The sequence below is a fragment of the Camellia sinensis genome, chromosome 11 (assembly GCF_055761805.1).
Source record: "Camellia sinensis isolate YWXY chromosome 11, ASM5576180v1, whole genome shotgun sequence".
In the NCBI taxonomy this organism is placed as follows: Eukaryota; Viridiplantae; Streptophyta; class Magnoliopsida; order Ericales; family Theaceae; genus Camellia; species Camellia sinensis.
This window is the reverse complement of record NC_138971.1, coordinates 34,008,183-34,080,271: the sequence shown is the minus strand read 5'-3', so window position 1 is coordinate 34,080,271 and position 72,089 is coordinate 34,008,183. Positions and strand designations below refer to the sequence as shown.

General features: G+C 39.0%; 1 protein-coding gene across 1 annotated transcript; it reads right to left on the bottom strand.

The window, feature by feature from the left end:
• Positions 1-42,503: 42,503 nt before the first annotated feature.
• On the bottom strand, positions 42,504-61,681 carry LOC145802242 (uncharacterized). Its single transcript, XM_082894925.1, has 4 exons — positions 61,160-61,681; positions 60,975-61,073; positions 60,446-60,764; positions 42,504-42,547 (listed from the first exon to the last, which is right to left on the bottom strand). Exons 1-4 carry the CDS (start codon positions 61,562-61,564, stop codon positions 42,504-42,506), a joined length of 867 nt encoding a protein of 288 aa, XP_082751051.1. The 5' UTR covers positions 61,565-61,681.
• Between the last annotated feature and the right edge of the window lie 10,408 nt (positions 61,682-72,089).

Sequence of the window (72,089 nt, the reverse complement as noted above, 5' to 3'; positions counted from 1 at the left end):
AAGAATATTTTTCACCCTTCTCCCTCTCGGATCACTCTCTCTGTTTCTCCAAGACAGAATATTTTTCACCCATCTCCCTCTCGAATCCCTTTCTCAGTTTCTCACCCATAGCCCGATTTTGGTGCTCTGCTATCTCTCTCTCTTTCCATCTCTCTGTCTTTCTTTCTTTTGCTCTCTCTCTCTCTCTCTCTTTCTCTTTCTCTTTCTCTTTCCATAGCCCGATTTCGGTGCTCAGCTATCTCTCTCAAGTTTTGTGTTTTGAAGACGGAGTTCAATCAGAAAAGACTATGTGGGTGTTTTGCAGGAAAAATAACTGGTGATTAAGCAGAGAATCTTGAAATGGGTTGGTGGTGGTGTCGATCCAAAAAACAAAAAAGGATGTAAAGAAAGATCTTTCAGAGAGAAGAAGCAGAAGAAGTAAGTGGCCTCTTGAGTTTGGATCCAAAAGAAAACATTGAAAGCAGAATTGCAATGTCAAAAGTAAAGGTAAAGGCCAAAAGTAAAAGTAAAGATGAAAGGGGGAGAAAATTTTGAATTATGATTTGAGAATAGAGTCGTATTTTGAGTTTGTAAGTTTTGAAATTATGATTTAAGCGTGGAAAATTTATTTGGTTATGAATTTTGACAACAGTTTTAAATTGAGTTTGAATTGAGTGATGTGACATATGATAGTTGATACAAAAACTTACAACTCATAACTAAACACACAACCCAAAATTCTATTTAAAGCTCATAAAAAAATTTACAAATATTTTCTTTTGTAAAAAAAAAAAAAAAAAAAAAAAAAAAAAAAAAAAAAAAAAAAAAAGCCTGAACATTGTTCCGGTCAACTGGCCAAATGACCAGTGAGACGTTAGCCAAAATTTTCTGCCCTAGAAAGAGTTTTCAAAAGTGAATGTGAAATTAATTTTTAAAAACGCTAAACAAACACCACACTCAAAAATGAGTGCGAAACTATATTTTGAAAGTTTCACCAAATAGAGCCTTCATTTTGCCTTTCAAATTTTTACGAATTTTTTAATTTAACTCATTTTGATTAATATTAACTTTATATTTAAATTTTTAAATTTTAGTTAATTTAATTTTTATCATCATATTTTTGCTATCATTAGATAGAATATATTGACGTGACATTAAAATTTATTTAGAATTTCATTTTACTCCTAAAATTATATTTTAAAAATCAATTTTTTCCTCAAATATAAAAAAATCAAAAAAATAAATATTTAATAAATATTTTTTATCTCAATAATGATAAAATTAAATTTTGAATAATATATTCTTTGCAAAAAAAATATAAAAATATAAAAATCTTCATTTAGAATTATCTTGAGATTATGAAGTATGGATAATTCGACAAACATGTCGTGCTCATACCGAGTACTTACCGATGTATGATATTTCTATATACGTACCGGGTACACAAAATACATACTCAAATTTTTTCTCCTTAATTTTTGACGTATCCAGACATATTTAATATATATCCAATTTGTGTCGTACCTCAATCAAAACAATATTTTCTTCTACTACAAAGATAAAATTCCTTTTACTAGATTTCTTTTTCATTTTTAGTTTTGTGTTTATGGTTTGTAAATATAATGATATTTAATTTTGGTTTATTTTATACCTGTACTTTTGGCAATAAATGTCAATTGTATGTTGGATTTAACAAATTAAATTATTTAATTAATTTTTGTGTTATTTCAAATTAAAAACAAATATATTTTTTTACAAACGTATTGAGTTTTACCCGTATCCTATTTTTTTGGGATTTTACTGTGTCAACATACTCGTATCGTACCAATACCAATACTCATACCCATACAAGCGCTTCATATGTCTCAAATTATCTCAAGTCGATCCCAGAGAAACTTATTAAGAAAAAAATTTCTTTGCTACCCTATGTATGTGTGTGAGTGCAATTGTAACTAGTTTATTATCCAAATTAATTTTAATAGTAATTTCAAAATTGAGTGGGAAAAGAATTTCAAAATTCGGTCAATACCCAGCACAGGTACGACATGTTTGTCAAACTACCTATGCTTCGTAGTCTCAAGATAATTCTAAATAATTATTTTTATTATTTTTTATTTTTTGCAAAGTATATATTTAAAATTTAAAGTATAGTTGTACTTTGAGTTTGTGAGTTTTGGAATTATGATTTGAATGTGAAAATTTTATTTAGTTATGAGTTTTGAAAAGAATTTTGAATTGAGTTTGAAATTTTTGATGTGACATATAATAGTTGATTAAAAAACTTATAACTCATAACCAAACACACATCCCAAAATTATATTCAAAGCTCATAAAAAAAATTTCAAAAATTTCAAAAATATTTTTTATTTAAAATATAAAAATAACATGTGCAAAAAAAAAGAAAAAAAAAACACTGCTCCGGTTAACCAGTCGGACGTCCGGGGGGACATCCGGGAGGGTGACCGGGTAGACATGTTTTGAAAAGTGAGTGTCGAATCAATGTTTGAAAAATGTAACTAAACATGACATTCAAACAAAGGTGTGGAATTAAATTTCCAAAACTCCATCAAACACAGCCTAATTTTTTCATTATTGAGATAAAAACATTATTTATTAAATATTTAAATTTAATCTTTTTTTATATTTGGAGGGCAAATTGATTCTTAAGGTATAGTTTTGGGGTAAAATACAATTTCAAATGAATTTTGGTGTCATGTCAGCACATTCCATCCAATTGTAGATGAAATGTGATAGTATGGGCTAAATTGACCAAAATTTTGAAAGTTTGAGTATAAAATTAATATTAATCGAAATCTAGGGCTCAAATTAAAAAACGCGTGAAAATTTGTAGGACAAAATGATATTTCCTCTAAAACAAAAGCAAAGAGCTTTGCTTGTATAAAAGTGAATCACCACCTTCTAGTCTTTGTGCTTTCAATAAATAAAGGAAAATGATATAGACACATATTAGCTACTTATTTTTTTAAACATAATAATGTGTAAGTGATATGATTGGTTGATAATTAAAAAATATATAAAAGAGAGTACTACTTTTAATATTTTAATTGATTATCACATTACTAAATTTAAAATTTAAGTCTAATTTTCTATTTTAAATAACAATACTCATAAATAAATGTAATTATAAAGATCAATAATGTAATCTAATTTAAGTTCTCAATTCACGACTATTTCTTGGGTGTCAGTATAAATTTTTATTATTTTCATAAATTTTTAAACTATATCATGTAGAGAAAGAGAATTAGGAAATTACAAATATATATATATATAGACTTATTTTTGTTAAGTAAAATAGTTGAAAAAAATATATTTTACAAATTAAATTCAATGTAGCTATATAGAAAATATCTAAAATACATATTTTTATTAAGTTTAATGATTATAATATATATTCTGATAATTTTACTATGATTTAGATTAAAAACAAATAAAAATTAAAAAAAAAACTTAAAATTTATTTTGTTATAAAGTTCAAACATTAATTTATTTATTTTTTTAATCTTCCTAAAAGAGAATTTTAAATTTTTTTTAGATGGGCAAAAGAGAATTTAAACTATTCATATAAATTTGTTTAAGGCACCAACCTGTATCATGCGCCTAACTTCGACTGGGCCATATGAATGACTTTTTTGTTGCAATCCACTGGCAGGGTTCATACATTTTTTTTTTTTTTGGGGGTAAGCACCATCGATGCCTTCTGATTTTTTTACTCGATATAGGTTTTTTTTTGTAGGCACCAACCTGTACCATGCGCCTAACTTTTTTGTTGCAATCCACTGGGAGCGTTGATATCTAATTTCACATATTTTTTTTTTTTTTTTTTAAATCTTTCAATTAAACACAGTGTTAGTATTATAAAAAATAGAGAATTTAAACCAAAAATGTTATGAATCAAAAAAATTATTTTAAATTTTACTTCAAAAGTGTGTGGTATAAATTTAAAGTTAATGGGATGCAAGTCATTGTCATAACAAATGTAAATTATTGATTCCTTTTTTTCTAAAAATAATTTTCTAAAGTATTTTTTTCTAAATTTCAAACATTATTGAAATTAAAATATAAATGTGGTCATGACGCTACCTATGGAGTATTATTGTTTTTGGTATGACTTATCAGTTTTTGTTTTTTTACTTATTATGAAAAGACATACAAAAAAATAGAGAAATGATGTGACCTAAATAAACCAATAAGACAATAAGCAGCTCATTTATTAAGCAGTATCTCAACTTTTTCTTTTTTGAATTTTCACTTCTTATTCACATATACTAGCAATAAACCCGTGCTATTCACAAAGTGAAAATTTTGCATTTTTTTAATATAAAATATTATAAAATAAAAATAATTCATCGTATTTATTTGAATGCTATAAAAAATTTCTATTAAAACAAAAATAGTTTAATAATTTTAAAATTTAATTGTTAAAAGAATGTCAAATTTCGTTAAGGATCTATATTGATTAGATGAATTGTAACATTAACTAACTTTTAATATCTCTAAAAAAAAAATAGTTTAAAAGTGTTGCAGTGATCTATTGCATGAAATAATATATTGAGCGATAAGACGGTATTAAAAAAATGTTTTTGTGTATCAGTTAGGGTTTTGTGTAGAGAGAGAATAGATTGGGGAAAAAAGAAAATGAGGGAAAAAAAATTTAATCTCTCCTTTTGAATTTTTATAAGAGATAATAGATTCGGGCAAATTAAGAAAGTTTCTTGGGAAAATTAATCTAAAGTCCCTCTTCCATTTTTAGTAATGGTAGAGGTCCACAATATTATTTTTTGATGTCTAAGGTCCCTCCCATCTATCACAGAGAAATTCAGCCCCCTTCCTTTTGTCTACTCTCACTCATCACCACGATCAAACACGCACACACAGAGAGTTCACTACACACAGACATGTACACACATACAAAGAGAGAAACCCAGAGCTTTCTAGAGAGAGAAAATGAAGATGATCGAAAAAACAGTCCTTTCTCTCCTACTCATCCTCATCATCTTCATCACCTACTCCATTTATATCGGAACCGTTGATGTCAGATCACTTTTTTTCCCTTGGCTGAGGAGCGGCGATCCAGAGGCGTTGCTGTCGCCGAGAGATTTAACAGAAGGTAAAAAATAGCCGGAAATGGCTCGACTGACAACGGTGGCGAGCCCGATGTTCATGAGGTCGTCGGGGGTTGGGATGTTCTCGTCGAGCCGGTTGAGAAGCGGCAATCCAGAGGCGTTGCTGTCACCGAAGAGATTTAACAAAAGGTAAAAAATGGCCGTCAGCTCCGCTGCCACACCCACTCGACGCTACACCACCACTCTGTTTCTAGGTGATGGCATTAGCCCTGAAGTCATCTCCGTTGCCAAGAACGTTCTCCAGCTCACTAGCTCTCTTGAAGGTAAACCCTTGTCTCAAAAACCCCAACTTGATTTCTTGTTCGGTTGCTGAGAAAATAGAGGAGAAAGATAGGAAAATAACTGATTTATTAATCTCAATTTCTTGGTGGACTAAATGTTGTTCTAGAGGTCATCAACAGTGAAGAGTTTATGCTTAAAAATTTTCTTACTTATTTCACAAACCAAACGAAGTTGTTATTTTATTTCAGTGTTCTTGAACAAAATATACACATATCTCAGTGGCCAAACAGGTTCTTATATACGCATCAAACTGGTTCTTATATACACATCAAACTAGTGTTTGACCAAACAGGTTCTTATATACACATCAAACCCAAATTTCTCTGGGTTCATTTTGACCAATTTTCTTTGGGTTTTTAAATTTCTCTAGATTCATTTTGATCAATTGAAAGCCGGTAAAGTTAGAGAAATTTTCAAATTTCTCTGGAGTGTTGAATCCAGGAGAGGCAGGGAAGGCAGAGAAAATTAAAATTTCTCAAGAGATGTAATTTTGTGGAAAGGCAGAGAAATTTCTCTGAGAGAGTGGGAAGTATATGGAAGGCAGAGAAATTTGGAGAAGGTGAGGGTAGAGGAAATTTCTCTGTGACGTGAATTTTCTCTAGACTAATTTTTTCTGGACCAATTTTCTCTTGATCAACTTGAGGGACCTTTTACGAAAATATTGAGTGTCCTTTATGTAGTAAAATCATAATGCCAGGGACCTTAAAAAAAAAACCCCAAGTTTCTTTAACTTTCCTTTTGAAAAGCATAAATCATAGGATATTATTAATTTTTATAATTATTTATTTAACGTGTTAACCAATAATATTTTTAAAAATTAATTTTTGATTAAAAAATTCACAAATTTAAGTGGAAGTATAGACTTCTCACGGAAAGTCCTTTTTGATTTATATATAGTATAGATTTGTTTGGTTTTAAATTTTCAAAAACAATTTTTTTAGTTTTCAATTTATATTTTTTATTTTTAATTAAAATTTTTGATATTTTAATTAATTATTTTTATTTTTAGAGTAATTTAATTTAAATATACTTAAAAAATTAAAATATTTGTGAAGAAATATTTAAAAACTCAATAACCACAAAAAAAAAAAAATGAAAACATACTAAATTTTAAGTGCAAAAGTTGTTCAACCCATTTACATCTTTGTAGGCTCACTTCATGTCTATCTCGATAATTCAACATAGGAGTCATTGAAAAAATTATTCACACAAAAAATCTAATTGATTGGATATTAATATCTATATATTTTGATTAAAAACAATGGCAAAAAATAAACGATTTCTTTTTAAAATCATATTTGCTATCTATTTTTTGACATGATTTTTTTGATCCTATCATATGAATACCGATGTCTAATTGACTTAATTTTTTAAGTAGATATTCTATTCAATGGACCTTCCCTAGCCACCACCCACCACCACCAGCTCCAGCCACCCTTGTTCGCCTCTTCCAGTTTCTTATCACCTCCGGCAGCCCATCTCCCACCTCTTTGCCACTTCTTAACCCCTTTCAACAACTTTTATGTCCTCCTATCACTCATGTCAACCCTTTCACAGAGAGAGACATCGATCATAGTCTTTGCATGCCAATCACTACCTTCCAACTCAGTAGTCCTCTCCTACTGATGCAGATTAAATTTAAAAATCATATAATTTATTTGAATTATTTTACTTTTGATTAGGCTTATTATTTAGAAAAAAAAAAATTGGTGAAAGATTCCTCTCTAACTTTGGTTAGAATATTTTTTTTTTATCAGTTGGGTGGATTATTAACTTTGGGTCGAAAGATTCCTTTCGGTTTAATTTCTTCAAAATTTTACAATAAGGTAGCTTTTTATAGGTGTTCTATGTTTGTATGTCACTCAAATGTTGTATTAATTTGCATAATTTTGTTCACATTTGGGTTTTTTTTTTTTTTTTTTTTTCTACCTTTGTTTTGTTATTGCCGTTTGGTTTTATGTTTATGGATCTTGTGATGCCAGAGAAATTCTATATATCAAGAGTATAGAAGTATGAATTTCACTGCCTTTCGACTCGGTGAAGGAGGCAACTGAAATTCTCAAGTCTCCCCTCTCTCTCTCTCTCACTCTCTCACTCTCTCTCAATGTGGCTTTTTAATGGTTTAGGTGATCGAAGTATGAATTTCATATTCATTTTCACTTGTAAATTTGATTATCTTTTTTAATTTATGCGAGGGTTTAAGCTACATTTGTATCCAAGAACTTTTTTTTTTTCTAATTTTTTAGCTCCTAAAAAAAATTCCGTTTTGTTTTAATTTTTTCTAACGTCTTTTACATTTTTTTTTAGTTAATTCTCAAGTACATTGTTAAAGCAAGTGTGAATTTTTACCAGTTTGGTTTTTTGTTTTTTCAATTTTTCGAAGATAATTTCTCTGTGATCATATCAAAGAAATGTCTCATTCACTTTGAATTTTCTCTATAAAGAGCTGAAATTTCTCTGTGAAATTTCTTGAAATTTCTCTGTGAAATTTCTTTGAATTTCTTTTCACAAAATTTCTCTATATCGAAATTTCTCTGTGAAAATGTTGAGGGACCCCAATTACTATGAAAATGTTTCAAATTTTTTATCTTATAAAATTTTAATATCAGAGATTTTAAAGTAAAGCCTTGTTTGGTATGTTCTTGTTTTAGCCTAAAAGCCAAAAAGTTACTAAAAAAATCAAAAATTCTATAACCTATACCAAAAAGTGAAAGATTTTCTTTTCTCTTTACTTTTTGCACATTTTTTTGTAAAAAATCAAAAAGTCATTCTAAACATACTAGTTTTTTTTTACCTCATATTTTAGATAAAAAGTAAAAAAGTTACTAAAATAGCATGTTACCAAACAAGGCATTAATTTCGTGTTTATTTAGTTTTTCTATTTCGTTTATTTTCTAATTTTACAAGAATAGAATTGTTTGCTTTGCAATATTTATTTTTATTTCTTAATATTTTATTTTCTTTTTAATGGTAATTGATTTAGGAATTATTTTTTATTATAAATAAGGTTGTAAGGGAATTAACTTCTGATATATTACATACACATTGTTGAATAGAATTCTATTTTTGTTTCTATATTTCTTGTTACTTCGGATTCAACAGATTGTAAAAGAGTTGTAGTTTCTTTTGCTGCGCGATATGCTGTAGAGGTGTTCATGGGTTGGGTTGGTTTGGTTTGACACTAAATTTGGAATCAACTCAATCATGATCAATTCTAATTTTTTGGACCTAGAATCAAACCAATTATGCACTAAACCCAACCCAACCCAACCCAACCCAATGTAGCTCGAATTGGTTCGGGTTGGAATCACGATTCCACTATTTTAAAAATAAGCAAATCAGTCAATGATAAATAATTAAGGGTAAATTACACTTACCCCTGAGGTTTGGTTTAATACATAACACCCCCTACGTTTGGGAAATTACACTAAACCCCTATCATTGTAATTATTTAGATGGAATGAAGACATTGAACTCATGTACTCTCTCTTTTCTTGCTTTGCTTTACTTCCTCTGTTTTTTTGTTTTTCCTTTCCTTTGCTTCTACCATTTTTTTTTTCCAACTTCAACGTAATTTCCTCTATTTTTCTACCAGGAGTTGTTGCCTTTTATACAAGTAGTGGGGATTTGTGAAATGAGACTATTAATGGGAATGTAATTTTCATAACATCAAGGGGTGAGATGTAATCGGATTAAACCTCAAGGGGTGTTAGTGTAATTTACCCAATAATTAAAATAAAAAGTTTTTAACATTTAAACATAACACAAACAAAGAACAATATATTGTTTAATACAGATCAATACAAATTAAATCCAACTCAAGCTTAAATATAATCAATAAATTAAACTCATTAATATAGCCAACAAAAATTAAATCAACTGCGAAATTTGACTCAAGATTCTAATAATTTTTTCATTTACCGAATAATTCTTATGTATGAAAAATTATTAACTTTATTCAAGTCCATTGTAATAGAGCAATAAATTGAAAATATATCAACATAAGTAAAGTTTAAATATATACATATAAATAGGTTCGATTCTCGAGTTGATTTGATTTAGGTAAGACCAAAATCAAGAACCAATCCAATTCTATCATTTGATGATTTAAAAACCTAAAACCAAACTAATACATTAAAAAACCAAATCAAACCAACTTAAAAAGGTCAATTCAGTTCGAATCTTCAGTTCACTGGCTAATTTTCTATTGGAAAATTCGTAAAGGCAGTGGTGAATTGAAATAGACTCCATTTGAATGAAAGGGTGCAACATTTCATGGTGTCTTTTTGTTTTAAAGGAAGGGTCAACCCTCCACTTGAATGAAAGGGTGCAACCCTTTCATGGTATCTCTTTATTTTAAAGGAAGGATCATGTCGTTTCTTCATGCCTTTTCTATTCAAACTAAATAGGTGCCAACAAAACCTATTTAAAGGCAGCCCCCATTCCAATTTTATTAATTCCAAATTCCAAATTCCTCAAATTCAAGCATTCTTGTTATATTCTTCATATTAGTTCATAGAGATTTTAGGGAGTTGCAGAGCATTGGTTTGATTCGCCTGGAAGATTATTTGTAGTGTTGCTATAATCTGCATTTTCTAATCATTGTATCCTGGAAGATAGACGCCGATAACCCGTAAGCACCTATGCGGCGGCGAATCTGTCTTAAGGACAGAGTGTCACATACTCGAGTTGATCAAAAGTTTTTGTTCTAACTTTTCGGTGCAAGAATATTACTGTAAGTATTTTATTTTTGTTATTTCAGTTTCATTTCTCTACACAGAAGATTGTTCCAACAATCTTAATACAGATTCGAATTATTTTGTTTATACAGAATTTTTTGTTTATTTCCTTTTCTCTATTCTTTACCAAATTTATTTTCGGTGTGGGTTTTTTCAAAATTCAAATTCTGATTTTTTCGAAAATAAAATTTTGGGTTTGTTCAATAATTAAAATTTTGATTTTTAGTTTTCTAAATTATTGACATTGGATTTGGTTTTATAGAATTTATATTCTACAAAGTAGTATTCTGGTTAAAAAATACAAATAGTAGTAATATACTATTTATCATTAATTTTTTTAGAATATTAATTTGTGATCATAATTGTCAATTTGTTTAAGTAAAAGTTATTTTCAAATTAATTTGAAATAAAAGTTACAATTTTGTTTCTTTTATTTTTGACAGAATTAAACTCTATGTTTTATGGTTTAATTTGTTGTGTAGTATAAAAGATCTAATTATAATTTTGTTTTATAATTTAGAATTCAGGGCTGCTAAAACTGCTCAGACCTCTAATCCGACCGGTGTTGCGACTGCCCCTATCTCTCCTACTATTGTGATAGTCCCGGTAAATCACGAGAAAAAGTTAAAAAGTTCCTCATAACTGACTTTAAAAGATGGCAGCAGAAAATGTTGTTCTATCTTATTACATTAAATCTGGCGCGTTTCCTTCGTGAGGATGCTCCTGTGCTAAAAGAGGATGAAACCAACCAACAAGTGCTTGTTGCGGTCGATGCTTGGAAACATGCTAATTTCCGTTGCCAAAACTATATCTTGAACGGGCTAGATAAGACAATACACAACGCATATAGCCCCATCAAAACAGCAAAGGAATTATGGGATTCGTTGGAGAAAAAGTACAAAACAGGAGATGCTAGCTCGAAGAAATTCATGGTGGCAAATTTCTAGACTTTATGATGGTTGATTCAAAGACTGTGATCAATCAAGTTTAGGATCTCCAACTCATTTTGCGTGACATTCATGCAGAAGGCATGTTTCTCAGTGAATCCTTCCAAGTTGCTTCCTTAATTGAAAAATTACCACAAGGCTGGAAGGAATTCAAAAACTACCTCAAACACAAGCGCAAAGAAATGACATTGGAGGAATTGATTGTGTGTTTGAGGATTGAGGAGAACAACCGCATTTCTGAGAAGCAGACTGGTAAGCATCCTATGGTGTCTAAGGCAAATGTGATGGAACATGCACTAAAATCAAAGAAACATAAATTTTCCGGAGAAAGTTCATCATAAGGCTCTAAGGGAGAGGACACAAAAAAATTCAAGTTTAATGGAAAATGCTACATTTGTGACAAAGAAGGACATAGGGCCAAAGATTGTCGTAGCAAACGCAAAGGTAAAGGAAAGTCAAGTAAGAAACCTGCTCAAGCCAATGTCACTGAAGTGGATAGAATCTCCAATGGTGTAGATGACATAAACCTTTCAGCCGTTGTCTCTGAAGTCAACCTTGTCAAAAATCTCAAAGAATAGTAGGTGGACACAGAAATCACTCGTCACATCTGTGCCGACAAAATGATGTTCTCCTCCTATTTAGTGGTGGACATTGGAGAACAACTGTTCATGGCAACTCCTCGACTTCTAAAGTCGAAGGACAAGGAAAGGTAATTTTGAAGATAACATCTGGAAATGAACTCACCCTCAACAATGTGTTGCATATACTGGACATTGGCAAGAATCTTGATTCCGGATCTCTGTTGAGCAAAAATGGGTTTAGGCTAGTTTTTGAAAGTGACAAATTTGTACTTACCAAAAACAGGATGTATGTAGGAAAAGGTTACATGACTGATGGCCTTTTCAAAATGAATGTAATGACAATTGTTACTCCTATGATTTATAAAAAAAACATCTTCTTTTTACTTGTTTGAGTCTTCTAATTTATGGCATGGTAGATTAGGACATATTAATTATGGATCTTTGCGTAAATTAATTAATATGGAATGTTTGCCTAAATTTGAAATTGATCTAAATTATAAATGTGAAATTTGTGTTGAGGCAAAATTAACCAAAACTCATGTTCATTTGAAAGAAGTATGGAACCACTTGAATTAATTCATAGTGACATTTGTAATTTTAAATCAATTCAAATTAGAGGTGGAAAAAAATATTTTATCACTTTCATAGATGACTATACTAGATATAGTTATGTTTATTTAATTCAAACCAAGAATGAAACCTTTGAAACTGTCATTCAATATAAGAATGAAGTTGAAAATCCACTTGGCAAGAAAATTAAAATTCCAAGAAGTGATAGAAGTGGTGAATATGAATCACCTTTTGGTAAATTTTGTAAAGAACATGGAATAATTGATCAAACCACCGCTCCTTACTCACGTCAGCAAAATGGAATTGCCGAAAGGAAAAATAAGACTTTAAAAGAAATGATGAATGTCATGTTAATAAGATATGGATTACTTAAGAACTTCCAGAACTTGTGGGAGGAAGCAATACTTTCTGCTAATTATATATTTAATAAAATACCCAGAAAGAAAGTGAATCAAACACCTTATGAAATGTGGCATGGGAGAGTACCATCCTACAAATACTTAAAAGTGTGGGGGTGTTTGGCTAAAATGGCTATTCCTAGTCCTAAAAAGACTAAAATAGGTCCTAAAACTGTTGATTGCATATTCATTGGTTATGCTAAGAATAGTAGTGCATATCAGTTTTTGATTCATAAGTTAGAACATTCATAAATACATGTAAATACTATTATTGAATCTACGAATGCATCATTCTTTGAACATGTGTTTTCTAATAAAACTGGACAAGAGACTAGTACTAACAAAAGATCTTCTGATGCTATTACTAGCCATGATTAAGAACAAGAGCATGAACAAGAGCAAGAGTTAGATCAAAATGAGGAAGAGGAACCCAGACATAGAAAGCGTGATAGAACCTCAAAATCTTTTGGTCTAGATTTTCTAACTTTTTTGTTAGAAAATGAGCATTTAACTTTTAAAGAAGCTATGTCCAGTCCTTAGGCTCTTTTATGGAAAAGAGGCTGTAAGTAGCGAAGTTGAATCCATCTTGCAAAATCACACATAGAAATTGGTGGATTAGCCACCAGGTTGTAAACCTTTTGGGTACAAGTGGATTTTCAAGAGGAAAACAAGTGGATTTTCAAGAGGAAAATAAAAGCAGATGGATCAATTGACAAATACGAGGCTAGAATTGTGGTCAAAGGATATACACAAAAAGAAGGTCTTGATTACTTTGACACATACTCACAGTTACTATAATAACATCCATTAGAATGCTAATTGCCATTGCATATTTGTACAATCTAGAAATTGATCAAATGGATGTGAAAACAGTTTTCTTAAATGGTGAGTTAAATGAAGAAATTTACATGAAACAACCAAAAGGATTTTCTGTTCTAGGGAAAGAAAGAAAGTGTGTAAATTGGTTAAATCATTACATGGTTTAAAACAAGCGCCAAAGCAAAGAGCATGAGAAATTTGACAAAGCAATGATGTCAAATGGACTTAAAATTAATGAACGTGACAAATGTGTTTATATTAAAGACACAAACAAAGGATATGTTATAGTATGTCTTTATGTGGATGATATGCTCATCATAGGTAGTAATAATGACATGATTAAAACTACTAAGAAAATATTAAATAAACATTTTGACATGAAGGACATGGGGATTATTGACGTAATTCTTAGTATGAAAATTACCGAAACATCAAAAAGATATGCTTTGTCACAATTACATTACATTGAGAAAATACTTGACAAATTTAGCAAAGATGATGATCATCTTGCTAGAACACTCGTGGATATTAATATATTTCTTTCTAAGAATGTACATGGAAGTATTTCTCAATTAGAGTATGCCTAGATTATTGGAAGCTTAATGTACTTGATGAACTACACTCACCCAGATATAGCCTATGCAGTAAGTAAATTAAATAGATATATGAGTAATCCAGGAGTAGAACACTGGAAGGCTATTATAAGGGTTCTAAGATACCTCAGATTTACTCATATCATTGGGCTATCCTATACGAGATATCCAACGGTACTTGAAGGATACTGTGATGCAAACTGGATATCGGATACTAGAGACTCTAAATCCACCAACGGGTATGTCTTTACTCTTGGTTATGCGGCTGTATCTTGGAAATCTTCCAAACAGACTTGCATTACTAGGTCTACTATGGAATTAGAGTTTATAGCTTTAAATAAAGCTGGAGAAGAAGCAGAATGGCTTCGGCATTTCCTTGAAAATATTCCAATATGGCCAAAACCGGTGCCTACTATATGCATATATTGTGATAGTCAATCACCAATTGGTAGAGCACAGAGTCATATGTATAACGTCAAGTCATGACACTTTCGTCGTCGACATAACACCGTGAGACAAATACTCTTTAATGGAATTATTTCCATTAAATATGTGAAGTCTAAAGACAACATAGTAGATCCACTAACCAAAGGGTTAGTAAGAGAGTTAGTTGAGAATTCATCGAAGGGAATAGGACTTAAGCCTATTAAATAAGAGTTACCACAATGGCAACCTAACCTAGTTGACTGAAGATCCCAAGATCTAGGTTCAAAGGGACAACCGAGCTGTGTATGACTTATAAGGATCACTGAGGAGTCAACTTCTACCCATTTCTATGATAAAATAGTGATGTCTGCAGCATTTTAGGTTAAATAATACTTTTAATGATTCTTATATCTAGGAATACCTAGTGGAGTATGGCAGGATACTCTTCATAAGAATCACCTATATTAGTGTGAATTAGGTCAGTTTTATGAGATTTGTGAAGGGCTACAATTCTTTAGAGCACTCATGAAAAAACAAGTTGTTCAGGGCCAAAATGAACACAATAGTAATAGCCAAACTGTGTCTAGAAATATGTTGTGTGAGTTATATTGTCTTGGTTTACACAAATGGTTGAACAGTTCAAGACATCATGTTCACTGAGTAGTTAGTTAATCCGATAGTGTCTCACAAGGGAAGGTTCAAAGCCAAAAGCTACCTACCCTTTGCAGAATATCTCCGATTTCTGTACTCTCTATAAATACATCATGTTGTTGTATTTCTAGGTTCGTCAATTTCATTCATGTGGGAGATTGCTGAAAAATTTGTAAAGGCAGTGGTGAATTGAAATAGACTCCATTTGAATGAAAGGGTACAACCTTTCATGGTGTCTCTATGCTTTAAAGAAAGGGTCAACCCTCTATTTGACTGAAATGGTGCAACCCTTTCATGGTGCCTCTTTATTTTAAATGAAGGGTCATGTCCCTTCTTCATGCCTTTTCTATTCAAATTGAATAGGTGCCAATAAAGCCTATTTAAAGGCAGACCCCATTCTAATTTTATCAATTCCAAATTCCTCAAATTCAAGCATTCTTTTTATATTCTTCATGTTAGTTCATAAAGATTTCAGGGAGTTGCAGAACATAGGTTTGATTGGCTTGGCAGATTATTTTTAGTGCTACTATAATCTGCATTTTCTTATCATTAATTGTATCCTGGGAGATAGAAGCCAATAACCCATAAGCACTTGTGTGGCGGCGAATCTGTCTTAAGGACAAAGTGTCACACACTCAACTTGATCAAAAGATTCTGTTCTAACTTTTTGGTACAAGAATATTACTGTAAGTATTTTATTTTTGTTATTTCAGTTTCATTTCTCTACACAGAAGATTGTTCCAACATTCATTGCAACCAAGAAGAAGAAGGCTAAAAGTTTCAGGAATGGTAGGCTTGGCCTATGATTGGGTAAGCGACCCACCAAGTGCTAGCCAGAAGCCAAACATAATCCCAGAAACAAGAACACCAAAGAAAGAGCTTCACATTGAGAATTGAGATGTAATACCTAGATCAAGGAATGCATATAGAATAAAAAGTAGTATTCCAACGATATTTTTGGGGTTTCTAGAGCGAGAAAAAAAAAAGTTGAGAGACAACAATTTCTTTTTAAGGAAAATGAAAAATAGTTATATTAAAATAAAATAAATAACATACAGATTAAAATAAAAATAACAAGATCTTAAAAGACGAAACAAACAATCAAATAATCAAACAACAAACTACAAAAAAAAAAAACAAAACAAAACAAAAAACAAAAAACAAAAACAAAAACAAAAACAAAAACAAAAACAAAATTGTCAAAAAGTCAGTTACGATCTTGGAAAAATCATTGATTTTCTCATAGATGTGATTTGGAAAGTTAGATCTGCATCAACCCAAGTAAGATCTGCATCAACACTCACCATCGCCGTCGACTTCGTTCTCATCGCCGTTGTCTAACTCTGCCACCGTCATTGCCGTACTTCGGACACTGCCAAAAGGAAGAGTTAAAGAGAAAGATCACCCAGAATGGTATATGAGAAGGCTTGAGAGAAGAGGGAACTTGTCACAACCCAAACCCACTCCTATAGGTTTAGCATCGTAACCGGCCAGTAATCTTGGGATTACTAAAGGCCTCTGAACAAATTAAACAAATACGGGAGTAGCGGAAACAAATACAACATATAATGTCCATAGACCTGCGTAGACATACATGGGACAGAAAGTTTAGAACTTTGTATACATATAAGTGATGTCATATTTACATTAGTTTTACGTCACCAAAACCCACATAAATAGAACTTACAAAAACTTGTTCAAACAAAACATAAGAAATACAAAAATCTCAAAAACTTGATTACATCTCAAAGGGAACCTCCTCATGAGGCACAATGGCTAGCAGATAGACAGAACTCCAGGCAATCAACTCTGAGCCTAGTCACGCGCCTGGTCATCTACATATATGAATAATATGGTGAGCTAGAGCCCAGTGAATAGCAACAGAGTAAAAGGTTACGAATGATGCCCATAACAGATTTAGAAATCAAAGTTTATATTAGAAATAGATTCAGATTCATATACTTATACAGAATTCGTAAGCAGTTATATGTGGTACATCCATTAGCTAACAGATTAGATTGGTCATATGACCCACATGCATGGTTGGTCAATATCTTTGTGCACAAATAGGCATGGTATTGTTACCCCCAAGCAAGGGCCACGTGAATATAGGCCGCGGTATTGTTACCCGCAGGCGAGGGGCACATGAACATAAGTCAAGATATTGTTATCCCTAGGCAAGGGCCACATGAACTAAGGATGTCACAAATACATTTCAAAAAAATGGACATTCATTCATGATTCATAAAATAGCATTTGATAAAATAGATCATATCTTATCATTCTAAAAATACTTATAATCAACATATCTTTATAAAGTTGTTACTCATAGATGACTCCAATAGTAGAACAAATAAAGCAGACGGATCAGATAGTCTACGGCGCGTGACCTACACAAACACATAACGGACACACATTGAAACACACAATCAGAAATCACTTAACTTGTTTCCTTTTTATCTTGGTGTGTTCCTAATCCTTGTCATCATTATTATGTCTTAATTAAGGATTAGGAATACTTAAGATGCAATAAGGATGCCAAAATGTAACTTGAATCACTTAGTCAAATTTTCAAAATCAGGGTAGTCTGCTCGAGCGCAACTTCGGTCACTCGAGCGATCTGTAAAGTCTGCAAAAGTACTAGTTGCATGATTTTCACGCTCAACGGTAGCTCGAGCCAAAGACTGAGTAAACAGGGTCTCCGCTCGAGCGCAACTTCGGTCACTCGAGCAGTCTGCAAAACTTTTAGGAGCTCTCATTTTATACTCGAGCGCAACTTCCTATGCTCGAGTGAAAGCTCAAAAATAAGGGTGGTCGCTCGAGTGCAGATTCTGCCGCTTGAGCCAACCCCCAAACTTTGCAAAAATACTAGGAGCTTGAATTCTTCCCTTGAGAGCGGACTCCATCGCTAGAGCGGAGAGTGCAAATTCTGGAATTTCCAAATTTGCTTCCCAGGTTCAAAACTCAATTTCAAAGCAACAAAACACATCATTTTGGGCCAAAACTTGAGAAAACACTTGTAAACTCATAGAACTTCATGAATTGAAAGCCATTTTGCAAAATCAAGCCCAAAAGCAGGTGAATTCTTCCAAAGTAAAACTTGAAATTTTAAAAACATAACATGCATGTAATGATATGAGCTTCAACCTTCAAAAACATGATCAATTGAGATGTTTGGTACAAAAACATGTTGAATTCTTAAAACATAGCCAAGGTAAGGTTATGCATGTGAGAATTCTTGGGTAAACAACTTCAAAATACCACGATATGTACATGCATGCATGCTTTGATCCCAATTCTACTTCTTTAACTTAATTCTTGCATCTCTTAGCTCAATTCTCTTAAATTCATGCATTAACCAACTCAAGTAAAAAAATAAAGGTTTGGATTCTTACGTAAGGTTTTGAACTTGCAAGAGTAAGAGCTTAATTTTCCCAAAGTTGAATAATTCCTTAACTGTCCTCTTAAGTTCTCTCAATTCTCTAGCAATTTTCCTTAGTTGAGCTTAATTCTCCTCTTCTCCCTCTCTTTCACGTTTTTTATGTCAAGAAAATGAGAATAATAAGTCCAGAAGGCATGTATAAGCCTTATACAGGCTACATTAGGGGGGTTTAATTAAGCTTTGCTTAAGTTAATCAATTAACACTATTTTTTTCCAATTATTTTGTTCCGAATCGAATTCTAATTAAACTTACCATAAAATTCTAAAATTCTAAATAACACATATACCGAGTCAATTTCGTGATCGGATGTCCATTAGGCCTTCAATTCGCATAATGAAACAAAAATACAGACAAATATTTCTACAACAAACAGATATAAGCACATATAACACCATACACATGCAATTAATGTAGAACTCTCTCTTAATTACTTAGTAGGCATTCTTAATCATGGTTTAACAGTTAATCACAGGTCAAGGTTGTTACAAAACTATTGTGGGTATTGAAAATAAAAATAAATAAATAAATCTATGCCAAAATCGAGGCAGAAATACTTAAAACCCCTATTCCAGACAAAATCTATACTCTAGGAGTGTAAATCTGCATTTTAGAAATGAGGTCGCCGAAATGTCACTGGAGCTTCACCGGAAATCTCTGGAGAGAGGCTCTCATTGCACTTTCTTTCTTTACGAGCTTTTAAGAGAGAACAATTTCTAGTTATAGGATTGGTTCAAAATAATTGTAAGGGGCTAGAGAGGAGAGAGGGGAGACGGGCAAGAGGGGGTAAGGAGAGGCGGGGGATGGGCTGCTAAAGGTGGCTGTGGCGGTAGCTAGAGGTGGAGATGGGATCTGGGGTTAAGCTTCAAATGTTAGAGATGAGAGTAAATCAGGACTTATATATCTACATATAATTTTATTATTTTTTAATTTTATTTATTTATTTATTTTTGGGTCAAAATTTTGAAAACTTATGACATGGTGTTTGATATACTTTTTATTTACAATTTGTGAGGAAAAAATAACTTAAATAATAAGAAAAGACAAACCAATAATTGACATATTATAGTAGAAATGTTTTTAACTTTTATTGTTTGATTGTCAACTTTTAATCTGCAAGAACGTATATTAAACAAGCCCATAATTTCAGCAAACTCAAAATTTTTTGAGTAAACTCTCAAATTTGTTAGGCAGAAATTTGTAAGTAATTTTGAAATAATTCTAAATTATCAGGAAGTTGATCTAGTGCTCCTAAAGAGGGGAAGTTATTGGGTACTTTTAAAGTACGACCATATGGTGTCTCAGTGTATTATGATTAGTGGAGAATGTGGGGTTTATGATTTTGTATTAGGTGATTGAGGAACATGAGAGGACATAGTGAATGATGATTAGTAAAAGAGTATAGACATGTGCCGCTCCATAAATACCTATTAATTTTCCCCTAAACAGAGAAGAACACGAGTAATGAGATAAGTGGAGTTAGCTTGACCCACTGTGATTACTTAGAAGTGAGACAAGGTCACTACAACCATCTTTGTTTGTGCATTCTCCATGGTATGAATATCATATGTCATTTCTAATAGGGTCTGTATAGCATATCTGAGGAATTATAAACACCTGCAATGGGTCATTATTGCTTTAAGAAAATTAGATAAATTATTTGGTGATCTTAAAGTGTTACCGCGTATCATTTATTGTCGAACACTTGTCATATTGATTCTTAAAAAGCAACATATATATGATATGACCCGCGTTAAACCAATAACAATCAAGTTGGTACACTATATCAAGAGCACTATTGTAGGAACCCACATTTTATGCCTTAGTCATGCTCATGAGCATCCGTATGATTTTGGCTTGTTAAGCTTGCATTGTATGTTTGTGGCTTGTTTTGCTTAAGTGAGTAAGGTCCACGCCTCGTTTTGAAGCCTTGTGATTTGTCTAAGTGTTGTGTGCTTGTCTTGTTCCTTCCTTGATGCGAAACTTAGGTCACGCCTTGCCCAGGTTATGTTAGCCGATGTTATGCCAAGCCTAGGTTGCGTTGCGCCTAGATCATTTCAAGCCGAGGTCATCATCAGTCTAGAAGTATCTTGAGACCCCTTTTGTCGACCTCCGTCCTTGCTTTGACACATTGGCCGAGATGTTACCTTTGTACCCAAGTGATCTCGTCCTGGAGTGTTATGACCTAGACTGAGGTGTGGCACATCTAGGCCGAGGTGTGGCACAACTTAGTCAAGTGTTGTCCTTCCTAGCCGAGGTCATTGTCACCTTAGTTGCCGAAGCCCTTTTGTTAGCCGATGTCACCCCTTGCTGGAGTGCCATTCCGTGTAGCTTGTTAGATACGCCTTGCTATTAGCCGATGTCATTGCCTCGCCAGAGAGCCCATACCGCTTTACTTGTTGGACACCCTTTCGCCATGCTTTGTCTGGTCTGTCAGCCACCTTTTCAGGGAAAACCCAACTAGTCGCCTCCACGTGTTGCAGCAGAGAGTTAACCTCAGAACCGGGTAAGGGAAACTATCATTTGGTATCATAACCTTGCCTTTTAGAGAGAGAAGCTCTAGGAGGAAGGAGAAGTTTTAGAGTGAGAAAGTAAGTCTTCAAGCTTGATTCCAAGAAATCGAACCGTTAGATCCGTATTCCAAGGTTAGATTCTTGATCTGCTCATGATGTTCGTTATGTTCATGTCATTGCATTGCATGATCGGATATGATTTAAAAGCCATGCATTGTTTTGAAGTTCGTTTTTTTTTAGAAAGAGAAAATGACATTCATGTGTTCTTCAAGAAAAGTCATGTGTTGATCCGAAAGCTTTTGCCTAGACTCATGCTTTGTGTTTGTTCTTGCATGATTTTCAAGTATGGGTACCCAGGTCCATGTTTTCGAACTCGTAGCATGAAAATCCCAGATTTTGTGATGTCAGGTGGTAATTGAACATTCATACTTCTCATGTTTTCATACTCATGCTTTTCATGATTCATCAACAGAGGGAAACCCAGATTTTCCCCGATCTCTTTCCCTTAAATGTGGCCCTCGGGAACACACCTCGGCGAGAAGGTGTGGAACCTCGGCCTAGACCTGGTTGGTGCCCAGCATGTTTTCCGAGATCATTTGTATACATACGAAACCTGTTTGAAGTGCATTCAATAGGCTTTGCCATGTGTTTGTAGGACTTGGGCTTGTCTCGACCCCGACGTTTGAAGAACTATGTGAGTGGTATTTTTAATAAAGCTATGTTACACTTGTTTTGATAAATCTCGTTTTGCCTCGTTTTGAAAAGTATTTGATTTAGCATGAACGACTATCCCTATTTGTATATCAAGCTCTATCTTGTTTTGATGACATTTCTTGAAAGTCCTTAGTTCCAAGGGACTATAATGCAACTGCACTCTTGTCTTGAAAGTCCTTAGCTGCAGGGGACTATAATGCAACTGCACTCTTGTCTTGAAAGTCCTTAGTTGCAGGGGACTATAATGCAACTGCACTCTTGTCTTGAAAGTCCTTAGTTGCAGGGGACTATAATGCAACTGCACTCTTGTCTTGACAGTCCTTAGTTGCGGGGGACTATAATGCAACTGCACTCTTGTCTTGGAATGTCATCACCCCTTGTATTATGTAGATGTTATTAACATCCAAGGAACTTGAAAGCCGACAAACGAACTTGACTTTTTCCCTTGATTGTAAAGTATACTATATATATATTGTTTTGAAAAGAATCTTGGATATCAATCATGCAAAACCTTTATTTCTAATATCATTCACTGAGTATCCAAGCTCACCCTCTCTATATATATGTAGGTGATGAACAAGAAGGCATTGAGGCCTAGGCGTGATGCCGATGTGTTTTTGGAGTGCATTGACGACATGTTTTGGATTAGCATTTTGTATCATCTTGAAGATCATGCTTCTTGATTCATATTTCATGTGTACTTGTATACGTCGGCTTGAGAAGCCTTTTGGTCAAGATGTGTTTTGTACCTTATTTCCTTATTGTATTTAAGTTGTAAGACTTTATAAAGATGTATGTCATTCCATTGGATTTATGCACGGCTCTCATGGACTACTCAGATTTTTATATATATATATACATATTGCTTCCGCACTTGTAAGCCCCATATTTCATACTCTGATTGTGTGTGATTTTGTAAGTCGGCCTTCGGTAACCTCGGATTACTGGCCATCACGGCACCAAACTACTAGGGGCAGTTTGGGGGCGTGACAACTATATAAATTTTCTAGATTAGAGGAATCTATAATGATTTTTCTTTTCTTGTGTTCATTTATTTATTTATTTTATTTGCTAGTACATATAAGGTATAATAGCCATCTTTTAAATGAAAATGGCAAAGGGCTTTGATCTTAAAGTATTTCTACATATCATTTATTGTCGAACACTTGTCATATTGATTCTTAGAAAGCAACATATATATGATAAGACCCACATTAAACCAATAACAATCAAGTTGGTACACTATATCAAGAGCACAATATAAAATTTCTAAATTAGAGGACTCTATAATGATTTTTCTTTTTTGTGTTCATTTATTTATTTGCTAGTACATTTAAGGTATGATAGCCATTTTTAAATGAAAATAGCGAAGGGCTTTGATCCTCACAATGAAACTAAGACCATCTTTCCAAAGCGAGGAAGACTAATTATTAACGTGCTTCGCTAGAAACCTAAACATAAGGATCGAAGAAAATGAAAAAGACTGATTTTGTAATACATAACCACACAAGCCCATTTTGTCTCCACAGTTTTTTTCAGTTGAATTCATGTTCATAAGTATTTAATTGGGACTTTTACATATTAACTGTTAAACTAGCTAACACAATTCTCCTTATTTGGACTTGAAACCAACAGTATAACAGATGAAATACTAAACACAACATGGACTGAGTTATTTTCAATTAGCTAAGCATGTAGCCATTAACAGATAACAAAAATTATTATTATAGTTTATCCTACTTAATTAGGAAACAAAAGTTCGTTTAATTTTATTTTATTTGGTATAGTTATTTTTAGTTGAAGCAATTCTCTTTTTACATCCCCACCAAACCTGATTATACAAGAAGATATCTCAACCGTCTCAAAATTTCATGACCCTCTTATTTGTTGGAACAATTTGTCTTGAGTTCTTCAATTAGTGAACTTAAGATTTTCAAAACTTGGCAATAATCTTGTCTATGTAGAACAGAAAATTGATGCTTCAAGTTGCATTACTTAGTCGCTGTCCTAAAGACAAAATTTGCACCCACCAAAAGGTATGCAAGGGGTTATAGCAAATTCGCCTATAGGATACAATGAAGCGTGATCTAAGGATCAAGTCTACCGATGTCTGCACTGACGACAGTAGATCAAAATGCTCTTAATATAATCAAGAAAACCAAGATACGGATAATCAAGTCTACAAAATTTGATTACCGGTAAGAAAAGTAAAAACTTGCTTAAGAAACTCTTGATCTAAAACTCTAAATCAAGAGAGAGGAAGGAAGAGAGAGAGAGAGAGAAAGAGAGAGAGAGAGAGAATTGCATAAATGCTCTACGGATTTTTTTTTTGGAATCATTGACATGGTTGATTCTTCAGTCTATTTGTAGACCTTGATGCACCTAATCGAATGGTCATGTCCCTTGATTGCATCTTATCATATCTGACCATTGGATCGACGATCTATGGTATAGGTCCATTTCATACCAAATAGATGCCTTGACTGATCACACTTGATCATGATCGGGTGCCATCTCAACCGTACGATCGCATGCATCTCTAATCAACGGCTATGACCAAACCGCTTCAGATCGAACACACAAGCGTTCGATCAGTTGGTTGACCTATCGCCAATAGATACCACATCACTGCTACGTGCAGCTGACTTTATTCCACGTCACCCATGCCGTATCGGATCCACATCTTCACTCCAACTTGTACGATGCAAATAGAAAAGCACCCTCATGGCGCTGATGCGTTTGTGCAAAGTGCAAAGTGCGCCATCAAACGCCACGTAGCTTACTGCCTACGTTATGCGAACGCGTGTGCGTGTGCGGATGGTCTAAAGCACCATCCTTGCGGTGTGAGTGCATGCACACTAGCATCTATTCTATAATTCCATATTCAAAGGAATATTCCATGTAAAACTTTATTAAGTGCTCTATGTTTTCCTCTCTTCCAATGTGGGACAAAGTCCCCAAGCTTATTTCTAACTTTCCAAGGAAAAATAAGGAAGGTTTTGAAAACACCCAAAAACTAAACTATAAATTTTGAAAATTCCCCAACATTCCTCTACCATTTTCAAAATACAACCTGATGATTCTTGGTTCACTTGGCAGCCTTATGCATAGGTGAAGATAGCTTACGATTTGAATAATTCACTTAGTGAAGACACTTCAAAGTTAGTCAAGATGACATAGTAGACTTGTCTTTGAACTAATGATCTTATACGACTAACCGGGCGTGTCTTACGCACAATACATGTTACCTCAAGTATTCAAACAAATCGACATGTGGATTAGCCTTGTGTCTATATTCTGTTTCATGAGCACTCTAGAGTTAAGCCTTTGAACTCATAGGAAGCGGCACCACCTCCTACACTCACATAGGTAAGCTTACTGAGAGTACTCCTGTAATTTACAATACCCTAATAACCCAATTGTAAGCTTATTAAGAGTTTGCTAACTCATCCTCTTTTTTTCATATTACGGGTACCAAGCACTTCAACCTTGTAATGAAAATGAAATAAAACTAAGTGTTTGCAATCACAACATATGGTGTACTTGGGCTCATTGAACTCAAGACTTGATGTTTTTTCAAGCGTTGAGTCGAGTTTCCACTAGGAGTGATTATGTTAAGTGGACTTAAGACCTATCCCCTTTGATGTTTTCCACACCAAATCCCTTACAGTCCCTTTGTTAAGGGGTCTTCCAGGTTTTCACTTGACTTTATATAACCAATGGTAACCACACCTTCTGTGATTAACTGCCTGACACAACTATGTCTCAGTCCTATATGCTTGGACTTTCCATTATAGACATGGCTATATGCTAGTGATAGAGTTGTTTCACTAGCACAATGCAAAGATATTGGTGGCATAGGTTTTGGCCATAACTTAATCTCTAACAAGAGATTCCTTAGCCACTCTGCCTCTTTGCTACAAGAAACCAATGCTACAAACTCAGACACCATGGTTGAGTTTGTTATGTGTGCTTGCTTATTAGAACCCCAAGAGATAGCTCCTCTAACAAGAGTAAAAATCTAGCCACTCGTAGACGAATGATCTTCACGGTCAATTATCTAACTAGCATCTGTGAATCCTTCTAGCACTACTGGATAGCCATTATAGAATATTCCATAGTCTATTCTTTTCCTCAAGTATCTAAGTACTAGATTAATAGCATGTCAATGCACACTACTGGGATTACTAGTGTATCTACTAAGTTTTTCCATTGCAAATGCAATATCAGGTCTAGTGCAAGTCATGGCATACATTAGGCTACCTATTACTCTTGAGTATTCTAGCTGATTAACTATTCTTCCAATATTAGGATACAATTTTAAATTTGAATCAAAAGGTGTAGACATGGATGTATAATTATATTGATTAAATTTCTTAAGAATTTTCTCAATATAGTGCAATTGGGTAAGAATCAAATTATTGTTCTCTCGTTTGATCTTAATATCCAAAATTACATCAGCCAAGCCCATGTCTTTCATACTAAAGCTAGATGATAAGAAACTTTTAGTACTGTCAATGACATCATTGTTAGTACAAAAAATAAGCATCTTGTCTACATACAAACATATGATTACACCTTTATTACCAGTAAACTTACTATACATGCACTTATCAGATTCATGTATCCTAAAACCATTTGACACAATTACTTTGTCAAATCTCTCATGCCACTGTTTTGGAGCTTGTTTCAATCCATATAGTGACTTACTGAGTTTACACACTTTATGTTATTGACCCTGTACAACAAATCCTTCCGATTGTTGCATGCAGATTTCCTCATCTAACTCTCCATTTAGGAAAACAGTCTTAATATCCATTTGATGGATTTCAAGCTTGTAGATTAAGGCCAAAGCAATCAATACTCGAATGGTGGCGATTCTGGCCACCAGAGCATATGTATCAAAATAATCGATACCCTTCTTTTGAGTAAACCCCTTAGTAACTAATCTTGCTTTGAACTTGTCAATTGTGCCATCAACTTTCATTTTCCTTTTGAAAATCCATTCACAACCAATTGGTTTGGATCCAAGTGGCAAATTAATAAAAATCCAAGTATTGTTACCCGTGATAGAATCCACCTCATCAGTTGTTGCTTCTTTCCAGAAAGCAGCATCTTAAGACTTCATAGCTTCCTCAAAGGTTGATGGATCTGAATCCACATTTAAAGAAAGCATTGTTTGTTTACAATGAGCATCCCCTTCTACTAGGTAAACAATGAAGTCAAGGACAAAAGACTTTTCAGTCATAGCGCTTTTACTTCTCCTTAGCTCAACAAGCTCATTAGGTTCATTAGGCTCAATGAGTTTATTTCGTTCATTTTCCTCTATAAACATCAAAGGAGTTGATTCATTTCCTTGATTAGAATCCAACATTGGAATGGTTGTGACGATTCTCATAAAATATAGCATCACGTGATTCAATGATGGTATTTATTTTTACTAAACCATTGGGTTCTATGACTAGAAACCTATATGCTTTGCTATGAATAGCATATCCAAAAAATATGCATTCAATTCCTTTTTCACCTAATTTCTTCTTTTTAGGTTCAGGTAATTTGATTATTGCCCTACAGTCCCAAATTTTCAAGTAATCTAGATTAGGTTTTTTGTTTTTCCAAAGTTCATAAGGAGTAACATTTCTTCCTTTGAGAGAAATTCTATTGAGTATGTGATAGGCAGTGAACAAGGTTTCACCCTAAAAACCAAAATAAGAAAACATAGTATTAATCATTTCTGTTAATGTCCTATTCTTTCTTTCAACTACTCCATTTTACTGTGGTGTATAAGGTGCAGATTTCTCATGAATAATACCAACATTTTTACAATATTGTGGAAAATGGTATTCACAGCCTCTATCAGACCTAAGTCTCTTTATTTTGTCATTACACTAATTTTTTACTTCTGTTTTAAAAATCTTGAATTTATCAAGCACTTCATCTTTTTAATGCAAAAAATAAATATGACAGTACTTAGAAAAATCATCAATGAATGTTACAAAATATTTCTTACCACCTCTAGTGGGGATACTATGCATATCACATACATCACTATGCATAAGTTCAAGCAAAGATGTGGTTCTATCTACTTTAGGAAATGGAATGCGAGTAATTCTAAATTGCATGCAAAAATTACATTTTTCAAACATGTCAATGTCATACTTAGGAATTAAATCTAAATTAACCATATCATGCATTTTTCTAGTATTAACATGACCTAAATGACCATACCATAAAGAAAGAGAATCAACAATATAACCAGAAACAGTAACCTCCCAACAAGAATCCCACCCTTAGACAAGACAAATTTGTTTGACTCAAATACTAATTTGAAACCATGCTTATTAAGTAGTGTAACATCCCGAAATAATAACAAAAACCCATCGCATAGTATTCCTTACAATTTATCAATAACATTGTAATTAATATTCCCTTCATAATCCTTGATCTTACAGAAGATGACATATGTGTTATACATTCAAAAATCTTAGATCCTGAATCTATAGCATATGTCATGTATACGTGAATTGAAATGAAAGAAAGTTCAAGTAAGATTTATGCCCTAATGGCTACATCTTTCCAAGTCCATGCTTGGGCACAACAAAATGAGTTCAACTCAATAAAGTTTAAGCCCAAGATTTATACAAAATAATTATATCAAATAAACAAAAAAAAATAATAAAAAATCCTAGCTGCAAGTCCTCCAAAGCTATGTTCTTGGTGGAAGTATATCATCAGCACTTGAAAGTTGTTTTTTGCATAACGTGAGCTAAAGCCCAATAAATATGCTCTAAGACAATATATAAATCATAACGAAATCATAAAGTAAATGCATATGCAATGCCATTTGTCAAACGTTTCGCATTTTCATCTCAAAACAATGCAATGCCAGATTATATATCAATTCATGAAAACAACCTTTTATAGCAGAAAACAAGGTCATGGATACAAAACACTACGAATCTCTAGTTATGTGTTTGCCAATAGGTTATACAAGCACTACCAAAGCCATTTTACTGGTACTAATCGGAAGGCTCGGCACCTAACCGCGCGGGTTTCTGGACTTTCACCAAGGACACACAGGCCAACATAATAACCACAACCATACCCCCTAACCATATTCATCAAGGTATTCACCTATTTTTCTCAAGATAATGCATTTTCAATGTTTAAATATGCAATAATGCTCAATACAAGATGTATGAGTAATCAGTTTCAATTCACCTAATTCTCATGCAATTTCTACAACAATCAAAGTTATCCTCCACCGATAACCCAAAATAGATATTTCTATTCAACAGATAAATTCCAATAAGGTATGGTCTCATCATTTTCAAATGGGAGTGATCTCACATATTTAACTACACCATCATTATCAACACACACATTCGTTCCAGTCTTTGAAAGCCCAACATCATTTTCCATTTTCTTTCACAAACCATTTATCCATGATTTTAGAATGAAACCCTTTTTACTTTCAAAAATCAATTTTGAGTGAAGAAATCCACCACTTTAACATATCTCAACCATAAATACATCCCCATAACCTTTCTCAAGAACCCATTTGAAATCCCTATTTTACATTTAAATTTCAAACCCTAGGTTTAACCCAAAATCCCCAAATCACTAGATTCTTTCAATGAGCAAATAACAAGGTAAAATCATACCAAAGGTTAAAGAAATCCCTACCTCAAAGCAAAAAGACAATAGAGAGCAAGGGTTGAAGTTTGGTGGAGGCGAAAACGATAACTCCTTCAATTAGAACGAAGCCCTTGATGTGCTCTATCTTTTTCTCCAAGGAGCTATGATGGAGAAATCAATGGACTGGCAGTATTTGGGACTTGAAATCAAGAACTAGAAAGAGAGAGTGAAGAACTTCGGGTTTTGAAATGTTTAGAGAGAGATGAATGAAAAAGTGATCCAAAAGTCCCTTTTTCCGAACTGATATACGCGTAGACTGCTCGAGCAACCAAAACACCACTCAAGTGACAGATACAATAAGTGACACTACTCAAGTAACCAAAGTCACCGCTCGAGCACACAATGACCCCCTCTCAAAAGTTTTGTAGACTGAAGAAGACCGCTTGAACGCAAGAAAAATCGCTCAAGCAAAGAACACCCTACTCCTAGAAGTTTTGCAGACCTGCAAAAATATTGGGAGACCTCAAAGACCGCTCTAGCGCAAAAAAGATAGTTTGAGCGAACAAGCAAAAATTTGGACAACAACTCTTTTGAAAAACTAACTCCAAACTTGTTTCAAACATAATAAGAACTCCCAAACAACATGACTCACTAGAAACAAGATACAAATGAAATGAGCAACAGTTACAGATGTGGATTCCCAGATTCGAAAGCAATAAATGGGTCGGGTCTAAACCAGAATCGTAATAAGTAGGCTTCCAAATACAAGGTTTTTCCTAACATCAGGTACATGATAAACATCTCTAAGATTTAAGACTTTTCCATATATGAACTCCAGATCCATTGTCCATTTGCCTTTGATAATAGCAGTTGAAGAGTTGCCCATGTAGAGAACTGTTTCATCACTCACTTGTTCATATGTGATGAAAAGGCTCTTGTCGTTGCAGACATACCTTGTTGCTCCTGAGTTAATCCACTAGTTACCGAGCATGTTCACCTTGGATACAATAGCCATGAACTTGTCCTTGGCATTTGATGCTTCTGACTTCTTCTTGTATGACCAGCATTCATGTTTGAAATGACTTGGCTTGCCGCAGCAAACGTCTTTCGACTTCTTAGCATCTTTCTTGGGTTGGGGGTTATACTTACGCTTCTCTTTATTGAACTTCTTGCCATCATCCACCATGTGGATCTTCAAAGTTTGTGTTAATTGGTTATCTTTACTTTCAAGAAGTCTTAACTCTTCCTCAACTCAGAGGTGTTGAGCCAATTCCTCTAAAGTAAGATCTTCCTTTTTGTATTTCAAGGTTTTCTTAAAATCCTTCCAAGAAGATGGTAGTTTCTCTATTATAGATGAAACTATAATAGATTCATCCAAGTTCATATTCTTTTGTTGGAACTGACTGAGAATATGTTGGATCTCATGGAATTGTTCCATAGTGGGCTTTGTATTAATCATAGTAAAACACATAAAATTACTAACAAGAAATTTCTTACTGGTGGCATCCTCGGTGAGATACGTTGACTGCAGTATGTCTTAGAGTTGCTTTACCGTTTCCAGATGTTGATACACAAAGAACATAGAGTCTAACAGCTCATTCATAATGTGTCTCAACAAATATAGTCGTCATTCTCCCATTTGGTTCTGGTATGGGTTTGCTCCACCATCTCATCTTCTTGCTTCACTGGACAGGGGGTAGTCAACACATAGACCACTTTGAGAGTAATGAGCTGGAAGTGCATCTTCTTTTGCCAGCATCAAAAATTTCCTTCGTCAAATCGGTCAAGCTTCACGAATCTTGAGTCATTTTCTGAATAGACATTGCCATATGGAAATATTGTCTTTAGATTGTTGGAACAATTCATTTTGAATTCTTAAGTTGGTAATCTTCGGGTCTTCAAAACTTGACGATGATCTTGTCTATGTAAAACAGAAAATTGATGCTTCAAGTTGCGTTACTTAGTCGTTTTTCAAAAGACAAAATTTGCACCCACCAAAAAGTGTGCAGGAGGTTACAGTAAATTTGCCTTCAAGATACAATGAAGCCTGATCTAAGGATCAAGTCTATCGGTGTCTGCACTGCTGATAATAGATCAGAATGCTAGTGATATAATCAAGAAAATCACCACACAGATAATCGAGTTTGCAGAATTTGATTACCAGTAAGAAAAGTAGAAACTTACTTAAGAAACTCTTGATCAAAAACTCCAAATCAAGAGGGAGAGGGAGAGAGAGAATTGCAGGAATCCTTTAAGATTTTTTTTTTTTGGAATCACTGACATTGCTAATTTTGCAACCTATTTATAGACCTTGATGCACCTGATCGAATGGTCATCTCCCTTGATCGCATTCGATCAAATTTGACCGTTAGATTGACAATCTATGGTGTAGATCCATCTCATACCGAATAAATGCCTTGACTGATCACACCTGATCCCAATTGGGTGCCATCTCAACCGTACGATTGCATACTTTTCTAATCAAAATAATTAAGAAAGATGTTTTAATCTTAGTTTATAACTAATTGAAATTGTAGTTGATACTTTTCTATCTTTGTTTTTATTAAAAGTGAAATTAACCTTGTTTGGGATTAAATACTTTAGTCAAAACTTTAAAAAATATTATAAATTATTACATCATTCTCTTTATTATTTTTAATATCTTTTTATAAAAAATCATAAAATTATTAAAATAATATGCTCTCGAATAAACCGGTCCCATATATATAAGTACATTCATCTTAGTTTTTGAATAATGCTATATGCATCAATTAGTATACCAATTACAGTGTGTTTGTTTGGACGGACTGAATAAGAGGGGATTGGAATCTATTAGATTGTAATCTTGGGATTCATAGTCCTGAGACTATTTGGTTGGATATGATATGTATCCCATGTTTGTTTAGTTATGTGATTGGATGTCAAAAAATGACTATTTGTTGGATAGGATATGAATCATATGTTTGTTCGAGATATTATGGAGAACGATAAATGCTCAAATGACTATTTTACCCTTTTCAATTATTTAATAAGTAATAGCAATATTAAACATATCTTTTAATATTTTAATTATTTTTAGCTAGATTAAATAAAAATTTATTTTATTTTATTTTTTACACAATTAAATAAATAAAATATCAATAAAAATATGTGTTATTTTTTTAATTAAAATTTTAAATAAATTTATTTTAAATAATAATAATAATTAAATAATGAAATTAAATAAAACATTTATTAAAATTTAAATAATGAAATTAAATAAAATATAAACAAAATTTTAAAATAAAATATCTATAAAAAATTAAATAAATAAAGCATCAATAAAAATTAAATAAAATTATTTTATTTTTAAATTGTGACATTTAAATTTTATTGAATTTACTAAATATAATACATAATTAAATAGTAGAGGGTCAAAATGGTTATTTCATCTCCTAATTCCATATTTCCCCTATCCTTCAATTTGTGTCTCATTCCCTCAATAGGACACAATAGTCCAACACATTTCGGACTAATAGTCCAGAACAAAAATTTTGAACCAAACAACGGACTATTAGTTCGGATAGACTATTAGTCTAATCCCATGATTCAATCCTTCAAAACAAACACCACCTTAGTGTACTAACAGATAAATGACATAATTTTGGATATTTTAAATATTTATAATTTATATAATAGATAATATTAATAATAATGTCATAACATATATTGATATACTAATTGATACATATAGCACTGTTTTATTTCCAATCTCATAAAAAATTAACAATGATGTTATGGCTTCGTTTGGAAAGAAGGGTTGGGTTAGGTTGGGACTATTTTAATCACAAAAAAATAAAATAAATTTTTTAGTCTAATAAGATAAAATATCACATCTAACATAATTATTACATTCTTTCTATCACAAAAAATTAAAAAAAACCAAAAAAACTCCTAAACTAAAATAATCAAAATAAATAAATAAATAAATAAAAATCAATCCACTTCCCAAATCAACTCTATGTACCAATCGAAATATCATAATATTATTTCATAATATATCATCACTGACGCTACCCATTACACCTACGTTCTCTCTCTCTTTTCACCTCTCTTCGTTTCTTCTCTCCCATGGTTTCTTCTTACGATTTGATTTTGTTTCGTCTTCATTTCAACATTTTCTAGGGTTTGGAATGATGCATTCATGTGCCCCTCGCGATTTCTGTTCTTCGCAATTTCTTCTTATGATCGATGCATTCAATTTCATTTGGAATTCTGTTCTTCGCGATTTCTTCAAAGGTTCTCGATTCGTTCTTCTCAGTTGCATTTCATTTAGTTACAATTTCCAGTAGAGAATGGCTTTGTTCGCACTTTCTTCTTCCCTTGGATCATTTCAATTGAAGCCATATTTATATGCATTTTAACTTGTTGAGGTTATACTTCAATTCTTGATAATTTTGTTTTTCTATTGTGAATTCTGAGCAGCAATACCTTTTTAAGCATATGCATAAATTGTTGAATATATAGGTCAATGGTTATATATTCATTATCTTTGCTTTATGTTAGTGGATGTCGTCAATGTGCTTTCCCCTAATTTATCTACTGCAGTTTTTTGATAAATGGGTCAGGAGATTGCTCTTCTCATCCCGTGTTTTGTTTTATTATGTTTTGCTCAGGAGATATCTCTTCTTAGTCAGTTTGAGCATGAGAACCAAGGTTCTAAAAAGTGGTTGCGGTTGCCATAACGGTGGCGTTGACGCGTTGCGGTTGCAGGGTGTAAAGGTCGTAGTGTAACGGTTGCAATAACTGGAACCGTGAATTTTTTTATTTTTCGCACAATTTGAAAAAAAACTTACCAATACACATATTTTTTTTCCATAATCATATTTATTGGGTTTTAAAATAAATATTGATCAATTTTTGTAAATTTTTAAGTATGATCCAATATATTTTATATTTTTAAATCACTATAAATTGAGTTTTTTGCATTTTATTTTAATAATTAATGACTTTATATGTCATAAATTCATATTACGGTGTGGCAAAAAAAATTTATTGGACTTGGGTGTATAAAATTATTTTTTAATTATTATTTATTATATTTGTGGAAACAAATTCAAATTTTAACTTGAATAGCTTTAAAAAATAAATTATTTATGCTAATGTAATCATGTAAAAATTAAAAAAATAAATTATAAAGATTTTTTTTGAATTTTCATTCTCTTTTTGATAACTTGTAAATAAAAATAAAATAAACTAATAAAAAAAATGACATGTATAAAATATGTATTAATATATAATTATAGGTGTTATGTTTTTTAGATATTTTACAAAAAAATCAATCACTAACTATTATATATAAGATAAACAGTGATAAAAATAAGAGAATAAATAAGAGCCTAAATATATATATATATATATATATTTTAATCAAGCCAAATAGATAACGACCACATTTATTATTATTATTATTATTATTATTATTATTATTATTATTATTATTATTATTATTATTATTATTATTATTATTATTATTATCAAACAATATATAGATGGACACACACAAACAAAATGGTTAAGTGATAGCAGTTGAATAGAATAGCCTAGGTCTTACCGCTTCAACAAATCAATAACATGTTCTTCCATCTTCCTTCTTCTCTTTCTCTCTCTCTTTCTCCATCTCTTACTCCATCTTCCCCCTTCTCCCGTTTTTAGCATTTTTTTTTTTGAAAGAAACAGTTTGGAACCGTTATGTAATGGTGTGTAACAGGTCGTTACGGCACCGTTATGACCGCTATGGCAGCTGCTACGGCCGACACACCTGTAAATCTCAATCACACCGCAAAAGCGGTCATAACGGGTGGCGGTAACCACCATACCTGTTATGTAACGGCATTACGTAACGGTTGCGGCTACTTTTTAAAACCTTGATGAGAACATAGTTCAATATTATGGCACTGTAGTACTCTTACTTTCCATGTCGATGTAGTGTCATGTGCATAGCATGTGTTAGATAGTGTATCCTATAAATAGTTGAGTATCACATCAGTTGTAACTAACTTGGATATATTGAATTGAATTGAGAACTTCTCTCTAATATCTCTCTCTAAGTTCCTCTCTCTCTAGTTCTTGATTGACCCTTTCATCATTTTGGTATCAGAGCTTCAGGTTCATTGTTCCTAATTCATGTTCTAAATGCATGAATTGTGGGAGAGATACGTACTTGAAATTTGAAACCCTAATTACGAATCACAATCACGATCATAGTTGTGTGAGAAGCCATCACGATGCAGTAGTGGAAATTCCGTCGAACTCAAGACAGAGAATCGAAGCTCGTGGTTCGCAAATCTGTCTCAAATCGTGAATCGCAACTTGGGGTTGAATTGATTTCGCGAGTTGTCCGTCGTGATTTCTGGGAGCTTGATTGAAGATTTACAGTTCTTTCGTGATCAAGATTTGACTTGCGATTCTTTGAAGTTGGGTTTCTCATCTGAACTCGAGTCCAAGCCCTAGTCAAGATCTGAGTCATAGTTGTAAATCGAAGTTGCTATTCACATTGCGATTTCAGAATCACGAAACACATCGATTCAAAGTTTGTTGGATTTTCGCAATTGCGAATCTGGGTTTTGTTCTCTTGCGATGAAATCATACCAGGGCTATCTTTGAAGTTGTTTTGGACTCGATTGACTGAAATCAACATGTGGGTAAGTGATTCTTGGAGTCTTTAATTCATCTGTGTTGAATTTCCTATGTATATCAAGTCTTGAATTCTTTAAATCCGTGTGCATCCATTTGAGTTTAATTCTTTTCTTCAACATTTTGGGTCTTGCCTCTGTTGTGACATTATATGTTTACTCTGCTGAGATTGTATATTGGTGCACTGTTTTATCAATATTCAACTGGGTGAGATTATTGTGTCTCTGCATATTCTTGGGAATTGTTCAATGGCTCAATGAGGTCGAGGTCGTAGGGATGGTCGTCGTTGGGCTTATGTCCCGGATTTGGGCGATCATGATGGGGGTAATGGGATTCCGTATCCAAGAGATGAGATGGCCGAGATGAGGCGGCAAATTGCCTCATTAACCGAGACGGTGCAACGTCTCCTACCTCCTACCGAGGGTAGAGATGGTTCCGATGAAACCGAAGGTGGTACTCATCATTCTGTTGTTAATATCATTTGGGCCCCACGACGGCATCGAACGGATGTGGGTAGGATGAAACACAAATGGGAGAACAATATCAAGATTGAACTTCCTGAATTTCATGGAAGCCTCAATCCAGATGAGTTCATCGATTGGCTCAACACCATTGAGCAGATCTTTGACTATAGAGAGGTCTCTGTCAAAAAGAAAGTTAAGCTTGTGGCTATTCAGTTAAAGGGGAGAGCGCTTCCGCTTGGTGGGAACAACTTCAACTCAACCGTTGCCGATGTGGAAAGGAGAAAATCCATGATTGGGAGAAAATGAAAAAGAAGTTAAAGGGCCATTTTCTATCATTCAACTACCTCCAAAGTGTTTATCAATGCCTTCATGTCCTCAAGCAAGATGGTAGTGTGAATGACTACACGGAAGCCTTTTATCAACTCATTGCACGAGTTGACTTAAGTGAAAGTGAGGACCAACGGGTGGCCCGCTATGTGAGCGGCTTGAAATCTTCCATCCAAGATGTTCTTGCCTTGCACACATTATATAGTGTTTCTGAAACTTCTAATCGGGCCTTCGCCATGGAGAAATAACAAAGCCGTCGTGCTTCCCAAATGGGACAATATTCCCAAGGGGGGTTCCGAGGTGGTTTTAGACCGGGTCCTTCTATTCCTAGCTTTGCCAAAGCTAATCCTCCTTCCAAGTTTGTGGATAAGGGTGCTTCCTCCTCTCAAGCTCCGCGTTCTAATGGTGCTTCCGGAAACCAACATACACCACAATGTGGGACATTCAAATGCTTTCGGTGTGGTGAACCGGGACATAGATCTTCCGATTGCCGCAATAACATGGGTAATAACCGGAACAAGGCACTTCTCATTGAAGAAGTTGAGGAGCATGGTGGCTTTGAAGATGCTCCAATGTTTGATCCTTCAGGTAATGTGGCAATTGATGGAGATAGTGATGAAGAAGTGGGTCTTGCTCTTATGTTGAAGAAAACTCTTCTCTCACCAAAACTAGAGAGCCAAGAAGATTGGTTGCGTACCAATATCTTTTGTTCCACTTGCAACATTGGTGGTCGTGTTTGTAACATGATCATTGATAGTGGAAGTTGTAAGCGTAGTTTCTCAAGAAGTAGTGGGCAAACTCAATCTTCCTGTGGAGGAACATCCCCATCCTTATTCTCTATCTTGGTTCAAGAAAGGCAATGAGATCAAGGTTACCAAACGGTGCTTGGTTTCATTTTCTATCTGGAAAAAATACTTTGATGAGGCATGGTGTGATATAGTGCCTATGGATGCTTGTCACATTCTACTTGGGCGACCTTGGCAATATGACCGGCAATCTTTGCATCATGGCAAACGGAACACCTACACCGTTGTCAAGAATGATATCCGGTTTACCTTGCTTCCAATGAAGGAAAAGGTTGCTCCCAAGGATGTTTCCAAATCATCTCCTAGTGCCACTATGTTGCTTGCTTCCAAGGAGTTTGTGGAAGAAAGCCAGGATTTTGGGATTGTATTGGTGTTGGTGCCGGTTGTACACACGGGTGCTTCTACACAAAAGGTTGAGGTGGCTACTCTTTTGGAAGAGTATTCCGATGTCTTTCCCCAAGAACTTCCTCCCGATTTGCCTCCTATGTGTGACATTCAACATTGTATTGATTTGGTACCCGGGTCTGTGCCTCCAAACAAATCGGCCTATCGCATGTCTCCAAAGGAGAAAGAGGAGTTGCAACGGCAAGTAGAAGAGCTTTTAGCTAAAGGGTATATCCAGTCTAGCCTTAGCCCTTGTGGTGTTCCGGTGCTTTTGACACCTAAGAAGGATGGCTCTTGGCGTATGTGTGTGGATAGCCATGCCATCAACAAGATTACAATCAAGTATCGCTTTCCAATTCCAATATTGGATGATATGTTGGATTGCCTTGCCGAATCAAAGGTGTTTTCTAAGATTGATCTTAGAAGCGGGTATCTTAGAAGTGGGTATCATCAAATCCGCATTAGCCCGATGATGAATGGAAAACGGCCTTTAAAATGCCTCATGGCCTATTTGAGTGGCTTGTGATGCCATTTGGGCTTACCAATGCTCCGAGTACTTTTATGAGAGTGATGACATAAATGTTGCAACCACTTTTGGGAGTGTGTGTCGTGGTCTACTTTGATGATATCTTGATCTACAGTCAAAGTTTGGAAGAGCATTTGTGCCACCTTCGGCAAGTCTTTGAACTTTTGAGGCGAGACAAGTTCTATGGCAACACTAAGAAGTGCACCTTTGCTGTGGACCAAGTCATCTTCTTGGGATATGTTGTGTCTTCTCGTGGGGTGCTTATGGATGTGGTGAAGGTCAAAGCAATTGTGGAATGGCCCACTCCTTCTAGTATCTAAGAAGTACGGAGCTTTCATGGATTGGCTACTTTCTATAGGTGATTTATCCGCAACTTTAGTAGCATCGCTGCCCCTTTGACTAACATTCTCAAGCTTCAAGCTTTTGAGTGGAGCAAGGAAGCCGCCGAGAGCTTCCATCTTTTTGAAGAAGTTGCTTACCGAGGCTCCAATTTTGGCACTACCGGATTTTGGCAAGACCTTTGAACTTGATTGTGATGCATTGGGGTTGGGTATTGGAGGCGTCCTTAGTCAAGAAGGGCGGCCCACTGCTTTCTTTAGTGAAAAGTTAAATGGGGCTAAGCTCAGGTATTCCACTTATGACTTGGAATTTTATGCCATTATCCAAGCCATCAAGCATTGGAGCTACTATCTTGCATACAAGGAGTTTGTGCTCAACACCAATCATGAAGCTCTCAAGTACATCAATAGTCAATCCCATCTTAACAAGCGCCATGCCAAATGGGTGGCCTACTTGCAACAATTCACATTCTCTTTGCGACACAAATTGGGGGTTCTTAATAAGGTGGCCGATGGGTTGTGTAGCCGCACGGCTCTCTTGATTGAAATGAAAAATGAAGTTGTGGGTTTTGATGAATTTCGCACATTCTATGCAAGTGATCCTTACTTTTCCAAGATCTTTGATGATTTGCAACAGGGGGATAGGACTGCTTATCCAAGTTACATGATAAGGGATGGTTTCCTCTTCTGTGGCCTTAAGTTGTGTGTTCCTAGTTGCTCCTTAAGGGCACATTTGTTGGTTGAGCATCATAAGATGGGGCATTTTGGTAAGGCCAAGACCCTTGGGTTGCTTCAAGATGCTTATTATTGGCCGGGCATGGCCAAGGATGTGCAAAGTCATGTGAAGCGTTGTCAAATTTGTCAAAGGAGCAAGGGGACTGCCACTAATGCGGGGCTATATCTACCTTTACCAATGCCGGATGCTCCTTGGCGGTGCATTAGTATGGACTTTGTGTTGGGCCTCCCTCCTACTCAACGGCGAAGTGATTCTATCATGGTAGTGGTGGACCGTTTCTCCAAGATGGCACGTTTCATACCTTGTAAGAAGACCATGGATGCTACAAACATTGCTAATCTATTCTTCAAGGAAGTCTACAAGTTGCATGGGGTACCTACTTCTATTGTGTCCGATAGAGATGCTAAGTTCCTTGCCCACTTTTGGCGAACTTTGTGGAGGAAAATCAGCACGGCTTTGAGTTTTAGTACTACATTCCATCCGCAAACCGATGGCCAAACGGAGGTAGTGAACCGTAGCCTTGGCAGCTTGTTGCGGTGCCTTGTGGGGGATCACCCCAAGAGTTGGGATGACATCATTCCTTTGGCTGAATTTGCTTACAATTCATCTATCAACTGCACCATAAATACTTCTCCCTTTGAAGTAGTTTATGGGACTAGGCCTTCAAGTGTGGTGGATTTGGTGCCTTTGCCACTCTCAAGGAAAGGAAGTGTAACGCCCTCAAAATAATAGCATAAAACCCATCAATAAAGACATGCATTGATAATAAACATTAACATTCTTCTATTAATCAGAGTTGTTCCTTACAAAAGTATTACATGTTAACAACAAAAGCAAATGCCCTACGGGCTTACAGCTTTCCAAGTTAACACTTGGTTACAACAAAAGAGTACTACTCATTTACACTTTAAGCCCTTGGCTTGAAATTACATGTAATACGTCAAAATACAAAACGACAAAAGTATGTCCGCCTCTAGCCTCCCAACTTATGTCCTTGGAGGTGGCATGCTACCTGTACCTGAAAATGATATTCCCATATAGGGTGAGCCACAGCCCAGCAGAAATACACTAAACCAACCATGAACAATGACTAAAAGATTAGCAATTGATAGATGGCCAACACTGATACATCCACATAAATCACACTTTATGCCACACGACTTATGAGTCCAAGTTACTTTTCATTTTCCCTTTTTCAACATATAAGCATATTAGCTCTATTATCATCTCAACCGATATGTATAAAAACTATATGCCCCTTTCACAGATAAGCATATAAGCTATATCCACATCCTCAACAAATATGTATAACAACTAGATCCCACATTCACAGATAAGCATATAAGCTGTATCCACACTTCACAAAGATAAGCATATGAGCTCTATCTTCACTTCTCTAGACAAGCATATGAGCTATGTCTACGGAGTTCATCCCCTATCTTCTCCCAACACTATCCGGTTTAGAGGTACATCCCCCATCTTCCCCTAAACCGCGGAGTACATCCCCCATCTCCTCCTTTACACGTAACATATACAAACACATGGGTTCTATATACCATTAATCAATACATAAATTTAATGTATTCAATCCATCGTCATACTCTATGACACATTCAATCGATTAGTTTTAGTTTGCCTAATCATCATGCATTGTCTACAACAATCACAACTATCCTCCACCGATAGCCCAAAGCAGTTATTTCTAAACAAAAAATAAATGCACAAATGGATATTAAGTCAACATTTCATTTTGGTGAGTGATAAATAATTCAACTACACCCTTTTACCCCATGTATTCCCAATCTCAACAATTCCATTTCATAACCTCATTTCTTTCGATTAATTAACCCAATTAATCAAACAATGTAATTAGGGCATTTTTCCATAATTAACATTTACAACCCTTAGGGTCCCATTTTCATCAATAATTCAACATTTATTCCATTTCTCCATACCAAACATGCATCTAGGTTTATTATAAATAAAACTCCAACTTTTGTAAAATTGCACAAAAGCCCCAAACTTTCACAAAATTACCAAACTAACCCCAACATCTCAAAATACTAAAATTTAAAGACAAAGCTCATAGTAAGGAGTAGGTTATCCCTACCTCAAATTCGGAGCCCCAATGGAGAAGATGACAAAACCCAACGTGCTCCAAAACCTGAGATTTTCAGATCAAAATGTAGCCCCCGACGATCAACGACTCTTTTGTAAAGGCCAAAGACAAGGAACTCACCCTAGCTAGATCGAAATCTAGAGAGAATGTAAGATTTTAGAGAGAGAGGCTCTCAAAATGGTTTTTAGAAAAAGTAGGAGAGAGAAAGAAAAGCAAAAAGTGATTTGAAATCACCCAGCGGATAACTCATATACGTATGACCCGCTCGAGCGGAGAACACGACGCTCGAGCGCCAAGAACAAAACTGTGGACACGCTCGAGCACAATAAGGCCCGCTCGAGCGCCAAGACACAAGAATAAAGTACATCCGCTCGAGCGCGAAAACCAGTCCGCTCGAGCGCAGATTCCCACCTCCCAGAACTTACACCCAGAAAAGCACTACTCGCTCGAGCGCCAAACGATCCGCTCGAGCGCCACCGCTCGAGCGTAAACAAACCCGCTCGAGCGTAAAAATCCCACCTGCAGAAGTTTTGCAGGAACACGAAAATACTGGAAGTGTGCTATATCCGCTCGAGCGGAAGAATACCCACTCGAGCGGAACGCCCAAAAACTGAACAACAAGGAATTTGAAACCAAGGCCTAACCAACCTGTAACAACCTTCCTCAAAACATCCTAAAACTCAATCAAAGGGAATTAAAGGACAACAACAAGGTAGGTACCACTACCACTCCACGGAACTGAATCCGGAATACAACAGAACAGCAAAGGAATAACCGGGATCGCCATAACCTCCCCCCCTTAAAGAATCTCGTCCCCGAAATTAAGCATAAGTTTCAAAAATAGGTTTTCCTCCATTTTTAACAATGTTACATTTTAACATTCAACAACTCGACCCATTACCGGTCATCCCATCTCTTATCAAGAGGCATTTTACAATATGTAAACAACATATGTACTTTCAACATGCATCAACATTACGCATTTTCTTTCCAGTTTCAACAATATATTCAACCGATATAATGTCACCTTCAACTTCCATATGAGGCAAGTTCCAAAACATACTTTCAACAAATCAAAACATTTTCAATGTTTCACAACTTAAGACATATATAAAAGCTCTTAAGTTTAACAATATACCAAAATGTAAATGCAAGATTACATATCAACAAACAAGTCCGGATATTTCTTGCGGACTTCCAACTCACGTTCCCAAGTGGCTTCCTCCACTCCGTGATGTTTCCACAAGACTTTCACCAAAGGAATGGTCTTGCCACGCAGGACCTGATCCCGCCTATCTAAGACCCGAACCGGTCTCTCCTCATACGAGGCATCCTCATCTACCTCCAAGTCGGTCCAATCTAACACGTGTGATGGATCCGGCTCATACTTCCGAAGCATACTCACATGAAACACGTCATGCACTCTGGACAACTGCGGTGGTAAAGCTAACCGGTAAGCAACCTCGCCAATCCTCTCAAGGATCTCAAAAGGCCCAACGAACCGAGGGGACAACTTCCCACTCTTCCCAAACCTCATCAAACCTCGTCTAGGTGATATCTTCAAGAAGACATGATCACCTACCCCTAACGTCATAGGCCTCCTCCTACGGTCGGCATAACTCTTTTAGCGACTCTGGGCTGTAACAAGCCTCCTACGGATAAGCTCAACTTTCTCCGTCGTCTCCCTAACCAACTCCGGACCCAACAAAGGTGCATCACCCACCTCGGCCCAACAAACTGGAGACCTACACGGTCGGCCATACAAGGCCTCAAACGGTGCCATACCGATACTAGACTGAAAACTGTTGTTGTAGGCAAACTCTACCAAGGGTAAGTGCCTCTCCCACGTCCCACTGAAGTCCAGGACACAACCCCGAAGCATATCCTCGAGGATCTGAATAGTACGCTCGGACTGCCCGTCAGTCTGCGGATGATAAGCCGTACTAAAGGTCAACTTAGTGCCCAAGGCACTCTGCAAACTCTGCCACAGCCTGGCAGTAAAACGAGGGTCTCTATCTGAGACGATCGTCACTGGGACCCCGTGCAACCTCACTATGTCCCGAACATACAAGTCGGCAAGATGATCTACCGAATCTCTCACGCGCATGGGGATGAAATGCGCTGACTTAGTCAACCGGTCTACAACCACCTGTAGACACCCCATTTTTGACCGACCTTAAGACTCAGACGTCACTGATTGAGCGCTTGGTGATGTTGCATAATGTGCTCGTTCAGAAGTTTCAGAGTCGTGGCCGTGAGCCCTGCCTCCGGACTTCCGAACCCTCTTTTGTACCTTGTCTCGGTTTGCGAACGAGGCTCGGTTTTCTCGATTTCTTTTCCTGAGGGAAGGGAGAGGTCCAATAGACCATCTCTCAATGTCCGTAGGCTACATTTCGTGGTCGTAGGCCATTTTGCCCATTTCGGAGCCCGGTTTCCGGTTTTTCGGGACCGTTGGCCGTGTGCCTCGGTTCGGGACCGCCTAATCATCTCCGTTTATTCTGGTTTTTGGCATACATCTTATTTTCTCCCTTTTGAGGGACACTGGGGGCTGAGAAACCCACTTCGATGTCGAATACCATTTTCGGTGTTTAAACGGGCAGTTTCCGGGGCCCCAAACTGCGTGTTTTGGCCCCCGAACATTCGTTTTGCAACGGTTTTCGTTCATTTTTGGCAGGTACCTCTGCTTTATCACTAGGAAGGTCACTGAAGGGTGGAAGGCCAGTAATTATTGCAGCAACCAGTTATACATCCTCCGACGCCCTCCGGCGCCCGTTTTTCACACTTCCGGGCTAATGTTGAACACCTTGGGCCCACATTCTTGAACTTTGAACCACATATTTATGATGTACACACATGGGAGGACCCTAAAAAATGGTGGCCGGCCAGTAATTCAATTTGACCCTTTTGACCCCCTCCTTCCAGGCTAATGTTGAACACCTTGGACCCACATTCTTGAACTTTGAACCACATATTTGTGATGTACACACATGGGAGGACCCTAAAAAATGGTGGCCGGCCAGTAATTCAATTTGACCCTTTTGACCCCCTCCTTCCAGGCTAATGTTGAACACCTTGGACCCACTTTCTTGAACTTTGAACCACATATTTGTGATGTACACACTTGGGAGGACCCTAAAAGTTGGTGGCCGGCCAGTAATTCCACCTGACCCTTTTGAACCCCTCTTTCCGAGCTAATGTTGAAAACCCTCGAGCCACTTTCTTGGACTTTTAACCACAGGGTTATGTTGTACACACATAGGAGGACACCATCAGTTGGTGGCCGGCCACTAAATCTTCTTGACCCTTTTGACCGGCTAGGGGGTGTGGCCGGCCGGCTAGGGGGTGTGGCCGGCCGGCCACCTGCAGCAAAGATACCTGGCCGGCCGAGATCCTTGAACTGTTCACTTTACAGCTGTAGGGCTTTATCCCCCAGAAAATATCTTTATCCAGGGGATATTTTGTGGGGGAAAGTTTGTCTCCTTTTCCCCCACCTTTACACCCCCTTTTTGGTGCTTATAACCAGCAAGCCATATCACATTTGAGAGGTTGGAAAATTGGTCTTCAAGCTTCAAGATCCATCTCTCCCTCCACCCTTCTCATTTTCCTAAAAAAAACCCTAAGTCCCTAATCACCATTTCTTCTACACCACCAATCTCTACCATCACCACTTCATTTCCAGCAACAAGGAGGGCTTCTCAAAGGCTAAAGGAGCTGCAAATTGGTCCAAGAAGCAACAAAAGCCTTAGTCTTCAAGGGTGAGTAACATTTCTCCTCTTTGACCCTTTTTCTTGATCCATTTGTAAGCCCTTTATGCTTTTTGTTTCAAGCTCCGGCCCTAACTGAAAGGGGCCTTCTTTTGAGCTCATTTTCACTTTTCATTAAGGGCTCAACCCTGTTTGAGCCCTCCATGATGCACTTGCTTCATTGATCCTCTTATATGTCATAATCTTGCATGCCATTTTTGGCCCATGAGTAATCTGTTTTTGAGCATGATGTAATCTGTGAATGTGCTTATTTTGGGCCCTTCTTCAACATTGTTGAAGGGCCCCTCACCATTTGATGCCTCCATGTGCCACTTGTAGTTATATCCCTTATTTGGCCCCATTTTTGCATAAATCGGCAGCCCCCTTTGCTTCTTTTTTTGGACCTTGGTCCGAACTGAAAGTGGCCTTATTTTGGCCTATACTTCATGTTTCATTAACATTTTTTTTCTGTTTGGTGATTATTTTGTATACTTCATGTTATAGCACCTTTTGAGCCTCAATCTTGTGCCTTTTTTTAGCATGTTTGTATATTGATTCGAGGCTTTCCATATACTGTAAAAATTCATATTTTTGGTCTCTCTTCAATGTTTTAGAAGGAAATTTTTCAGTTTGGATTTTTCTTATATCACTTGCTTCATTACCCCTCTCTTGGCCCCTATTCTTGCATGCCATTTTTGCCATACCTATGCTTGCTGTTTGGCCATGTTTATAACTGTGAAAATGCCTTTTTTGGGACTTTCTAGCTTCTGTATTTACATTGCATGTCCATATTGTGCGTGTTTGGCATAGCTATAGGCCATTCCGGGTGCCTAATATTGCATTTCGGGACCATTTCATGCTTCGGGAGTACTTTCGTCTCATTTCGGGGCTGCTTTCCCCCACTTTTCATTGCTGAAATCCCATTACCATGTTTGCACATCATTTCCCGTGCCATAGTTTGCATTTTCGCAACGCCTCGGTTTGCGTGCCCATGTGCACGCATTTCGAGGCACTTCATTTTTATCCGCTGGCATCCTATGTGAGTGTGGCTGAGGCTCTCTCATGTTGGTATAAGCCCATATCATGCTTTCATGTCATTGCATCACATTCTGTCATCGCCTCGGTTTGCGTGCCCGCGTGCACGCATTTCGAGGCACTTCATTTTTATCCGTCGGCATCCTATGTGAGTGTGGCTGAGGCTCACTCATGTTGGTATAAGCCCATATCACGTTTTTATGTCATTGCATCACATTCTGTCATCGCCTCGGTTTACGTGCCCGCGTACACGCATTTCGAGGCACTCCATTTTTATCCGCCGGCATCCTATGTGAGTGTGGCTGAGGCTCTCTCATGTTGGTATAAGCCCATATCACGTTTTTATGTCATTGCATCGCATTCTGCCATTGCCTCGGTTTGCGTGCCCGTGTGCACGCATTTCGAGGCACTTCATTTTCATCTACCGGCCTCTTATGAGAGTGTGGCTGAGGCTCTCTCATGTTAGTATAAGTCCATGTTGCATTCTATATACCATTTTCCATGCCATTATATTGCATATGCTATTGCCTCGGTTTGCGTGCCCGTGTGCATGCATTTCGAGGCATCTCATTTTCACAGCATAGTGTATACTAGGTTGTATCTTAGATCGCATTCATGCATTTCCTCGGTTTGCGTGCCCGTGTGTACGCATTTCGAGGCATCTCATTTTCACAGCATTGTGTATGTTAGGATCGTATCTTAGTTGCATTTCATGCATGTCATGCATATTGCATCGTGTTCGGAATAGGTGTTAGCCCGGACACGGGAAACGAGGTACATTTCGTACTCCGAGTGACGGAATGTATCTCAATTCCCCAGTCACCGACACTCCGGATTATCCATGATGGAGTTAGGTTTTAGCTGTATTTTCGTGTGCATTCATCCTATATTGAGTTGTGCATTTCGACTCCTCGGCCATCATGCCTCGGTATGCGTGATTGGTGGCACGAGGATCGAGACATGCATATATTTGTGCAAATACATTGCTATGCCCCTTTCCTGCTCTCTGTTGCAGCAAAACGAAGAATCAGCAACCTTTCGGGGCCTGGCACGCATTTCAAGAACAGGTGTAAACAGAGGCTAATTGGGGCATTCCGGTGGATTTCCGCGCAAGACAACCCGGACATGCATCATCTATCAGAAGCAAGGCAGTCCCTGGCTTGCATGCCAGTTTTATTCATTTTCTTAGTTAATTTGTTAATTAATTAGGATTTTGTAATATTTTGGACTGTAATATTCTTTCATTTGGGACTGTAACATTCGGACTGTATTATTTATTCGGACCCTCTGCGCGAGGGCACAACTGTAATAAGTGTGCGTGAGTGTGATGTATGTCTTCCAACCCCACGTCTTTCTCCCTTTTATTTATCTGCTTATGATGGTTAGATTAGGGCGTGTTTCAATTAGCATACAGTATGACAGCATGTTTGCATTCATTCATTAGTTTTGCATGCACCGGGCTCGGCGCATCATACTAACTGCATTGTACTTTCGATTCCAAATTGAATACATGATAGTTGTAGCATTTCACATGCCATCTTAGAATAGCCGAGCCTGCTATAGTTGCATTTTGCATGTGTTGCATTAGGCATCTCTGCATACTTAGGATCATGCATGATTTCTTATGTAAATTCTGTTTTGGCTTGGTGTACTCGGTGAGTTTTATGCTTTAGCATCCTTGCATGCGTGTGAGTGTTGCCATGAACAGCATGCTTACCATGAGGCTATGTGCTTATTTGATATAACTGCCTGAATGCCTGTGGGTGAAGGTTAGGTTACTTAAATTGGAATAAATCATCAAATGTTTCAAGCCTACCTGCGGGTAGCAAACCATCTTTCAAAAACAAACATGAAATGTTTCGTTCCAATTTAAGCGACACGGTCTATACTTGTATACTGTGCGCATCACATAGTAACCTAGGCTAATAACCGGATTAAGGACACACAAAGTTTTCAAAAATTGATATCATGGTTAGTAGAGGCTGGTCTATGACCGGGCGAGCGGGGGTGCTCACGAAGTGACCTTCCCCAATCGTACCTAAGTTCCCGAGCCGAGGCAACTTTGGTGATGACGGACACGTGGCCTTTTGGCACCGAGTCAGGGTTTCATAAATTTCCCAAAATAAAATATTTAGGTGGCGACTCTGTATCTGGCAAAGCAGTCCATGTTTGGCACTTCTTTCAAAAAAAAATCTGTTTTCTCAAAAACGATTTGCCGGATTTGGACTCTTTGGTTCAGACTTAGAACCGTGACTAACGAAAGTCGAGTCCGAGCTGTAGCGAGGCCCCCGCGGGCTTGTTACAGTTTCTGGCGACTCCGCTGGGGATTTAGAGAACTTGACTCGAGCTCATGATATCTGTTTTTGACTACACTTATGTGTTTCTTTGCATTGCATTTGCATTGGTGCGCCTAGGACACCGTGTTTGCCATCTGCTATTCCTGAACGGTTTGCTGGAGGCTTGTCTTGTCAAGGCATGACCATAAGGCTGACCGGTTGTGGGCTCTGCCAGTATGGGAACACAAACCCCGGTTTTACCGGGGCACCCTCTTTGACCATTCGACCTAGTGCATATTCGGATCCATAGTGACTATTCCAAACTAGGACAGGTTGCTTACCCGTTTATAGGTTGTTTGAAACCGCTGCGTGCGTAGTGAAACCCTAGTTCCTGACAAAATAGGACAGGGAAACCCTACCCCAACATAGGGGTGTTTTGGCTCTCACTTATCTGTTATGTGCTTTAGAGTGCGTCTCTATAGGAATGCATGTATCAGTATATGAGTTTGGGCATCAGGCCTGCGGGCATCAGTTCAGTATCGTTAGTATCAGGCCTGCGGGCATCAGTTCAGTATCAGGCCTGCGGGCATCAGTTCAGTATTGTCAGTATCAGGCCTGCGGGCATCAGTTCAGTACATGAGTTTGGGTATCAGGCCTGCGGGCATCAGCCAGTATTTGAGAATTAATTATCTGCGGATATCAGATTCTATTTTAGGGGACAGTGATACAGGGATAATAATCAGTGTTTGAGGACAGTGTGTATTCAGCTTATTGACTGTGTGTTGATTATGCCCGGCTGTGTGTCATGCATTTTATTTTAAGCTGTTATGCTGTCCGTTTATCTGTTTATTTATTTCCTTTTTCGTTTTATTTATCTTTTGCTAGGTCAGTTTTTAGCACAATTGCTTCCAACCCAACAGGCATTCCCCAAGCACTTTGGACACGAGGTCGTCGACTCCATCGATCTGAGGATCTAATCGACGGACAGCCAGTGCTCCATTCTCTACCCCCTGTTACCAGAAGAAAGCAGAAAAAGCGCAGTATATCTGAACAGAGATCACTAGAACAGTGGTTTCCCCCATCAGTGGACAGTCGGATTGAGATCCCCCTTGAGACAGATCTGCCAGTAGTTCAGACAAATCGAAACAGTATGACGGCACCAACAGGAGTTGAGGAAATGATGCGCCAAATGCAGGAAACCATGCGGGCCATGCAACAGGATGCCGTTCGCCGAGATGAACTCGCCAAGCAACAAGCTGAGATTATGACCCAGCAGGCTGAGTTGATTACCAGGCTGCAACAACAGAATACAGCGTCTGCTTCACACCCAATCCCTCCTCCAGCAGGGGTTCCATTACCTGAGCAGGCACCTACTGTTCAGAACGCCCCACCAAATGCCCAGAATACCCTGCCGAATGTCCAAAACTTACAAGAGGACACAAATCTTCCAACGGGGCCAGCTCCGCCCCCGCTTCCACCACAACTGTCCAAGGTCCATGCACCCAATCGCCCCGACTCTCCCTTCGAGTTCGAGGTTGATCATACAGCTCTGAAATTGAGCAAACTCGAGAAACTCTTCAAGAAATCCCAAGGGGTCAAGGCTATGCCGGATATCGAAGACGGATATACCGAGGAGGCCGTAACACTCCCCGATAGGTTCAAAATGCCACAAATCGACCGCTTTGACGGGACCGGCGACCCCATGGTCCACCTCCGACTGTTTGCAGATATCTTGCGGCCAATGGGCCTAACACGACCACAGAAGCTTTCATTATTCGGTCGAACCCTGTCGGGTGTGGCCGCCCACTGGTACGCAAAGTTACAAGATGAAGTGAAGAAGAATTGGGATGAAATGGCTGAGGCCTTTGTCGCACAATATTCATACAACACTCAGGTCGAGATTACAACTCGTGATCTCGAAACGACAAGGCAAGAACCCAAGGAAACTTTCTCGGACTTTGTGATCCGATGGAGGGCAAAGGCGTCAATGATGACTTTAAGGCCCACTGACAAAGATCAAATCCGGATGATTGTGCGCAATCTCCACCCGAAGTTGATGCAGAGAATGATTGTAGTCCCCTTCCTTACTTTCGCAGATTTACATGAAATGGGGGTGCAAATCGACGACGCAATGAAACAAGGTCTGTTTGACCACGACAGAGAACAACCGGGGAGGACTTTCAACCGTAACAACAATGCGGGCCCGAGTGGCGCTGTAAATACGAGAGCCTCAGAAGTTAGTATTGTCACCACCACTCCCCCTCCCCCTCCAAGGCCCATGGCTGCCACACCCTTCTCCGGCGCGTCCGGAAGCAACACACAAACCAACAGATTCCAACCGCGAGCCCAAAGAACCTTTACCCCACTATATATGCCCCTGACCAAAGTTCTGGGAATATTGATCAGAAAAAATCATTTGAAACCCCTGGAGCCAAAGCCATTACCGAATCCACTCCCCCCCTCTTATGACCCAGCAAAGTACTGCGCGTATCACCAACAACACGGTCACGATACCGACCGTTGTTATAGATTGCATCATGAGATCCAAGATCTTATTGACAAACAGGTGATCGCGCCTCCTGATAAACCCAATGTCACAACCAACCCTCTCCCACCACATAACCAAGCTCCTCCTCCCAATAGAATCAATTTTATCCAGACTGGGGTCGCATCTTACGATCCTAGCATCTATATTACGCCCACCCACCTACCCAAGCCGGAGGTGCTCCTCCCCGACTGCACAGATTTCTTGTGCATGGTAGACATCTCCAAAACCCAACCAGAACCGATGGTGGTGACCGTCGAAGACGGGGCAAGGCAGATTTTGGGGGAGAATGAGATTGTTGAATCTGGGACTGGACAGAGTTTTGCTGGGGGAGCCTATGATCCAAGCGAGTACATCCTATCAACGAGCCGAATTGGGCTAGGTATAGAATTGCCAGAGACAAGAGAGCTATGCATGATCCGGGGGGATGGATCTGGGCTATGGGCAGATGATCTGACAGCCGTAGAGGAGGACTTTGCCAACCTGCAATTTCTCGATGACCAGGAACTGGGGGATGCGTCAATCAATTGGTACGATTATGAGGGATCAGCGGAGGCCACTGGATGGCTCAAAGATCAACCAGATGCAGTGGGGGAAGCCCAACCAGAACAGAGCCCGGCAGGGGCAGAAGTATCAGTTGTGGCCGGAATGGCCGAAAGTCAAGTTGTATCGCCGGAGAGCGCCGGTGCTAAGAATTCCGCTCGAGACATGGGCATTATGGATACGGGAATTGTTGAACAAACAGCTGTACTGATGTAGCTAGAACGAGAAAAGTTTGAGGAGGCTGAGAGAATTAGGAAAGCTAAAGGCCCTGAGGGGACTGAAAGTGCTGCGTGCACGAAGATAGAGAATGCTGTGAGCATGTGGACAAGGAGTACTGTGAGTGCAACTAAACCGGAGCCAGACAGGTGTCTGTTGGCTGCTGATAGAATGTGGTGGGAAGACGATGACTTATGTCTTGCCCACACGGATGAAGACTGGGGAAATAATCAACCGGATGACACTTGGTACCTCGATGAGGTTGACCATATGACGAGAAGTGGACGGTACTTCAAACCCCCACACCTGGACCAACCCGAGGCATCCGGGAAGGATAGAGAAGCGGAGAAACAGAAGGAGAAGCAGATTGATGAGGAAGCTGTGCTGAAACAGTTAAAAAAGATACAGGCAGACATCTCCATCTGGGGACTGCTAATGGCATCACGAGTACATAGGGAAGCTGTCCTGTCTGCTATGGACAAGTCCAAACTCTCCATAGACACCACGCCTGAACAGCTGGTTGGGCTGGTTTTTCCGGGAGGAGGTTCCCCGGCATTAACCTTTTCGGACAAGGAGCTACCGCCTGAGGGCACAAGCCATAACAAACCTCTCTATATTTCTGTGGAATGTAGAGATAAGTGGATACCGGTGGTACTTGTTAATACCGGGTCTGCTATTAATGTCTGCCCGACCAGAACGGCATATGCAATCGGGTTGAAGCCCGTGGATTTCGTCCCAACTACCCAAGTGATCAGAGCATACGACAATACCAGCAGAGAAGTGATGGGGACTGTTAAAATTCAAACCAAGGTTGGTCCAGGACAACACAACATTGAATTTCATATCTTGGACGTTCCCGCAACCTTTAACCTACTTTTGGGGCCACCGTGGTTGCACCAGGTCAAAGCAGTCTCTTCCACTCTACATCAGATGCTAAAGTACCCTCACGGGAAAGGGGTAACGATAGTTTTTGGTAATTCATCAATCCATCCGCCGCCGGAAGTGTCCACACCTGTCTTGGAGATCGAGCACGGCACGGAGGATGTGTTTCTATCGGGGTTCACTTTGGCCGAGGCTCAAGTGGTGCAGAATGTCATGGCTGTGAATGAGGATATGTACGTTAGTGCTCAATCTATTTACCTCATGAACAAGCTAAAACATACCCCTGGGATGGGATTAGGGAGAAGCGGCCGGAAGGGCGTCTCAGTGTTGGCCGAAGTGCCACACAACCCTCACGCCTTTGGACTGTGTTATCTGCCCACCAAAGAGGACTGGGTGAGAAAAGGGAAAGAAATGGCTGGAAGAGCCAGGGCAAAGAAAGCCGGGAAGCCATTTGAGTTAATGCATAGGCCCATCTGGGGTACCCTAAACGGACGCTTCGTCCGGGAGGGGGAAGATTTTCCATTCTGCGGCTTCCCGGAGCCATGGCTAAACGCGGAGGGGAAGCGCGTGCCTGGTTTTGAAATCTTCTTTGACATACAATTATCTGGGGATGACGTTGCCGAAGCACAGACAGACCCACCAACTGAGGATGAGCAGTGTGAAGTAGTGGATCCTGAGAGCACAGAGCTTGAAATGGGGGTAGCACTGGCGAGTCTACTATCAGATCCTCCGATCGGCCAAGAGTGCTTGGGGGATAACTCTTCGGTTTCTATGATTGGAGATGAAGTAGCTGCAGGCTTTCCAGCGCCGATCTTGGATGCATCTATCGCACCTTCTCTCATCTGGCAATATGAAGAAGGCTTTTTATCTAGCAGTTCCGGGTCAGGTAGTGAGCCGGAATCTGATTCTACCGAATCTTGTGCGTCGGAATCAGATTCCAGCTCGACTGAGTCTGAGTCCGGTATTCCTGGGGGTGATAACCCGGATGCCACAGTCCTGTCTAGGTCGTCATTTTCATTTTCTTTTGAGTCTGTTGTAACAGAGGAATCTGACGGCTTGGAAATATTTAATGAGAATGATATGGATGTGGTTTCCGAGTATTTTTCTGTGCCTTTGATTTATTGCTTAAATCAGGATTTTCAAAATTTTGATGAAAACAACGAGGGAGAAATCCCCCCAGTTTTGCAACGATTAATTGATCAAGAGCAGGAAAGATTTGTTAAACCTTTAATGGATGAAATCACTACTGTGAATGTTGGTACTGAGAAGGACCCGCGGCTGGTCCAGATCGGGTCCACGTTGTCTTCAGAGGAGCGCGAGCGCTTAGTCGCTTTATTAAAAGATTTCAAAAATGTTTTCGCGTGGTCCTACGAAGACATGCCTGGAATCGATCCTGAGATTGTACAGCACCAGATCCCTCTTGATCCTGAGGCCCGCCCTGTCAAACAGAAACTCAGAAGGATTCGCCCGGACTGGGATCTCAAAATTAAGGAAGAGGTCACCTAGCAAATTGACGCAAGGTTCCTGCTGGTATCTGAATACCCAACTTGGTTGGCCAACATTGTTCCGGTGCCAAAGAAGGATGGCAGAATTCGGGTCTGTGTAGACTTCAGAGATTTGAACAGGTCCAGTCCGAAGGACGACTTTCCCTTGCCACACATTGATGAATTGGTGGATTTCACGGCAGGACACGCCTTGCTTTCATTTATGGATGGTTTCTCAGGCTATAATCAGATAGTGATGGCACCCGAAGACCGGGAGAAGACTGCGTTCACTACCCCGTGGGGTACATATTGTTATAGAGTGATGCCATTCGGGTTGAAAAATGCTGGAGCTACGTATCAACGGGCAGCAACTACAATATTGCATGATATGATCCATAAAGAGGTCGAGGTGTATGTGGACGACATGATTGTCAAGTCCAAAGATAGAGAGGGCCACTACACCGCCTTACAAAAATTCTTTCAAAGGATCAAAGAGTTTCGGCTGCGACTGAATCCCCAGAAATGCACGTTTGGTGTTACAGCAGGGAAGATGCTAGGGTTTCTGATTACACAAAGGGGCATCGAGGTCGACCCTTCCAAAATCAAGGCCATCTTAGAAATGCCACCACCAAGGACTGAAAAGGAGGTGCGAGGCTTTCTGGGTAAAGTGCAATTCATAAGACGGTTTATTTCTAAATTAACCTTGACTTGTGAACCACTTTTTGGTCTCCTGAAGAAAGGAAAGAAATTCCAATGGGACGGCCGATGTCAAGCAGCTTTTGAACAGATCAAAGAGTATCTACAGAACCCACCCGTGTTGTCACCACCAGAGCCGGGGAGACCGTTGATATTATACCTTTCGGTAACTGAGACTACCATGGGCTGCATGCTCGCGCAGGAGTCAGAAGACAAAGTGGAAAGGGCCATCTACTATCTGAGCAAAAAGATGCTGGATTACGAGACCCGCTATACACCGCTGGAGAAGGCTTGTTTGGCCTTGGTATGGGCAACCAGGAAGCTGCGGCACTACCTGTTAGCTCACTCTGTAATGTTGGTTTCGCGTTTGGATCCCATTAAATATCTCTTCGAGAAACCAGCACTTACGGGTAGGCTAGCTCGTTGGCTGCTGTTGCTCTCCGAATTTGATTTGAAGTATGTAACGCGCAAGTCAGTAAAAGGGAGAGCGGTAGCGGAGTTCCTTGCCGACCACCCGGTTGAAGGGGATGAAGCGGTTGAGTATCTATTCCCAGATGAAGCCATTCTGCACGTCGAAGATGAAACTTAGACGATGTACTTTGACGGAGCGTCAAACCAGTATGGGTATGGGATAGGGGTGTTGCTGATAGCACCTGACGATTCCCGTATCCCTTTAGCATTCAAGCTCCAGTTCAAAGTCTCGAACAATGAAGCAGAGTATGAGGCATGTATTGCTGGCCTGGAAGCAGCCCTAGAACTAGGGGCAAGACGGTTGGACGTCATTGGGGACTCAAACCTTGTTGTGTCTCAAGCAAAAGGAGATTGGAAAGTCAAGGAGGAAAGGATGATAATCTACTACCAAACCTTGGATCTGTTAATTCCTCGGTTTGAGAAGCTAAATTTCACCCATCTCGTAAGAGAGAACAACAGGTTTGCAGATTCATTAGCAACTCTATCTTCCATGATAGACATCCCGTCCGGAGTCCGGATGCGTCCAGTCATTATTGATCAAAAGTTTGCGCCAGCATACGAGTCAATTTCCACCATAGATGAGGTTCAAGACGGTAAACCCTGGTATTATGACATCTGGAACTTCTTGGAAAAGGAGACATATCCACTAGGGGCAAATGCCAAGGATAAGAGGGCCATCAGAAGAATGGCTGCTCAGTTTATCATCTGCGGGGGTAAGCTGTACAAAAGGGGTCATCTGGGAATGCATAAGCTCTGTGTAGAAGCTGAAGAGTCGAAGCGCCTGATGGAGGCCATCCATGGGGGGGAGTGCGGTGCACACATGAATGGAGTAATGCTGGCCAGAAAGATCCTCAGACAGGGCTACTACTGGTCAACCATGGAGGAGGATTTTATTAGTTTTGTTCGGCGATGCCACAAGTGTCAAATTCATGCAAACCGCATGAACATCCCGCCGTCAAAACTGTACAACATGACTTCGCCATGGCCTTTTTCAGTCTGGGGAATTGATGTGATCGGAGTTGTTACCCCGAAAGGGTCAAACGGGCATGAGTTTATCCTGGTAGCAATAGATTATTTCACAAAGTGGGTCGAGGCCCAATCATACGCGGTGTTGAAGGCGTCGCACGTCGCAAAGTTCATCAGAAACAACATCATCTGTCGCTACGGGGTGCCAAACGAGATAATTTCAGATAACGATTCCCACTTCAAGAAAGAAGTGATAGACTTGTTGGAGAAATACAATGTGGCTTTCCATAAGTCATCTACATACAGGCCGCAAACCAACGGAGCGGTTGAGGCCGCCAACAAGAATATCAAACATATACTGCAGAAGATGGTGGGAACCTATCGGGATTGGCCAGACAAGCTGCCATTTGCTTTGTGGGGCTACAGGACTTCAATCAGAACTTCTACTGGAGCAACTCCATATTCATTGGTCTACGGAATGGAGGCTGTTCTACCCATTGAGATTGAGGTTCCATCGTTACGAGTATTGGCTGAATGCCAGATAGCCGAAGCAGATTGGCAGCAAAGCAGATTTGAAGAACTCATGCTCTTTGATGAAAGAAGACTGAAAGCACTGTACCACATCCAAGGCTATCAACGCAGAATTGCCTGGGCTTTCAACAAGAAGTTTAAGTCCAGGAATCTGAAAGAAGGAGATTTGGTGCTCAAAGACAACCGAGCTCCCATCCACGACCCAAGGGGCAAGTTCAAACCCAATTGGACTGGTCCTTACATCATCAAAGCTATCTGGTCAGGTGGAGCTGTGGTTCTGATGGATCTAGATGGCTTGGAGTTCTCACAACCGATCAATATGGACAAGTTGAAGAAATATTACCCTTGAGAGGCTCGCTAGGCCGAAAACCCGAAAGGGCGACCTAGGCAAAAGTCAGAGCACAAAAAAATTAGAAAATATAAAAACTGAGCTCGCAAGGTTGAAAACCCGCAAAGGGCGGCCTTGGCAAAATTTAGAGCGCAAAAGGAGAGTGAAAATACTCGAGTGAACCTCGGCCTGAACTACGTAAGGCTTGATTCCCATCTTTGGGATATGTAGGCAACTTCACCTTGAAGTTCAGCCATAAACTTTTCCCCGATCAACTCTGTCCATTTTGATCATCTCAGTCATCTTTATCCATCAGCATTTATCGCGATCTCTGGTACAGTGCTGTTCAAACTAGGGGCAACTTTCCGTTGCCGCGACGGTGCAAAGTTACTCAGACAAGGGGCAACTTTCCAGTTCTGATCCACATCGAAAATAGTTTTGAAAAGTTTTAATAAAAGTCGACTTTGTTCAAATTAATCTTTTTACGACTAAGACCATTTCTGGACCAAAAGCGGAAAATTTTCAGTACCATAACTTTCAATTTCATTGATTTCAAAACTGAGTTCTCCTGCTCTTGCATTACAATCGAGGTTGCTTTTTTTAGTACATTCATAAAGAAAACTTGAAAATGCTAAATAAGCAATAAATTTGGGGCATAGTTGAATCAAGTATCTCTGCGTCCCCTCCCGGAGCTGGACGAAGCATCTGATGCCAATCTAGGCCCAACCTGTGCCTCCTCATTGAGCCAATCCAAGCACTCGTCGGACAAAGTGCAACTGAAAGTAGAAGCAGGGGCCAGGAGCTCTCTAGTCCTCCATGTTGTGGCATATCGGGCAAGCTGTGTATCCCGGACCGGGAAAGCGGCTGGGTACTCAATCCCCTCCGGTGGGCAGGTCTGATCATGACCAAACTGACGCAGGAACCGGAACGGAAAATAGAATACGCAGTGGGTTAGACCAATCAATTGGATCCCAATCAGCCGGGACATACTATAGCTCATTGCCGGGAGGTTGAGCCAAGGACAACGCCAAGCAATGCCGTCTGCGGACAAATTGTACATCCAATCGAACCACCACCTTTCGTCAAGAGCATTGACTAGGCACTGCCGAAAGAAGTAGCCTCGAGCTGAATAGGCCGGGCAAGAGTCCACAACCTGCAACTTATCCATTAACCATACCTAGAGGAGGGATGGAAAATGAGAGAATAAAGAACAGAGAGATGTACGATGAGAGAAAAGTAAGACAAGGGTTTTGTGAGAAAAACCGAGCCTGAGGGTCGAGTGATGTGAGCAAATATATATGTAAGGTTGGGTGGGAAACATTACCTGCAGCAGCAGTGGACTCCCAGCAAACCTAGTCGCCTCCCGGCGATAGACAGAATCTAAACCCATCAGTGTCTCGGCCAAGGTCATGGCAATACAGCTCTTTCCCTCTCTCAAGCCTTGGGCGACTTCAATCAGGCGAATGCTAGCCCCGCCGAAGCCCGAAGAAAGCAGAAAGTGAGACAACAAACACAAGCAGAGGGCGTGTTGCCGGAAACCCTGCCAATAATGGTTGCTGCGGTCACCGGCGTCGGAAAAACGATGGATCAAGCCGAGGATGTCCAGTTCCCCACTGCAGATTAGAGATCGAGCATCACGCGCCGTGAGCCCACACATCCGCCCTAAAGCCTGAGCATGGCCAAAACGGAGCTGGGGCAAGATCACTTCAGAGCATTCAGACTCCATCAAAACTTGAAAATCTTCGAAAGTGGGGCATACCTCTTGGCCGCCGAAGCTAAAAACGTGCGTCACTGGGTTCCAGAACCTTGTCGCGGCATGGAAAAAAGGGAGATGTAGCGGAGTACGGCTCAACGTGAATAGTGCATTCAAGCCGAAACCCCGGAAGTTCAGCTTTTCCGAGCCATCTAGAGAGGAGATCCAAGATGTGACATTTTCTGCGAGAAACGCCTCCATCTTTGTCTAAAACTAAGATGAAATGAATGTTCCCGAAGTTGAGGCTTTTATAGAGGGAAAAACACTATTCACGGGGACACGTGTCAAAAACCAGGAGGCTGCAGGAATAGCTGGCCGGCCGGCCACCTTTTTTGGCTGGCCAGCCATTTACTTTTTACAAAAATGGCCGGCCAGCTGTCTCTCTCCACAAAATTGGCCGGCCGGCCCCCAAAGGTGGCCGGCAATGCTGCAGTGTATCCCCTTGGCCCTGTTTTACCCTTCGAGGGAAAGTTTCAAGCATTTCCATGCAATGGAGAGTCAAAGGCCTTCATCTCCCTCCGTTTCGGATGCGTTCCGGTACCCAGATCGTCCGAAGTACAATCTGTTATTGCTGAGTTTTGATTATCGAGTTGTAGTTTTGATTATCGAGCTGTTGTTTTGCTTATCGAGTTGTTTGTCGAGCGGACGTGTTTCGTGTTTTTGAGTCATTGCGCTCTGTTTAAACAAACTTTGTTTAAGTCTTGTTTATTTGCGTTGTCAGCATTGTTGCATTTTGCTTATCGAGTTGTAAACTTCCTAAGGTTCTGTTATATCTTAGTAAGTTGAGTTGCTTAGTTTGTTGCGTCGGTTCACTACCTGACTTGGTGATTACACAATGCGCATTCCCATTCAATTTCATTTTTGTGCAAAATAAAATGATGCGATATGCTAAAGTTTAAAATACAAACACCTTTTCAAAAGCTATTTCATTCCATCATGCTTTACAACAAACAAAGGTACAAGTTTTACAAAAAATAAAACTGCCTAACAATGTGCAAAGTGCTACAAACTACTAGCAAAAAGAAAAATAAAGCAGGAAACAGCAGCATCAATGTCCTCGGGAGCGGGAATGAGAAGCACTCCTCATCCTCTTTTGCGGGACAACCTCTGCGCCATCATCATCATCTGGGTCGGAGCTATCATCCTCAGGATCCCCCTCAGCCTCACCTCTGTTCCCCGAACCAAAACCGAAGCCCCCCTCCTCAGCAGATGTCTCTGACTGACGGTCGGTAGCCTCCTCCTCCTCCTCAGCATCCTCCTCCTCCTCATCAGGCTCCACCTCTACAACGTGAGCCCTGCGTCTGCGGATAGACCCTCCTCGAGCTCCTCGAAAAGGCCTAGATGGCCCGGCTCCTCGGGAAGGCCGGGATGGCCCCGCCCCCTGAAAAGGCCCGGGTGACCCAACTCCTTGAAAAGGCCCAGATGGCCCAGCTCCCCAAGGAGGCCCAGGTGGCCTGGCCTGCGGCTGACCGGACCATGAAGGCATCTGAAAACAAAGAGTTCAATTCAGATACATCAGTCCAAATATATACATCAGATGCAGATACAAGCAAAGGCTACGTGAAGTGGGTGCATGTAAATACAGTGTACAAGTGGTGTGTGTGTCAGATGTGCTCTACACAAGTAGTCTATCGATGTAGTAGAAATCAGCATGTCATCAAAAGTATGATAAATGCCAGAAAAAATTGAAGGGTACCTGAATGCCCGCAACAGACAACTGTGCCTCCCTACGCAGGACCATGCCCTCGAGTGTGGCCACCAGTCCAACCACCTCCTCCATGTACCCTCGCGGTGGCTGCAAATATGAGCTCATAATCATCAGTGAACAAAAGAATGTCTAAACATCTGAATGATGAATGAAAAAAAAACAGTGGAGCATACCAGCGGTGAGTCAGGATCAATGGCGTATCGATCACAGGGCATCGGAGGCTCTAGCGGGATCGGAGTCGGGGAAATAGCCCCATACTGCCACGCCATCAACTCAGTGGGCATATCTGGCCATCCAGGATGAGGATAAGTCAACGAAATCGGAGGAACCGGTCTACTCCCACCTCTAGATGTACCAGCCCTGCTAGTAGAAGGGGCGTCTGCAGCCCGAGCCCGAGCCTGGCCCGAGGATGACATACCGGCAGGCCTCATCATCAGGATACGAGCTCCCGTCAATGGAGGCATCAAATATATGTGACGGTAAGTGGCGTAGTCCCCCTCCTCAATATATAGTAAAGCATCACTACCCAGCATGGCGCCGACTACCTCCGAGTAAGAGAGCCTGTCAGCAGTCCGCATACTGACTGGGGGTACTGCGGGAGGATCCTCAGAAAGATACCCCCATACCTGACGCAGAAAGCGTTCCCCCAAAAACCATGCCCTGCCAACCGGCCCTTCAAGCAAGACCCTATACTGGGAGATGTCTGACCCTCCGGTATACTGAAGTCGGAGACCATCACCCAGGGACACCCAGGGCTGCCATGTGATCTGCGGATGATAAATGCATAAACCAATCAGAAATCGAGAATATACAGAGCAAATCAAAGATGAAAATGAAAGGAACTGAAAGTTCCGAGGTACCTCTGAATGTCGCACAGTGTCAAAGTACTGTCGCAGGTAAAGGAGGGTCTCTCGAGGTCTCGGCCGGTGCGGACCCTCGAACACCAGTGAATATGGGGTCATGGGGAGCCCTGCCACCTCCAACTCTGGGGCTAATGCTGGGAAGTATACATAGACCCATAGCTGAGAAAAGCAGTGCAGAATGTAAGTACGAAATGCTGAGAGCAAAATACAGACTGTAAAAATGCGCTGTGTGTGCAATGTACAAGTAATGAAAAGCAGAAATGTAAATCAAGGGGACAGAAAAGTACCTCCCAGGCTCTCCAGTAGCCGCCAAGTAAATCGCCCCGCCCGCGGGAGGTCGCGCTCATATAAAAGTAAAGGGTAGCCAGGCCGGCGCCACCCCAGTCATATCGATGGACCTGTGATAGGTCAACCAGAGCACTCAACAGGTATAGCCCGACGGTGTTCCCTCTATCGGCGAACAGGGTAGTCCCGAAGAGGAACATAAGGAAACCACGGGCGTATTGCTCCGTATCCTCAGGAGTCTCGGGCACCATCTCCGCCCGCCGAAAGTGGGAAGAGAACCAAGTGTATCGGACTCTCCCAGAAACCCTGTCAACAGGCGGGCGAGCCCCCAATAAATATGTCCAGGCGGCCTCCCACTCGCCCATGTCCTCATCATAGGGGATGGGCCAACCTCCTATGTCCAGGCCGGTCAGTACGGCGAAGTCTAGAGGCGTCATGGTCATATCTCCAGTGGCAGAGAAGTGAAAGGAGTTGGTGGTGTCCCACCATCTCTCTACCAGTGCCGCCATCAGTGTCCTCCTGACAGGACAACGTGACAACCCGACGCAGAAGGGCCCGAACCCTGCCAAGTCTATTAAGTCTCGGACACCCTCCGGGAGCTCAGCGTACCAGTCCCGCGTGGCGGTGGAACCATATCCCCGTACACTGCGAGAACCAACCTGCATTCAGAATGAATACATGTGTCAATAATGAAATGAATGGGCTGTGTGCCGATGAGATGAAATGGGCTGTGTGCCGATGAAATGAAATGGGCTGTGTGCCGATGAAATGAAATGGGTTGTGTACCGATGAACTAAAATAAGCTACGTGCAAATTTTAATTGTGGACTGCGTGTTCACTATTTAATCTGGGCTGCGTGTTCAGAAAATTTAAAGTTTGGGCTGCGTGTTCAACTTTCTATCAGTGTGGGCTGCGTGTTCACTATTCTAATCTGGGCTGCGTGTTCAGAAAATTTAAAGTTTGCGCTGCGTGTTCAACTTTCTATCAGTGTGGGCTGCGTGTTCACTATTTAATCTGGGCTGCGTGTTCAGAAAATTTAAAGTTTGGGCTGCGTGTTCAAACTTTCTATCAGTGTGGGCTGCGTGTTCACTATCTAATCTGGGCTGCGTGTTCAGAAAATTTAAAGTTTGGGCTGCGTGTTCAACTTTCTATCAGTGTGGGCTGCGTGTTCACTATTCTAATCTGGGCTGCGTGTTCAGAAAATTTAAAGTTTGGGCTGCTTGTTCAACTTTCTATCAGTGTGGGCTGCGTGTTCACTATTCTAATCTGGGCTGCGAGTTCAGAAAATTCAAAGTTTGGGCTGCGTGTTCAACTTTCTATCAGTGTGGGCTGCGTGTTCACTATTCTAATCTGGGCTGCGTGTTCAGAAAATTTAAAGTTTGGGCTGCGTGTTCAACTTTCTATCAGTGTGGGCTGCGTGTTCACTATTCTAATCTGGGCTGCGTGTTCAGAAAATTTAAAGTTTGCGCTGCGTGTTCAACTTTCTATCAGTGTGGGCTGCGTGTTCACTATTTAATCTGGGCTGCGTGTTCAGAAAATTTAAAGTTTGGGCTGCGTGTTCAAACTTTCTATCAGTGTGGGCTGCGTGTTCACTATCTAATCTGGGCTGCGTGTTCAGAAAATTTAAAGTTTGGGCTGCGTGTTCAACTTTCTATCAGTGTGGGCTGCGTGTTCACTATTCTAATCTGGGCTGCGTGTTCAGAAAATTTCAAGTTTGGGCTGCTTGTTCAACTTTCTATCAGTGTGGGCTGCGTGTTCACTATTCTAATCTGGGCTGCGTGTTCAGAAAATTTAAAGTTTGGGCTGCGTGTTCAACTTTCTATCAGTGTGGGCTGCGTGTTCACTATTCTAATCTGGGCTGCGTGTTCAGAAAATTTAAAGTTTGGGCTGCGTGTTCAACTTTCTATCAGTGTGGGCTGCGTGTTCACTATTCTAATCTGGGCTGCGTGTTCAGAAAATTCAAAGGTTGGGCTGCGTGTTCAACTTTCTATCAGTGTGGGCTGCGTGTTCACTATCTAATCTGGGCTGCGTGTTCAGAAAATTTAAAGTTTGGGCTGCGTGTTCAACTTTCTATCAGTGTGGGCTGCGTGTTCACTATTCTAATCTGGGCTGCGTGTTCAGAAAATTTAAAGTTTGGGCTGCGTGTTCAACTTTCTATCAGTGTGGGCTGTGTGTTCACTATTTAATCTGGGCTGCGTGTTCAGAAAATTTAAAGTTTGGGCTGCGTGTTCAAACTTTCTATCAGTGTGGGCTGCGTGTTCACTATCTAATCTGGGCTGCGTGTTCAGAAAATTTAAAGTGTGGGCTGTGTGTTCACTTTCGAATTCGGGCTGTGTGTTCGACAAATCAGTGTTCGAGCCGTGTGTTCACCTCTTAACTAATGTGTACTGTGGGTTCGCAATTAATTAATGAGCCGAGTGTTCAGAAATTTGAATGTTGAAACTACATGTTCAGGATGCAAGCAAAGTACTATGTCATAAGCTAAACTGCGTGTTCAAGCATGGCAAAGGTGCTGAAATGTACGAAAAATACAGAAAATGAAGTAAATACCTCTCGGGCCTCATGAGAGAGGTGATGCTCTGGCTCTCGGAGAAGCAGATCCCCGGGTGCTCGCTCGTCAAAGCTAGTGAAGTGACGGAAGACGGCACGCAGAAGAACATGTGCTGGCGGGTTGTACCTCCCGGGAATAAAAGGTCGGGTCCTCGGGGGTAGGGTCACGGGATCAAAATCGTCTCCGGCACCTGGAAAACCTCCGCCGTGGGGAGAATTACCCACCATTTTCAAAGAATCTGCAAAAGGAGCAAAAATGAGCGAAAATGAGCCAAAATTGGAAAAAGTCAACAAAAGTCAACTCTCGGGAAATAAAAAGTCAACAAAAGTCAACTCCCGAGAAAATCTTCCAAATATTGAGACAAATTTACCTCAAGTGGCGAAAATGCGAAGAGAAGCTCCGAAATCGAAATTTAATCACTTCAAAGTGCTTGAAACTGAATATTTTTGCGAAAACAATTTGCACGGGGCGTTGGAAAACGCGTATGAAACTCAGATCTGGAGAAGAAAGTGTTGTAGGAGGCAAGAAAGGAAGGGATCTCGGCTGCCTTATATAGGCTCAAGGTCTTGGTTGAAGAAGCATGAAGGAAGGAGGTGAAAAGACCAAACTGCCCTCGGATTTGGGCATATGGCCGGCCGGCCCTCTTTTCTAGCTGGCCAGCTATTTGCTTTTTGGAAAACTGGCCGGCCAGCTATTTGCTTTTTGGAAAACCGGTTGGCCACCTCCCCCCTCCCATATAACCGGCCGGCCATGTCCCTCACAGGCTCACCTAGCTCCCTGCAAATTTTGAGGAAGATTGGAGTTCCCGGGACCTGAAAAAGTTCAAGAAAAGTACACTTCCGGCCGCGAAATTGCTCCGTCGGAACTTCGGCTTCAAGATCTGACATATGTCTCATCATCATTCATCGAAATCGAAGTGTATCCTTTTTGAATGAGTTGTAGCCCTTCCAGGAAGTGGATCGGAGGCCGTGATTGAGTCGCCTTCGCCGAAACGCGCATTTCCGTACTCGTTATTTCATGACAAACGAGCACCCTGATTCATGCTCATTTTGTACTATCATGCACATAACTTGCATTCTCATGAGCATACTCACATTTTTATGCACATTTCTTGATATTGGCATACCTCTATGTTTGAGCATACGTTGTCACGCATGTTCCACTCTTGCATTGCGATGCATTCACTCACCAGCACTGCGTGTGTCGAACTTTCGGAATCACATTAAGTATATGTTGTTAGCATATTGTGCTCGTTGAGTTTCTCTCTTTTGCAGGCACGATATTGTATGTACGGTTCAATTGAGGCTGGTGCGACCAGACGAATCGCGCAGGTATCGTATCTTCTCCGTGTGAGACGTGGCGGGGATTGAATAATCCTCCGCATTCTTAACTGCATGAAATGTAGTTGTTGCTTTGCATTCTTGCTTAAAACTGTTGCATCTATTTGCGAATACTTGCTTCATTACAACTTGCTGCATTCGCATGATCATGAGTGATAACCGGCTTCGCGTAGCGTATAAGTCCAACTTTCAAAACCGGCTTCGCGTAACGTATAAGTCCAACTTTCAAAACCGGCTTCGCGTAGCGTATAAGTCCAATCTTCAAAATCTTCTTGCATTATCATTTGCATTTTGCCCCCTGCCTGCGGGCATGCCTGCGGGCACATCTCTGTTTATCTTGTACGTTTGTCTAAGTCTTCGGCCTTGTCAAAAATGGGTCGTCTCTGGGCTTTGACATTCACTCCCGTCACTTGTGACTTCCGAGTTTTGTCAAAGAGGGGCAACTGTAGACACCCCATTTTTGACCGACCTTAAGACTCAGACGTCACTGATTGAGTGCTTGGTGATGTTGCATAATGTGCTCGTTCAGAAGTTTCAGAGTCGCGGCCGTGAGCCCTGCCTCCGGACTTCCGAACCCTCTTTTGTACCTTGTCTCGGTTTGCGAACCAGGCTCAGTTTTCTCAGTTTCTTTTCCTGAGGGAAGGGAGAGGTCCAGTAGACTATCTCTCAATGTCCGTAGGCTACATTTCGTGGTCGTAGGCCATTTTACCCATTTCGGAGCCCGGTTTCCGGTTTTTCGGGACCGTTGGCCGTGTGCCTCGGTTCGGGACCGCCTAATCATCTCTGTTTGTTCTGGTTTTTGGCATGCATCTTATTTTCTCCCTTTTGAGGGACACTGGGGGCTGAGAAACCCACTTCGATGTCGAATACCATTTTCGGTGTTTAAACGGGCAGTTTCCGGGGCCCCGAACTGCGTGTTTTGGCCCCCGAACATTAGTTTTGCAACGGTTTTCGTTCATTTTTGGCAGGTACCTCTGTTTTATCACTAGGAAGGTCACTGAAGGGTGGGAGGCCAGTAATTGTTGCAGCAACCAGTTATACATCCTCCGACGCCCTCCGGCGCCCGTTTTTCACACTTCCGGGCTAATGTTGAACACCTTGGGCCCACATTCTTGAACTTTCACTACAAGAAAAGAGGGCAAAAAAGACGGAATTATTAGCGACGGCGCGATCCCCGTCGCAAAAAATGGTATTTTGCGACGGCAAAACAAACCGTCGCAAAAAAGTAGTTTTAGCGACGGCGTTTAACCGTCGGCAATAAACTGCACGGGCGAGTATGAAAATCAGGAACTATTAGCGACGACAATGTTGAACCGTCGGGAAAAAAAACTATTTGAGACGGCAAAAAGTTTGCTGTCGCAAATACTCGACCATTTGCGACGGCAAAAATCCGTCGCAAAAAAGTAATATTAAAACGGCGTCGTTTGGTAATCGTTTTGTATAATTTGCGACGGTGTAAACCTTACCGTCGCAAAAAGTAAAAAAACATTTTCCCCCTCTTCCCTCTCATCTTGCCGCTCGGTTCCATCGCAAAATCCCTAAAATTGATTTGAAGCACAAAATCCCTAAAATCCCTAGCGGTGTCCGATAGAAATCCCTCTCATCTTGCCGCTCAATTTTCACCCAAACCAGCGACGGGCGACCGGCGACGAACGACGAAGGGCCAGCGGTGGTGCGGTGGTGCGGCGACGACGAACGGCGAAGGGCTAGCGGCGGTGCTTCGACGACGACAGCAACTCAGGTATGCTCTCTCTCTCTCTCTCTCTCTGCATATATATATATATATATATATATGTATGTATGTATGTATCTGCTCCATTATGTTTTCAATAGTATGCTCAGATATGGAATTGTGGAGTGTCAAAGGGTTCTCGTCATGTGAAATAAGTTACTGGAAAAAATCTTAATTTCTCAAATCAAGTGATGCTTTTTCTGTGTTTTAGTAAGTAATTGTGAATTACTTAGAGAAACATTTGAAGATGATTTGTCATTGAAATTCCATTTTGCTATGTTTATTATAAGAACTTGACTGGTGCATTTGATCTCGAATGAAGTGGTAGTACTGGCATTTTTTATTGCTTTTGGTAAAGCTAAAAAATCTTCTATATTGCACACCTCAATCACTAATTTTATAAAATTAGTTTTGGTACCAGTAAAGTATTTTCAGAATGTTAATAAAGGAATTTAACAATATTAGGATTTAGCTTACAAGTATAACTGTGTGTGTGTGTGTGTGTGTGTGTGCATGGTGAGTGTGCTTAAAAAATATCAGCAGAATTTGATCCTTTAGATTTTTTGTCACTGCCGAGAAGCTGCAAAATGTAAATTGGAGATACAACATATTGATCTAATCTTTGAGGTTTTGAAGTTCTAAATTTCTGAATAATCTAAAAACCTTGGTTTAGGCTTTTAGCAGCTAGACATCCACCACTCATCGTGTGTTGCACACACTGTTAGTTTGTGAATAGGTTTCAAATTGGCAATATAGCCTCTCTCTCTCTCTCTCTCACACACACACACACACACACACGTATTTAAATGTATGTAAGGCTTATTTTCTCCAATAATCTGATTTTCTATGTCTCATCAAAAGGTTTTGAGAATTAATGAATTTGACAGCAGTGGTGGGGCAAGATGACAGATTTTTATTTGGTGGGGATACTGAAATTTTTTTGTGTGAAAGACAACATTTTTAGGAGTTCAAAATCAGTAAAATTTGAGGTGCATCACACAAGTCGTATATGGACTCATTTGAGAGACTTTGCATAGGGGTTTTAAGTAAATTCCCATTTGGACCAATTGTTCATTCCAATACAAAATCAGCCACAAGATTTGAAAAAGGTAAAATGTTCCTGCAGATGAGAACTACCCATGATTAGTTAAGACTTGTATACTTGGTAAACCCTAATAAATTATTGATAACACAAAGCCTCAGACAGTTAATACATTTTTTTTTTTTCTATTCAAGACAGTTAATACATTCTGTTGTTCCTTTTGATGACACTATATAATATTCCAAATCCTCCATTGACTCTATGATACACATTTTTGAGAGAATTTTTTTTATTTTGAATATATGGGAGAAAGACGTAATATGGGAAGGGAAACCTTTGTTTACGAGACTGTGATAAGACTTGAGCCTTTGACTTTCTACTATGTATACAAGAGTTCTGGTAAACTGAATTAGCTCTAATTGGTTTCTTGTTAGGCTTTTGTGCGAGTTTGCAAGATAATTTTCAATTAAAAATGGAGTTTTGTTGTTTATGAGTAATCCTCCAAACCCATGATCACATTGATAAGGTTTGCAATTGGATAGAAGGACAATATACTATTGAAACCTTTGTAAAATAAGGGGCAGCTTCCTTCTCTTAAAAAATAAAAAATAAAAATACTCAAGCTCTACCAACTCTCCAAATCATTCAATCATCTTCTAAGAAAGAATCAAATAAGATTAAAAAAATGTAAAGAATAACTGTCCACTATTCATGATTGATTTCAAATTTTTTATTATTCAAAATTTTATATTTTTAGATGGCACATGTAATACATTCGTGTGTAATATTAGGAAATCCGATAAAAAATTCATTTATACATAATATTACTCTTTTTTTAAAAGTAAAATAATAGACTTCGCTTATCTCCTATCTTTATATAGACTCGATTCATTCTAAACTCCTAACTTTATCATAAGTCGTACTTTAATAGAATAATATGTTTATTTTATAAGTTTATCTGTAGGAAGATATATTGATCTGATAATTATAATAAAATAATTTTGTTGTATTTATTTTTTTAATAATGAACAATTTATTTTCAAAATAATATTCTTTTTTAAAACATAAATACGATGAAATTATATTGTTATAATTATCAAATTAATCTAATTTTTATTATAAATGATCTACACACCTATACCTTCAAAAAGATCGAGTCATTAAAACACATTGGGCCATATTAATGTAGAAATCAAAATAAATTCATGAGACCAGATTGGACTGATTCATTCTGTACCATGAACCAGACCCCCGACGAATTTACTCTGGAGATATTAGGCATCAATTATAATGTTATATCATTCTTTTAAATTTTTATATGATTATAATGTACACATTCATGTTAAACATGTAATATGACATACATGATATATGTCCATAATTAAGTTTTGAACAAATAGATAAATAAAATAATGCACCATCAGTAAAGTCCCCTTTCCTCGTTATCCTTTTACTCAATTTACTTTTCTTTTGGAGCTTTGGAATGGATAGCTATATTCATTTCTATGGAATGGAAGTGTACTACTTGTTTTGATAGATGAGGGTGTAATACGTAGGTATTATATTTAGAGTTACTTTGATGAGATATTTTTGTGGATGTCTACAGATGATGGATAAGAGTTGGATTGATTTGCCAAATAGGATGTCGAGCGAATACATTAATGGGATTGATGAATTCCTTGTGTTTGCCTACACCAATAGGGTTGAAGGTTCGATGATCAGTTGTCCGTGTAGGAAGTGTGAGAATCGATACTATTTTGTACGAGAGGGTGTACGGGAGCATTTAATTTTGAATGGTTTTTTTAAAAAATACAAACATTGGATTAATCATGGGGAATCTTACGTATCTGTACATGGAAATCGAGAGAATGAAACATTAGCTAATTTAGACATTGGGGATGATATGATTGGAATGATACAAGGGGCTATGGGAAATCCACATGCCGGTACAAGTGTTGAGGGTGATGACCCACAAGGGCCTGATCCCCATGCATCTGAATCCCAGCTCGGTCCAAATGCAGAGACTGCAAAGTATTTCAAACTTCTTCAAGATGCACAAAGTGAATTGTATCCGGGTTGTCAGAAGTTCACATCTTTGTCATTCATTGTTCGACTTCTACATTTGAAGGTGCTTAATCAGTGGACAGACAAGTCTGTTGACATGTTGCTTGAGTTATTGAATGAGGCGTTCCCGTTGGGTGTAAAACTACCGGACTCATATTATAAAGCTCAAAAGGTCACAACAGATTTGGGCTTTACGTATGAGACGTGGGATGCATGTCCCAACAGTTGCATGTTGTTTCGAAACGAGGACGCCAATCTTGATAAATGTGTCATATGCAACAGTTCTAGATGGAAATCAAATGGTGATGGTGGTTCAAATGGTCCTAACAAAGGTGGCAAACAAATAGCTGCAAAACAGATAAGGTATTTTCCTTTAAAGCCAAGGTTGCAGAGGTTGTTTATGTCATCCAAGACGGCCAAGTTCATGAGATGGCATGCAGAGGAACGAACTGATGATGGCGTCTTCAGGCATCCTGCTGACTCCCTTGCATGGAAAGATTTTGACCGTCGGAATATTGACTTTAGTAATGATTGCCGAAGTGTAAGGCTTGGCTTAGCATCTGATGGTTTTAACCCATTCAGGACGATGAATATAGTTCATAGCACTTGGCCTGTTGTGCTCATTCCATACAACTTGCCGCCATGGATGTGCATGAAGCAACCATTTCTAATTTTGTCCGTGCTTATTGACGGCCCGAAAGGACCTGGTGACAAGATTGATGTGTATATGCAACCGTTAATTGAGGAGTTGAACGAACTATGGAATGAGGGTGTGTCAACATTTGATGCATCAACAAATCAAATGTTTCAAATGCATGCAGCTTTACTGTGGACAATTAGTGATTTTCCTGCATACGCAAACTTGTCAGGATGGAGCACTAAAGGCGAATATGCATGTCCTTGTTGTAATACGGAAACTACATCGTGTTGGTTGAAGCATAGTAGGAAACAATCATACTTGGGTCATCGCAGATTTTTACCTACTGGCCATAAATTCCGGAAGGATAAAGTATCATTTGATGGTAGTCGGGAAGTCAGACTCAAACCAAAATTGTTGTCTGGAACTGAGATGTTGCTACAATTAGAATCTGAGGGTATTTTAACCCAATACAAGAGGGATGACCTTAAGGAGAGGCATAGGAGACAGGTAGAGAAGGAGAAAGTTGGACATCGCACCCATAGTTGGAAGAAAAAGAGTATCTTTTATGAATTGCCATATTGGGAGC

What these genes read in the sequence shown, in the direction of transcription:
- LOC145802242 (XM_082894925.1), bottom strand. Translation starts at nt 61,564, where the DNA reads ATGCGGACTGCTGACAGGCTCTCTTACTCGGAGGTAGTCGGCGCCATG. An exon ending in TTGATCCTGACTCACCGCTG is followed by an intron (nt 61,074 to 61,159) that starts GTATGCTCCACT and finishes TCATATTTGCAG; the next exon opens with CCACCGCGAGGGTACATGGA. An exon ending in TGTCTGTTGCGGGCATTCAG is followed by an intron (nt 60,765 to 60,974) that starts GTACCCTTCAAT and finishes CTTTGTTTTCAG; the next exon opens with ATGCCTTCATGGTCCGGTCA.